The sequence below is a fragment of the Hylobates moloch genome, unplaced genomic scaffold (assembly GCF_009828535.3).
Source record: "Hylobates moloch isolate HMO894 unplaced genomic scaffold, HMol_V3 SCAFFOLD_10, whole genome shotgun sequence".
NCBI lineage: Eukaryota > Metazoa > Chordata > Mammalia > Primates > Hylobatidae > Hylobates > Hylobates moloch.
Window position 1 is genome coordinate 24,978,296 of NW_026652285.1, and position 71,184 is coordinate 25,049,479.

Genomic DNA, 71,184 nt, shown 5'->3' on the forward strand with positions numbered 1-71,184 from the left:
GTACAAAAACAGACATATACAATGGAACAGAATAGAGAATCCAGAAATAAAGCTGCTCACCTACAGCCATCTGATCTTTGACAAAGTTAACAAAAATAAGCATTGGGGAAAGGACTCCCTATTCAATAAATGGTGCTGGGATAACTGGCTAGCCATATGCAGAAGAATTAAACAACCTCTATATTTCACCATATAGAAAAATTAAGTCAAGACAGATTAAAGATTTAAATGTAAGGCCTCAAACTATAAGAATCCTAGAAGAAAAACTAGGAAACATCATTCTGAACACTAGTCTTGGGAAAAAATGTATTACTAAGTTCTCAAAAACAAATGCAACAAAAACAAAAATTGACAAGTGGGATCTATTTAAATGAAAGAGCTTCAGCACAGCAAAAGAAACTATCAAGAGAGTAAACAGATAACCTATAGAATGGAAGAAAATATCCACAAACTATGCATCCAACAAAGATCTAATATCCAGAATCTGTGAAAAACTTAAACAATTCAACAAGGAAAAAACAAATGACCCCGTTAAAAAATGGGCAAAAGACATGAACAGACCCTTCTCAAAAGAAGACATGCAAGTGGCCAACAAACATGTGAAAAAATGCTCCACATCATTAATTATCAGAGAAATGCAAATCAAAATCACAGTAAGATACCATCTCACACCAGTCAGAATGGCAATTACTAAAAAGTCAAGAAACAACAGATGTTGGTGAGGGTGTAGAGAAAAGGGACCACTTATGTAAATTAGTTCAGCCACTGTGGAATGCAGTTTAGAGATTTCTCAAAGAACTTCAAATAGAACTACCATCCAACCCAGCAATCTCATTACTGGGTGTATTAGTCTGTTCTTGCACTGCTATGAAGAAATGCCTGAGACTGGGTAATTTAGAAAGAAAAGAGGATTAATTGGCTCACAGTTTCATAAGCTATACAGGAAGCATGATGCAGACATCTTCTCAGATTCTGGGGAGGCCTCAGAAAACTTACAATCATGGCAGCAGGCAAAGGGTAGCTGGCACTTCACATGGCCAGAGCAGGAGGAAGAAAAATAGTGGGGAGATGCTACACACTTTTAAATGACCAGATCTCACAAGAACTCACTCACTATCACAACCAAGGGGGCTGGTGCTAAACCATTCATCAGAAATCACCCCTGTGATCCAATCACCTCCCACCAGGACCCACCTCCAACATTGGGAATTACAACTGAACATGAGATTTGGGCAGGAACACAAATTCAAATCATATCACTGGGTATACATCCAAAAGAAAATAAATCCTTCTACCAAAAAAACACACATCCACTTATATGTTCATTGCAGCACTAGTCACAATAGCAAAGACATAGAATCAGCCTAAATGCCCATCAGCAGTGGAATATATAAAGAAAATGTGGCACACATACACCATGGAATACTACCTGGCCATAAAAAAAATCATGTCATTTGCAGCAACATGGATGCAGCTGGAGGCCATTATCCTAAGTGAATTAGTACAAGAACAGAAAGCTAAATACCATGTGTTCTCACTTATAAGTGGGAGCTAAACAGTGGATTCACATGGACGTAAATATGGCAACAACAGACACTGGGGACTATGAGAGGGGAAAAGGAAGGACAGGGGCAAGGGTAGAAAAACTAACTATTGGTTGCTATGCTCACTACCTGGATGATCAATTGTACCACAAACCTCAGCCTATATACCCAGGTAACAAACCTACACATATACCCCCTGAATCCAAAAGAAAAGTTGAAATTATTTTTTTAATTACTCTCCACAAAAATTGTCCTCATTTGTATTCACTTCACAGTGCCTTCGCCAATATTAGTTATTATTTTTAAAATCTCTTTGTCAATTGGGTAGGCCAATTATGAAGTCTCATTATACTATTTATTTGTACTTAGTAATTGTCATTGCATATTTTTATAGTCCACTGTTATTTCCTTTTTAGAAATTATCTGCTCATTCTAATTAGCTACCCATCTTTCCCACCTTACTTATATGAACTTATTTTATGCCAAGTATATTAACTTTTCGTTGTGTCACTCACACATGTTGCAAAATTTGTTCCAGGTTGTATCACTTTCTTTTAGTTGTGTCTATATTTTTATGCACAGAAATTTCTTTCTATGTAGGGAAATCCTTTTTTCCTAGTGTTTTATGTTTCAAAAGTTCTCCTCCATCCCCAAATCAGATTGCTTTATTTTCATCTATTTTATGTTTGTATTTTTTATACTTAATGCTGTTATCCATCAGGAATTTACTTTGGTTGTGTGGCAGATACTGCTTTACAAAAAAAAATTCTAGTTTTCCTAATTGGGTAACTTGACTGCCTATTAAATGAAGTTTGCTGACAAGATCCTGCCTTTACAAAAAATTAAAAAATAAAAAATTAGCTGGGTGTAGTGGTGCATGCCTGTAGTCCCAGCTACTCAGAAGGCTTGAGCCTAAGAGCTCAAGGCTGCAGTGGCTGAGCTCAAGGAGCCATGATCAAGCCACTACACTCCAGCCTGGGCGATGGAGCGAGACCCTGTCTCTAATAAATAAAAAAAAAAACAGTTTCTGTACAAGAAAGAACAGAATGTAGAGATCAAAAACGCAATCATGTCGTCTGTTCTGGCGGCCTCTAGTGTTCATCTCATGATATTACACAAGCAGCTTCCAGTGTTTCCTTTAGAAGCACTCACAAGACAGGCTCTGACACTAGATTCACCAGGAGCAACTCAACGAAAATTTGGTTTGATGAGAGAAGCTTATTATATTTACATGGAACTAATTTAAACCATGCATCCAATTAACGATCTCTTAGCAAAGGAGGCACATTACCAGTCCCTCCCACATGTCAGGCCCTGCTGTGAGCACTTTATACGTGTTTTCTTGGTTAATGCTCAAGATAGCTCAACACAAGTATTACTATCCTTATTTTGTACATGAAGAAACTGGAGCTCATGGTGATCATTTACTTTACCCAGATGATGGAGAGCTTGGATTTGAACCCAGATCTGTCTGTTTCTGAAGCCCATCTTCCCTCCTCTATGTCTGGCTTTCTGAGAGAAACACAGAAAATTGCAAAGGCCCTGAGGCAGGAGCATGATTGGCATGCTTGAGGCCCAGAGTGGAAGTCTGCATCTGGTCTGGTCTGGTGTGAGCAGGGGAGAGCGGCAGACAGCTCAGGGGAAGAAGAAGGCCCAGGTTCAATGACCTGAGACCATTGCAAGGCTCTAGCTGTCACTCAGAGGAGATGGAGAGCCAGCAGAGGGTCCTGGGTAGAGGAAGGCTCAGCTGTGGCTCAGGTGTTAACCACCCACTGCCCTCTGTCCTCTGCCTTCAACCCTCAACTTTTTGCCTCTCCACTCCACCATGCTGGGTGGGGAGGGCTGAAGTTAGGGAGCACCCATAGATGCTCTGATGCTGGCCCTGGGACCCGGGGTGAGAGTGATGAGGAACTGGCTGCACACATGAGTAGGGCAGCCAGATCTGGCTAGAGAAGCAACACATGCACCCTTTACCTTGGAATCCTCACCCTGGCTCCCTCTGAGTTGCAGGGATGCTGAGCTGGGCTGCCAGCGGACATGGGGCCTGAGTATGCTGACATCTACAAAGGCACTGATCGCCTAGGGATTCTGCAGTGAATCCTCACCACCTAAAGCACCAGTCTCAGCTCAAGGATGGGTTTTGCCCTTTGAAAGGCCTTTCTGAGGCAAGATGTGTCTACCTGGCTCCGGCCAACCTCCTTTTCAGGGCCAGAACTCCTCCCTGGCGCCCCTGCAGGTCCAGCCCATGGTCGTTGTTAGGCCAGAGGTGTGTGGCCCATCTAGGGAGAGTGGCTCATCTAGGGAGCGGGTGGGAATGGAGACAGGGCTAGGTCAGGCCCCTGGGCTCTCAGCAGTTCTGTCTCCGAGTTAGCACAAGAGGAGGGGGGCAGCCTGAGGGTCTGGCCCTGTCCACTTTCTGAGATCCAAGGGTTGTGGCCACAGAGTGAGGGGATGCCTGGCCCAGCCTGGGGGCAGTTGTCTGGCAGGTCTCTGAGGGCCCACCTGCCCATCTTCTTCCCCGTTCCCCACGGGGAAGGGCATGGGGAGAATGAGGGCTGTGGCCCTGGGGAAATGGGGGAGAAGATGGGCAAGGCCATGTTCTGGGCATCTCACGATGAGACCAGGGAGGCAGCAGAGCTTGTGGCTAAAGGCCCTGGATCTGGTGCTGGGAAGGAATCTGGGGCCAGGTAGGAGCCCAGCCTGGAGCTGATCCCTCGGGGGTCATAAGATGGAGAAACAGAGGATCCCAGGGGAGGTGGGGTGGGAGTGAGCTTATGGGCCGTACCACTTCTGAAACGCACCCCAAAGGAGCCGATGGTCTGGTGAGGATGACAGATGGGGTGGGGCCAAAAACACCAACTCACCTGGGACTCATCAGCAGCGTCCCAGCAGAGGGAGCCAGTCAGTCCCCAAGGTTCTGCATGGCTTTCCAGAGACTCTACTTCCAGTTGGCTTGAACAGCACAGTGGGCAGAAAGTGATGGGGGAGACCGACTTGAGGCAGGCAGGACAGTGGGGGAGGACAGTCAGGCACCCCAATCCCAGCTGCTGCAGTGTCTGGGACCAGGCTGAGGGCTGACAGCCAAGGGCTCCAAGAGCCAGGTGAGGCTGGAGGTGGGGCAGGGACGCCATCCTCGCCATCTGTGGGGTCCTCGGTCACCCACCTCACCCTTGGAATCTCCCCAGCAGCCGTCGGCAGCCCAGTAAGAGAGCAGACAAGGCAGGCATGTGAGCAGATCTGGGGAGTCTCACTCGGGGGTTCTGACAGGACAAGGATCAAAGAAGGGCCAGGGTGGCTGGGGAAACATTCACTGTCTCTGGGCTGGACAGGATGGCAGAAATTGGGGAGCAAGCAGGGTGGGTGGCTGGGGTGCAGGGAGAGGCAGGTGGACGCCGGGAGGTCAGACCCTGTGAGGGCTTGGGAATGTCGGATGGGATGGGCCCTGGGTGCACCCTGGGTACACCAGGCAGGTCTCAGGCCAGGCTCCCTAAACCCCAGTGGGGTGATGTGGTCACTCCCTGAGGGACTCCTGTCAGGGCCCGGCCACCCACCCTGGACGGCACCCGTCCCATCTCGGGCTGACTTTTCTCAGCCACCCTGGCCAGGTGATCTCCACTTTCAGTGAAGGTACCTTCCTGTGTCGCCAACTTGTCTGGAGCCTTTAGAATGTCTCTGCTGAGGGCCCCACAGAAGCCCAGGTCTGAACGGATACCCCCAGGGCTACACAGGTACCCCCAGGCCCCGAGTGAGACGCCTTTTATCCCCATCAACAGAGGGCATCTTTTCCCCCCGTGGCTGCCCTCTGTGTCCTGGAGCCACACCCTCTGGCTCTGATTCTGTGCAGCTGACTGTCCCCTCCCTGAGGGTCCTCCTGCCCTACTGCTGGCCAGGCTCCAGCTGCCCTTGGTGCCCACAGAGGGGTCGATGAAGCCCAGATGGCAGCATCTCCCCTTCCCATGTCCCCTGGCCCAACCCCACTTCCAGGAGACGACCACAAAACCCAGCACCCACCCAGTTCTTCCCGCCCTCTGTCATAGCCTCAAAGTCAGCCTTGCCCTCCCAGCACCCTGGCCCAGGAGGCCTCCAGGAGCACCTCCAGCCAGGCTCCAGGGGATGTTCCCACCCCTCTTCCCTAGGGCCAAGGCCACATGGTGGGGTCACCAGGTGGGAGGGTGGGAGGCCTGGTGTTCATGGGCCTCTGCAGCTGCCCAGCAATTCCAGCTGACAGCTCCACATCTTGGGAACAGGCTCTGATTTCATGATGGGCTGGGGGCTTCTCAGGATTCCACAGCCCAAATGGCACAAGGGTCCAGGGGCTCCAAGACCACCAGGAGCATGTGGTACCCACATCACACCCCAAGACCATGAGGTACTCAGTGAGTTTATGGTCCCCTCGACTCTTCCCTAGAGGCCCTGCATCCCATGGGGCCAGAGGAGTGGGGGGTGCTGGAGCCCCTCGTGGGGCTGGTGAAAGGCTGAGTCCCAGCCAGGGCCTGACCTGGGACGTGGGGTTCTCCATGCGCTGGGAGTTGGGTTTCCTTTCCTGCCCTGGAGGAGACAGAGGCACAGGGACAGGGGCCCAGCTCCTGCAGAGCAGGGCTGAGGGCAGTGTGTCCACTGGGAATGCAGGAAGGGGGAAGGTGTTGTGGGGAGCCCTGGACACCACCCAGTGTTCTGCACTTGGGGAAGGGTCTTCAGAGGGCCCTAGAAGAGGGAGGTTTTTAAGGCAGTCCAGGGGGCCCTGAGCACCTCTGTTCCTCCCGTCGGGACATGGAAGGGCTATGCCGTCGAGGTTCCTCATTAGCTTGGCTTCTCCAGAGGGTGATCGATGGGGTAAGGAGGCACAGGGAGACCGTGGCTCAGGAACCCTCCTTGCCCTACTCCCCCAGCCCAGGGGTCTGGTTCACCCCCAGCCCACAGGAGGCTCAGGCAGGTCCCTGTAGGACACACAAGCAAGGCCCTCTCCCCAAGAGGGGTCATCCCCCAGCAGAGGCCAGGGCTCAGGCCCAGCCTCATGGACAGACACCCAGAACCTAACTTGGGAGGGCTCAGGGAAGCCAGACCCAGCCTCCTGGAGACCCTCATGGGGAGGGTCACTGACTCTGGGGGACTGAAGCCCCAGTGGGCCCAGATCCAGCCGCCAGCCTCCAGCCTGGAAGGGCCAGGGCCTCCCGTGCCTGCTATCCCCACCCTAAGCCTGTGGAGCGTGTATTTGGTAGAGAGGAACAGGTGTTGATGCCGATGGCATGAGCTGCCTTTAAGATTCAGAGGAGTAAGTCTACATGTGCCCAGTGGGGCCTGGGGAGCTCTGGGGTCAGACACCGACTGTCCCAAGGGCAGCTTCCTCACACTGTCCCCATGTTTCTCTGCTCCAGCCCAGAAGAAGGTCTGGCCTGGAGGGCAGGGCAGGGCACAGTGACGCCGAGCCCATCCCTCACATGACCCATATGAAAGTCGGCAGTGTGGCAAGCACTTCCCCACCCAGGCCTTCCCCAAACCGCAGCCTCCTGTGCACATCTGGACCCCCTGGGGTGGCCACAAAAGGATCCGGCACCACCCAGTGGGAGACGACAGAGGTGGCAATGGGGTATGGGCTCTGACCCCTCCCAGGGAACTTTCCTGGCCTGATCCTCGCCCTGTCCCTAGAGCACCTCATGAAGGCTTCCAGGTCTGGCCTGTGGGCGCGTTTTCGGGACCAGTTCCCCCAAACCTGGGCCCTGGACGGTGATGCAGTTCTTAGGCACCTTCAGGCCTCTGTGCTCTGCAAGGAAACTACCAGGAAGCATGGGGACCTGCCACCCCCAGGAAGGCTCCAGTACCCGGTCCCCTCACCAAGTCACCTTCTGGGGCAGTCAATAGTGGGGGAGTGCCTGTGACCCCAAACCTGGGCCTTCCTCTTACATCTTTTCTTCCTCCTCTTCCTCCTGGATGTCCTCAGGGCAGGCGCTCAGTGCGTGTGTACTGGTACTCAGTGCTGTGCACGCAGGAGGGGGATGTGGGCGAGACCCTCCAACAAGCCCCTCCCACTTTCTGTTGTCCCGCCCTCCCCCTCGAATGGCCCTCAGGGGCATTGGAAGAGCCAGACCTATTTGGGGGAGCCCCCGCCCCTCCCTGCAAGCACTGACAGACTCAGAGAGTGCCAGAGGACCCTCACTCCTGCACGCCCTTCCAAGGGTGCCAGGAAAACAAGTCTTGAGCCAGGGAGACAAGGGAATTGGTGTCCCTGACTCCCAGAGCATTCAGAGAGAGGGCACGAGTGGGACCCCTGGCCCAGAGCCAGAGCCAAGAGTTCAGCCAGATGTGGAAACAGTCAGTCCTGGCATGGACTGGGCAGCCCAGGAGGGCAGAAAGGGCCCCGTGTCCGGGTCCTCTCACCCACTGTGGAGATAGGTCCCCATGGGAGGTGGCAAGGGGGCTGGGTGACAGCCAAGGCCCCTCCCACCTGAGTTCTGACTAGGGACTGTATCTCAGGCCCAACAGCCCTGGGATGAGGGTGGTAAGGCAGGAAGTCCCCAGCCAGCCTGAACCTTGCCTGGGAGGCAGTCCCAGGAGCCACCTGCCATGCCCCTACAGCTTCCGCACCCCAGGCAGCACACACTCCCTCCCTCTGGGATCAGCAGCCTACAAGCATGTCCTGTCAGGCCACGGGGGCCACACAGAGACCCCGAGGACTCTAGAGACCCAGGTAGGTGGGGCCTGACCCCGAAAGATCTGCATGGGCTCACTGGAGATGCTGACCACATCTGTTTTCCTTTCAGCCAAACCTAAGCAAGGGTCCTCAGCACCCAGGCCTGAGCCGGCTTCACCATGTGGCAGGAAGACCCTCTGCAAGGGGAGTGGGCAGGCCCCTCCAGGCCCACAAGCCCACTTCCAGCAGCACATCTGGTCAGCTTCCCCGCCATGGGTGCCTCCTCCTTTTATACCCTGTCCTGTCCTGGTGGGGCTATCCCAGGGTGTGCCCAGCCTAGCCCCAGCTCAGGGAGGACCTCAGGTTTCCTGGAGGTACCTGCAGTGGAACTCCCTACCTCGACTCCCAACGGACTCAGATGTGGCGAGCCCTTGGTTTCCCCATTATGATTTCCAACAGGGCTGTTGGGCCTGTGTCCCCTCCAAATGTGTCCTGGACAGCCCTGGGACCATGGGACAGACCTAGCCCAGGAAGCCCACGGGGACCTCAACACCAGGCCCTGCCCAGGCCCATCAGGACTAAGAGGGAGATCAGGAGATACCCCCCATTGCAACATGGGCACCTGTATCTGGAAGGAGCCAGGGCGGCACCCACCAGCTTCCCCGCAGCCCCAGATACCTTGGAAGATCCCATTCAATGGGGAAGCTGGTCCCATCAAGGCCCCAAGAGAGAAATGTGAGCACGGCATCCCCGCAGCCCCGGACAGCCAGCAGTATGGACCTGGGGCACAATTCCCAGGCCAAGAGGGGCCTGGCCTAGACTCCAGCCCTGGGAAGAGAGGGGTACCAGGGCTGTGGTGGGCTCCCAGCTGCAGTCAGCATGACCACGCAGGGGACCCTGGCACTGCAGAGCTCTGCACTGTCGCAATTCACCTCACAGAACCGGGGAGAGATCCTGATGCCTTGCAGCCACTGCTGCAGGTGCAGCAGGCACCACCACCACGTGGTACTGCCTTCCAGCTGCCAGTGCAGGCTCTCCTGACAGCAGGGCACCCTGCAGCCCTCGCCTCAGCAGCTCAGACTCTGAAGGTATCTGTTGTTCATGTTCCCAGTGCTCCCACCAAAGAGAATTACTACAGAGAATACCCTTGGTCCTTAGGTGGGCAAAACAGCATGCCCTGTGGATGCAGCCGGCTTCTTTCCCAGCCACCGTGCTTGCTGGGTGGGCCCGCGGAGCCAGTGGCCATGAGACGGGCATGGGGACGGGAGAGGCTCAGCATCCTGCACATGCCCTTGCCAAGGCTCACCAGGCTGACACCACTGCTGAGCGCCCTGTCTGTGGACAACAGACTCACACCCAACCACTGGGATGGCACCATTTCCCGGGAGGACCAGCTGGCCACCTACTGGCAGGCTGACCACACTGCGGAAGGGGCTGAGACTGGCTTTCACTGCACTGAGCCACAGTGTGGACATGCACTTGCCAGCCCTGCAGTGCACACAGCACTGCTTCCGACCAGGGCACCCCATTCACAGCTAGGGACGAGCAGCAGTACACTCCCACCTCAGGGCCTTGGCTCTGTCATCTCTACTTGGAATGTTCTCCGCTCCCTCCAGGCTTCTAGAAGCATCTGGGCCAGGGCTCATGGCTGGACAAGCACCCGAGGCCCCACAACCCAAACAAGCTTTCCATCCTCGTTTTACTTTTTTGTTAAACTTATGAAAATTTATAAAGAAAGTGCACAGCTCTAAAGACATTAACAGATGGAACACATCAGCCCCCAGATCACAAAGCCAACCCAGTTTCTCCCAGCGCCCCCAGCCCAGCAGCCAGTGTTCTGACTTCTGACGACACCATGAGCCTGCCTTTTGTACTTTACACTCATGGAAGGATAACCACCTCGGCGTTTTAAAATAAATGTTTACTTTTGAAATGATTTTAGATATACAGAAAAACTGAAAAGGCATTATAGTGTACTCCAACACCTTCCGTCCAGCTGCCTCTAATAATGACATTTTGCATTACCATGGCACAGTTGTCCAAATTAAGAAATTTAGGCCAGGTGTGGTGGCTCACACCTGTAATCACAGCAATTTGAGAGGCCAAGGCAGGAGGTTCAGGTTCATTTGAGTCCAGGAGTTTGAGACCAGCCTGGGCAACATAGGTAGACCCTATCTCTGGAGAAAAGTAAAAAAAAAAAAAAAAAAAAAGGAGCCAGGCATGGTAGCATGTGCCTATAGTCCCACCTAGTCAGGAGGCTGAGGCAGGAGGATCACTTGAGCCCAAGAGATCCAGGAAGCAGTGAGCTATAATCGCACCACTGCATTCCAGCCTGGGCGACAGAGTGAGATTTTATCTCTTAAAAAAAAAAATTAAGGAATTTAACATGGGTGCAATCCTGTTAACTGAATAATAATGTTAACTATTATTTAAGGTTATTAATGCCGTCATTATATTAACATGGTGAAATTCATTCAGATTTCACCTATTTTTGCTTAACTTCTAGTACCTGTCCCAGGATCCCACCTCAGACTCACCTTCTGTCTTTAGGTCATTCCTCCTTAGCTTCCTCCAGAGGCTTCAACCAAACACACACCTTGGCTGAATGGTAGAGCTGATCGCTCCTGGGCTCCAAACCTCTGCAGCATGTTACCATACTGAGTACCACAGGCAATGGTAACACAGTGGTGGCTATTTGTGTATCTAAACACAGAAAGGATCATAAAAATACAGTATAAATGATAAAAAAAAAATTGGTACACCTGGCCAGGTGTAGTGGTTCATGCCTATAATCCCAGCACTTTGGGAGACCATGCTGGGAGGATCACTTGAGCCCAGAAGTTCTAGACTAGTCTGGGCAACATTAAAAGACCCCATCTCTTTTTAGATATAAATTTTTAGAGATGGTACACCTGTATAGGGCAGCTCCATTATAACCTTATGGGACCACCATTCTATATGCATTCTGGCACGGACTGAAATGTCGCTATCTGACACATGATTGCATAGGTAAGTAATCTTGAGATGATTTAAAGCATATGGGAAGATGTGCTTAGGTTATATGCAAATACTGTACCATTTTATATCAGGACTGGAGCATCTGTGGATTTTGGTATTTGTGGGAGGTGGTGAAACTGATTCCCGACGTATGCGGAGGGACAACTGTAAACATTTCAGACTCCACAGAAGGCTCAATTGCCTGCCCCCTCACCCTCAGGTAAGCTTTCTAAAGTGTTTGTTTCACTTTACCTGCTCTTCCGTGAGCCAGAGGGCTCCATCAACAGCTTGGGCTGTCTCAGAAAGACCTGGATTCAATCCCATTCAGCCACTTAGTAGCTGTGTCACTTTGGGCAAATCATGTAACTTCTCTGAACCTCAGTGTCCTCATCTGTAAATTAGGCTGATGGTGACCCTTACCTCGCAGGGCCCCCATGAGGACTAAGTGAGATGAAAGCTGACACCACAAGTGACACCACTTCTCCCTTTCTCAGACTCAACAGGAAGACGCCTTCACTGCCCAATGCAAAGGTTATGGGGAGGATGCGAGGCTCCAGGGATCCCCTGTCCCAGGGGCACAAACCCTGGATTTTTGCTTCCAGAAATAACCACCTCTAGGATCAGGATGGCTCTCAACTCCCCAAAGCCTGTCAGCCCACCCTAGGTGGCATCTTCAGCAGTGGGGAAGGGGATGCACTGTGCCACCCTCACCCTGGCCACTGTCTGCCCTCATGACTCAGAGCCCAGCTAGGTCCCCAAGCAGAGCAGTGCAGGAACCTGCCTTGGCCCCGGGCTCCAGCCATCCCGGCCACCCCCATCTGCCACCACCCTGTCTCCTCCATCCCTCAGCCCCTGCTTGCCTCCTTCACAGCACAGTGTCCTGACATCTTAGCTCCTTATACAAATCGTCATCTGTCTCCTCAAGGGGAGTACAGCACAAGGGCAGGAAACTCGGTCAATCTGTGGATGTGTCTCTGGTGTCAGGGAGAGATTAAAAGCTCCATATATACTTGCCCAGTGTCTGCGTGCATTCCAAAGCAGGAGACAGCTTTGGAAATGAGAAGAGACCCTCCTGAGGTGAGAGTCCTTAGTTGGCATTTCCCAAGTATTCTTGGCATGCCAGGCACTGAGCTGGACCCATGGACATGTGAGCTCTGGACCCTGTGGGGTGCTGTCAATCATGTACAGGTGGGTCTGCCTGGCTCTGGTGCAGTCACATAGCTCCCTGATAGCCAAGCTGAAACTGGAACCCATTCAGTTTGGCTCTCGCACTGCTCAATGGCTCCCCAGCTGCTCCAAGTGAGAGCTAAAGCCTTGCAGTGGCCTCAGGTCATTGAACCTGGGCCTTCTCTCCCTGAGCTATCTCCTGCTCTCCCCTAGCTCACACCAGGCCAGATGCAGGCCTCCCCTCTGGGCCTCAGGCATGCCAATCATGCTCCTGCCTCAGGGCCTTTGCACGAGCCATTCCCGCTGCCTGGAATGCTCTCTGCCTAGAAAACTGCTTGGCTGACCCATCACCTCTTACAAACCTTGCTCAAACCTTGCTTCATCAATGAGGACAACCCTGGCCATGCATCTAGAAGGCACCTAGCACAGGGTATGTGCTCAATACACAGATGAAGAAGGAAGGGATGGAGAAGAGGGAGGTGGAGGAAGGGCAAAATGCCCATGGCCATTTTTATTCCAGTGATAACAGGTAGCAATGAATACCTAAGGGCGACACAGATGGGGCAAAACCAAAGGTCACAAAAGGCCAACATGAGCAGGGTGGGAGAGTGCAGCTCTACTCATCTGCCCTGATGCAGATTTGGGGACTCCAGATGTGTCGTCTCTGGGCAACCCCTTCTCGGCCCCCTCCCCACTGAGCTCTTCTTCCACCTCCAAGCCTGGCCCATCCTCCAGGGATCCAGGACAATACAGGAGTCAGCTGTGCATCTCCCAGGACACTGGGAAAAGCTGTGGGTGGGGAAGATGCTCAGTGGCCCTTGAAACTCATCTCAGTTTTGCTCCAAATGTGCAGCCCTGCCACTCCTGTGAACAGGAAGAGTCCTGGAATGAGAACCCAGACACTGGGCCCTATTCCTCTTGACATCTGAACATCTTCCCCATCCAAGCATTTCCCAGGGTCCTGGGAGATGGACAGCTGTCTCACGTATTGTCCTGCTTCATCTGTGTATTGAGCACACACTCTGTGCTGGATGCCTTCTAGATGCATGGCCGGGGTTGTAGTCCTCATTGACGAGGCAAGGTTCGAGCAAGGTTTGCAGGAGGTGGTGGGTCACCCAAGCAGATATCTTGGCAGAGAGCATTCCAGGCAGTGGGAATGGCTCATGCAAAGGCCCTGAGGCAGGAGCATGACCGGCATGCCTGAGGCCCAGAGGGGAAGTATGCGTCTGGCCTGGTGTGAGCAGAGGCAAGCAGCCGACAGCTCAGGGATAGAAGTCCCAGGGTCAATGGCTGAGGCTGTTGCAAGGCTCTAGCTTCACTCAGAGCAGCCAGGGAGCTAGCAGAGGGTCCTAGCCAGAAGTGGGCTCAGCTGTGGCTCGGGTGTTAACAGGCCACACCACACCAGCGGGGAGGAGAGGGGAGCCAGCTGGCTGGTCCAGGTAAGTAATGAAGGGTGCTCAAACTAGGTGGGAGAAGGCAGGTGGTGAGTAGTGTCACCTCAGGATCATTGTAAAGATGTCACCTGCATGATTTGCTCATGGACTTAACGGGGATGGGGTCTGGAGGGAAAAGGACAGTCCAGTCCACAGGCCCTATGAGCCACATAGGAGCCAGAATGAATGGGTTTTAATTTCAACTCAGCTAGCAGTGAGCTGTGACTGCACAGGAGCCGATGCAAACTGGACAGACAGGGACATCCTCCCTGGACTACTGTCCCATTCATCCATCCATTCATCCATTGGCCCACCTCTAGTACTGTCCCAACTACAGCCCTAGCAAGCGGAGACAACAAAAAGACCAGTTTTCCAGCTTTGTGGTCTTGGAAGAAGTTGCTACCAGTATGAGGAGAAACAATCAGTTTCCTCCAGGATCCAGAGAGCATATCAGCCAGCCTCAGGGTCAGGAAAGGAGCTCGGCGTCTCCACCAGCTAGACAGGCCTGCAGTAGGATGGGGCTGGGGCTGGCCATGCAGATCACTTGGGCCTCATGAGGGGAAAGAAAGACCAGTGGGCAGAGGAAGAACATGGGGGCAACTGGTGGCCTCAGGAGAAGGCACCTCAGAGAAGGGGTCTGTCTTAGTTTGTTTTCACACTGCTATGAAGAAATACCTGAGACTGGGTAATTTATCAAGGAAAGAGGTTAAATTGACTCACAGTTCAGAAAACTTACAATCATGGTGGAAGGCAAAGGGGAAGCAGGCACCTTCTTCACAAGGCAGCAGGAGGGAGTGAGTGAGAAAATGAGGAAGTGCCATGCTTTAAAACCATCTGCTCTCCTGAGAACTCACTCACTATCAGGGGAACAGCATGGGGGAACCCAGCCACCTATAATACAATCACCTCCCAAGAGGTTCCTCCCTTGACATATGGGGATTACAGCTCAAGATGAGATTTGGGTGGGGACACAGAGCCAAACCTATCAGGGTCTCACTCTGTCTTGCAGCTCCCATGGGGCTGAAGCTGAGTGCGGATCTGCTGGCCCTGCTCTACAGCTTGCGGAAGCTCTGCCTGTGAGCCCCCATCTGCTGCTTCCTGGGGGTGGGGCCTGCTTCCTCAAAAGGAGGGTGGATCTGTTCTCCTGCCAGCCCCCCACAGGGCCTTGTGGAGCCCTGGCCACGTCCTCCCAAGATGAGGTCATAAAACTGGGCTCCTTGCCCTTCTTGCTGCTTGGGTGACAAGCCTCGGTCATCCCTAGGTCCTGTCACTGCTCCTGCTTCTAAATGGAGAGCGTTTTGCCAAATCTTCCTGGGTGAGGCTGGGGGCTCATCCCCGTTATTTGTTCTATCTTGGTAAAATGAGGTTAAGACATCTAGGAAAGCAGACAATAGAGTGGCACCCAGGAAGGGTGGGTGGCCAGTGCTGGCATTTGGGCTTGCCTGGACCTTGTAGGGAGGGGGAAAGGTTACCAGGAGGCAGCACTGTCAGTCAGGGCTAAAGTCAGGAAGTGGGGGGTGTGGGGACAGAGTGTGGCTGGCTTGTGGGGAGGCATAAGTGAGAGCCAAGATTTGTCAGCATGCAGTGGGTGTGGCTGACACCTGGCCTAGGGGCTGTGGAGCCCAGTGGTTGCTCTTAGTTCCTGGATCCAGGGAGATTTCTGGAGCCTGTGCCTGGGGCTTTCTAGGGGTGGAGATGGTGAGGGGCAGGGAAAGGGTGGCAGAGGAGGCGTTGCATGGCAGGGTGCAGGGCAGGATGCCGGGCAGGGACCAGATTGCAGTGGCTGCTCTCATCCCCACCACTACCCCTACCTCTACCCCAACCCTGTTGCAGGGTGGGGCCTTGGCAGGTGTGCTCTGTTTTGGCCTCGGCAGATCACAGGATGGAAGCCAGCAGTCCAATAGGCGTGCCACTCAAGCTAGCAGTGACCTGCAGCTTCTGCTTCCTGGAGAGTGGGGTGCCCACCCAGGAGAGCACAAGCACACCCCACACCCCTGACCTTGAGGGCACTGGGAGGTGGGGGCACTGTGTTGGGACCAAGGCCCTGCAGCCCTGTGCGTGTGTCCTGGAAGGTAGCCTAGGAGTCCTGCATGCACCTCTCTGCACGGGGGTGGGGTGGGGCAGGAGCCTGAACAGTGGCAGAGAGGGAGAGAAGGAGGGAGAGAGAAATGGAGAAGAAGGAGAGAGAAAGAGACATGGGAAGAAAGGGGGGGGAGAGAGAAAGAGAGACGGGGAGAGAGACAGAGGAGGCTGAGAGGGAGTGTGGGGAGAGAGATAAGGAGAGAGACATAAAAGGTAGAGAGAGAGACAGGGAGGGACGGGCATGAGCAGAGGTCAGGTCACTCTTGATCTTAGTTTCCAGTGCAAACTGTAGGTCGCCATCACCTGCTCACACATGCACTAAAGAGTTCTGTGCGTGCTGCCCACAGCCCCTGAGAACCCCTTCTCTTCAAGAATAAAGCTTTTGATGGCTGCCATTCCTCATTGGATTTTGGTTGTGTCTTTGATGAAACATGATGTCCCACCTTCCTGGGCTCAAGGCTCCACCAAAAGCTGATGCCTCTTTTTGGGAGGCTCTGCAATGCCTTCATCTCACTAGGCTCCCCAAGAAGCTTATGAACTTGGGTTGGACCCTAAGCAGCCGGATACATGCTGGGGCTCTGCTTCTCTCTTTCAGTAAGAGGGAAAGCCAAGAAAGAGATTGAAGCATAGTCTGCAGAGAAGGCACTTGTGCAAACACCAGGAGAACAAGAAGGCTGAGTTGTCTTCATTTCTCTTAAAAACACTCATTCCTTCCCATGCCACGTTAGTGAAGGCATGAAGCACAGCATGTGTGTGTATGTGTGCAGGTATGTGCACATGTATGTATGTATGTATGTGCATGTGTGTGTGTGTTGCAGGGGTGTGCTGTGGACAGGAGGTCCAGGGGGCAGCTCCAACTCAAAGCTGCAAGTCTCTGTGATAGAATGGTCAAGATTCACTGGACCACAGCAAGAGAGTGTTTTCATGTGCATCCAGTTTTATTAGCATTTAAACCCATATTTTTAGTACCATGTAAACCTTGAGTTGCTTATCTATTCTTAGAAGGCTTTACACCAGTGGTCCCCAACCTTTTTGGTACCAGAGACCAGTTTCATGGAAAACAACTTTCCCATGGGCTGAGGAGAAGGAAAGGGATGAATTGGGGCTGATTCAAGCCCATTACATTTATTGTGCACCTTATTTCTACTATTAATACATTGTAATATACAATGAAAAAATTATACAACTAACCATAATGTAGGATCAGTGGGAGCCTTGAGCTTGTTTTCCTGCAACTACATGATCCCATCTGGGGATGATGGGAGACAGTGACAGATCATAAGGCATTAGATTCTCGGGAAACTCTCAAGTTTCCCATCAGCAAGAAGCCAGGAGGAGAGAAGCAAGAGGCCCTCTTCCCTCTCTCCTTACTTGAAGGGGAGAGGAAAGAAGCCCTCTCAGCTAGCCCTGAAGGCAAACGTATGCAATGCTTTAGAGTTACTAACGTCAGAGTGGTGTAAGGACTGGAAAAGATGGTCCATGTTGAATCCACACTCCCTCCCATTCCCAGTCTCCTATTTCCAGGAAAAGCTGTCCAGGCCCTTCCCAGGCCTGCGTTTTGTTTGGGGCACACATGCCACCATAAACTCCATCGCCTGCCATCTTGGAACTCTCTCTCCACAAATCCCTTTTTTCTTTCTACTTTTATTTGCAAAATTTCTGACAAAGAAAATATCATTGGAAGATATTCTCAATAAAAATCAAGGATGTGTATTTGAAAGAGGAAAGTCCATCCTGGGCAACAAAATATCCTAAGACAATGAATCAGCTAGACAGATATCTTAGAGAAATGAACCAACGCAAATGTGGTCCTCATTGGTAACATACGCATATTTTATTGATGCTTCTATGGTTAATAGCATTGCCATGCTCCTCTTGAGACATGGTGCTTCCCAGTCCATCATAGAGGGAGAAATACTCATTGTTTAAACCTTGTATAGTGCTTCCAGGAGAGCTTTAAATTATTGTTACAAAGCAGTTAGATTTTTTATAAAGTGGCTTTTGACTCACTTAATCTTATCCTTATCATAGTAAGTATGAAAATCACAATACAAATACCTTATTGGAGAAGTCTGAACAAATGTCATTGCCATCACTTAGACTTGCATATACATTTACAAAACCATAAAATGCTAGAAGGACATACATTTAATATACATTAATGCATACATTTCATATATATGTCCTTCTAGCATTTTATGGTTTTGTAAATGTATATACAAGTCTAAGGTTTTTTTAAATACAAACATAAACATGAACTGGCATTTTTTAATCAACATCTTTAATTGGATATATGATTTGTGTGAGTTTGACAGAACTTGTTGGTCCAACCAAAGAAGTTCACTATTTTACCAGGTCTTTGCTTGTTATCAGTCACAGCTTAACCTAATGATTATTAAAGGGAAAACAGAAAAAAATTAACTACTTTGTGCCTGGGACCATGGTGTCCTGGGTCAAACACAAGACATTACAGGTTACTCAGCCTATTCTAAGCATCATAAGTTTCCACCAGATAAACAGCAATGCCATGAAGACTTCAAGGTTTAACACCCAGGATTACCACAATTATTAGTGGCTGAAATAAAGAGATTAGCCTTTGCTTTTCCATCCAATTCTTTTGCATTTTGTTTTCTTTTAATAGCAATAAAATATTTAAAACAAACATCTAGTCAAAAAAAAGAACAGAGAAAATGTATTTTAAAACTTGTGCTTTCCTACCCAGAATCTGTGGCTATTAATATTTTTTCGTATTTGCTCTAAGTGGGTTTAAAATTAAGAAATACAGCACTGAGAACTTCCTTGACTTTCACATCCATACTCATTCCAATCTCTTCTTCCCAGAGACAAACACAATTATACATTTGATATGTGTGTCCTTCTAGCATTTTATGGTTTTGTAAATGTATTACAAGTCTAAGTTCTTTAAAAATATAAACATAAACCTGAACTGGTATTTTTCAATCAACTCCTCTAATTGGATATATAATTAGTGTGAATTTGAGAGAACTTGTTGGTCCAAACAAAAAGTTCACTTTTTCACCAGGTCTTTACTTGTGATCAGTCACAGCTTAACCTAATGATCACTAAAGGGAAAAGAAAAAGAAAAAATTTAGAAACATCTTGACTTTCTCAATTAGAATCCAAAACTTTCTAGAATGGATGCCTCACATTGTTACATTTGACCACCTTTGATTCAACAGCCCCTGAGCTTTATGTCTAGCAAGAGATGCCCAGAGCTCTATGGAAAAAACGGACAGCAGACCAGACCAAAACTTTGCAGTCTCAGCATATCATGGAGCCACAGGGACGTGAGCATGTCAGGCAACTTTCTGGGTTTACACTTAAGCACCTCTGAGAACTGGAAAAACCCTTGGCACAAATTCAATCTCTGTGTGGGCAAACCACTTTAGTTCTTAGTTTCTGTTTACCGTTGGGCTTGGTTCAAATGTTGCATCCTGTACCCCTGTTCTTGCCACCAAAGTTCTTTCACCATGAACTTTCACGTCTAATCCTATGAATGTCATGGTTGTTAATCTAAGAATAACATACTGCCTTCAAAGAACAGCGTCAAGTTTGAGAAAAGGAAGAATTATTCCCTTCTCATTAGAAAAAAGACAATCATGTACCCACATGTTTCCTGCTCTCAGTTGCCTAAGTGCGTCTTCTGTTGATAAACAAAAACATTTTTTGCTGCATGGCATTGCTCAAGCAACCCCTCTATGCCTCATTTCCTCATCTGCCCTAAATAGGTTATGCATTTCAGGCAGGCAGATTATTAATTATTTGTTGAGCACCTATTGTGTGCCAACTTTGTGTCTGCCATAAAAGTACCACAAGGATCACTTTAAAAATGAGAAAATTCAGCCGGGCGCAGTGGCTCACGCCTGTAACCCCAGCACTTTGGGAGGCAGAGGCGGGTGGATCACGAGGTCAGGAGATCGAGACCACGGTGAAACCCCGTCTCTACTAAAAATACAAAAAATTAGCCGGGCGCAGTGGCGGGCGCCTGTAGTCCCAGCTACTCCAGAGGCTGAGGCAGGAGAATGGCATGAACCTGGGAGGCGGAGCTTGCAGTGAGCCGAGACTGCGCCACTGCACTCCAGCCTGGGCGACAGAGCGAGACTCTGTCTCAAAAAAAAAAAAAAAAGAGAAAATTCTTCAAAATTATTTAAACTGTCTGACTCAAGCTCTAATCTAGCAGGGACAATGGCCGGATGGAGTCCAGGGATGAAGTTTTGGGCTGGCTGCATGGGTTGTTCCAAGGCAGCAATATGCAGGTATGAGCTGTGCCAGGCACAAGAGCACCCAGCTGCAGGGTGGGGTGAAGACCAGCTTATGTGCTGCTTGCCAAACCAGGCACCTACAGGCTGCGTTCACCCAGAGAGAGAGACTTTCTCTAAACCATTAATGGTGCACAGGGGTTCCTGCAGACCTGGCTGAGAGGCCAAGAGCAGAAAAAGCTAGAGAGAATGGGGGCACATATCAGGAGGCATCAAAGGCCAGAATTAGGAAAAGCTAGAGAGAATAGGGGCAAATAATGCCCTGGAGGCACCCAAGGCCAGAACCAGAAAAGCTGGATCTACCATTAAATCCAAGGGGTGAACATGGGGCTAGAAATGGAGACAATGACAAGGTAGTGACAGAAACAGGGCCTCAAACAATGACCAAGCAAAAAAACTGACAATTTACTAAATGCCTAAGACAACTGCAATAGACTGTTTTTTTCTTCTTCTCCTCCTTTCTTCCTCCCTGCCTTTCTTCCTTCCTTCCTCACTCATTCTCCCTCCTTCCCACTCGTCCTCCTCTTCTTCTCCTTCCCCTTTCTGTTTTAGTAACAATTTCAGGGCACAAGTGTAAAGCCCTCAGTTAAACGGACAGTAGTAAGGCAGACATCGGCTTTTCTAAAATCCTTGACATCCAAATGTGAAACAGAGCTCACTAAAGCTCAGCTGCAAAATTCTAGATGCTCCTCTCTCCATCTCTCACCCATGGAATATTTTCCCTCTCATAGACCCTTGAAGTGTCTATGCACTTCAGTTCATAAAATGTTGCCTTGGGGAACCAATCTAATTAAGCATTTATCAAGAAGGGTTGAAACTCTCTCATCTATGTCCTTTCCCTGCCCCCAGAATGCACCCTTCTTAGAGGCACGTCCCTCTGTGCTGGTCATACCGGTGCATTACCATGAATGGCCTGTGGTCACTTCCCGCAGTGACACTCCCACGTGTCCCCCTGGCTCTTTGACAATGGACCACACAATCTCTGCTCTCAGGGTCTTGGTAACCCTCATATTTCACAGTGGCCAGCAGTCAGCCAGCCTCCACAACCAACCAAGACGAAGTCAGCATGTGCAGGTCTGAAATAATTATTAGCAGGAAATACAAATACGTTAAATTTTACCCAGGCCTTTAATGATATACTTAATTACTGCTTTCCTGTGTAGAAAATAGCCATAAGTGGAAACCAGTTCCCATAAAGTGACTGAAATTCCTATGACTTTGACACTAACAGCTCTGTGCTTTACTTTTATCTTTCCATTTGAAAATTCTGATTGTTATAATCAGCGAAAATACCACCAGTTTCATAATCATAATTAGCCATCTTCCTCCTAACACAGCATGCACACAAACCTGCACTCACACACACAAGCATAGGTGCACAGACCCACACAGATGCATGCAGGAACATCTGAATTCATTTCTCTGTGATTCTCAGCCCTCAAGCTCAGATTCTTCAGTTTCTTGCCCCGTCTGGCCTGTCTTCTACAACCCTCAATTTGAGAGAACCTGAAACTAGATTCTCACCTGGGTACTGAAGGACTCAAATGAGCAAAACCTTTGATTCTCAAGTCTGTGGAGACCCTGTCCTGAGCAATAGGAAAGGAGTCAGAATGCAGGGCTGCTAAGGAAGTGAATAGGAACTCCATTTACTGGACACTTACGATGTAACTGGTTGGGTTGAGCATCTTTGCAACATAATCTGATTCTACCTTTACTTAAAAAAAAAATGAGGTGGTTATTAGTCTCCCATTTTCAGTTTAAGAAACCATGGTTTAAAAAGCCTAGTAATACACTGTAGGCTGAGATACAGACAGAGGTTACAAGACTGAAACCAGATTGAAAACTAAAGCAGTCACTTTCAAATGCATGATTTTTCTGGGGTTTGGTTTCTAGCCTTTCTTTTTTCACCTTTTAACCACTTTTAAAACTTTAAACACATACACTCCCATGTGCCACACCCAAGCTTTAGCTCGTCGGGATCCCCACAGCTTCATTTGTGCCGCTGCAGGAAGTCATCTTGTGTAGATGCCATCACATCCAGGCCGCAGCTGAGCACGTGTTCGAATTTTTTGTAAATACGTCTTTGACTGGGGAGGCTGTAAATCTTCCCTAGGCTTTACTATTACGGGATCTGGCCAGCAGCCTGCAATGCAACAGGGCTATTTCTTTGTTCCCAGCAGGATCAGCAGGTCAAGAAAGAATAGACACACACAAGATAGTGAAAGCTGGGACCAGGGGGTCACCACCTTCTGGTCCTGCAATGCCACCAATGCACTGGATATACCAGCATTTACTATTAAGTTTAGTGAGGGCGGGGGTAGGTTAGTGAGGGATTTAGGGTCATTTGATTATGAGGTGAGTTGGTCACGTGGGGATGAAGTAATTCTTTAACATAACATCTGTATGCAGAAGTACAATATACAGAGATAAGAATTTACAATATAGTAGTGCATCAGTAATTTCTAACAGAGCCTTAAAACAGAAACACAGTCTTTCCATAACCTATAATTAGCAAGATATTAATCAGCAGTAACAGTTGCAGCAAAAGCTGGTTACAAACAATCCATAGAAACAGGACGTGAAGCTAGACAACAGATTAGACCAGAAATTCTCAGAAGGGAGTATGCCTTAACCCTAAAGAGGCCTAGAAGAGCCGTGGCAAGATGAGGGCGTTTATAGCCCTATGTTATCCATATGAACAGGTGCCCCTCATGTGTTCGTTTATAGGCTCTCCACAAGGGTCACATTCCATTCCCAGAGCTATGAACATCTGCTTTTCTGGGATAGAAATCTTGGTGATGTGAAACCTCCCTGCCTGCACTTCCATTCATAGGCTCTCTGCAGGGAGAATCATATCACGCGCTGTTGGCTTATTCTGGCAGTACAACCTGGCATTGTCTTTACACAATCCTGCATGCAACTTTGTATTTACAATAATCAGGAGCATTTCATCTTACATTCCATAGCAATAGTTTCAAGGGGTCTCCCTACACTTTACGTTTCAGTCCTGTGCTTGTCCCTACATGTTTAAAAAAAAAAAAGTGAGAGTGAGAGAACGCTACCTCTGCACACCTGCAGCAGGCTCAGCGAGGAGCTTGGCGGGGCTGGGGCCCACCTGCCTGGCATGTGACTTCATCAAGTTGTCAGTGTGCATTTTGCAATCATAAGGGACAAGCCATGTCATCCTCATATCCTTTTATAGTTGGAGCCATTCTTGGGACTTCTGGTGCCTGCTGCCAGACTCTCCTGTTTTTGATGAGAAATGTGAGCAGTTGTTTGATGTCAGTGATTCTTCTTTGAAACATAAAAAAAGACATACCTGACTTGTAACTGTCATCCACTACCCTGAAACATTAAATGTTAGTGTTCAGTAAACCTACTTTCCATTCAGCTGCCAACGCACTCCTTTTAATAAAAGTGTCAATCAAATTCATCCTTTTAACTCTCCCAAGGCTTTCCTCTTCCCTTGAAATGAAATCGGATCCTCTACAGAACTGGTGAGCCCCCATGTACCCTGGCCACTGCCCACACATACAGGCTGATTGCTCCTCCCTTACTCATCACTCTAGATGCCCTGGCCTTACTCCCTCCTTCAAAGGCATCTGCCTCACTCCCTTCCTTGACTTGCTGTCCCTCTCTCTGGAAAGCTCTTTCCCTCTGCTGTTTCTTCTCTGTTTTCAGGTCTCAATGCAAATGTCACCTCTCAGGCAAGCTCTCCAAACTGAGACAATAGGAGCTCAGTTCACATCTGTCAAAAATAGGAGCAAACAGGCTTTGTAGGAGGCTGAGTAGAATGTTTTACTGGGACTAGACAATATCAAACTTAGATCCCAAGAGCCCAGGAATTCGTATTCAAGGTCAAAGTGTCAATGACAAGAATACTGAGCCTTACATAGGTACCGTGCTGCAACATTTATAAAGTACTTCCATACACAGGGGATCTTCACAAACCCAAGAGGCTGCCAGGCCAGGTCTCTCGAAAAGAGGACTTTGATGGTTAGGAGAGTCAACAATATATCCAAAACCAGGACCCAAAAATGCTGCCTCCAAAACAAGCCATAATTCTTCTTCTCATCACAGCATCCCACACCATCTCCTAGTGGGTAAGACTCATAGCCCAGTGCCATCATGGTTTATTTCACAGGGAGGGGTGGGGCAGGGATTAGGAGACATTTCCCAGATTCTGGTTTCCTTGCTTCCTTGCTATGGGCCTCTCCCCTCAGAGCACTGTTTTCTGAGAAGGCCTGACTCTAGGGGCTGATGACCTCAGCGACTGCAGACCTGGGAACCTGTGGAAAGGAAAAATTAAGTTTGCACCTGGGAAAGCCCAGGGTTAAATAACAGAACCTCGCCTTTAAGAATTCTTGCTTTTTTTTTTTTCCTGCCTCTGCATTGTTGCTGAAATATAGAAGAGAGAAAGAGAGCATTCTGAACCCATTATTTATCTCCTCCTTCCAAGCAAGCAGCAGACATTCGTGATTAATGATGAGGTGACTTTCTACATTGGTTTAATTGAAATCTGTATCCTATCCAGGTTATTTTTAAAGTTGATAAAGACCTTTTCTACTGATTCTTCTCTTCCAAACTCAAATAGAGAAATGTTTTGTATACAGGATCTTCCACTAAAAAGGAGCCCAGACTCTCAGATCCTCAGGAACATCTATTCTCCATTCTATAGGATTCTGCTGCTGAAGACAAATGGAGTAGAGAGTGATCAATCTTTGAGACTCAGCGTTCTCTCCATGTTAGCCCTAAAGCAAAAGAGAGGAGTGGTCCACACCTAAGGAGAGAAGGTGGCCACGAGCAAGTGTTGAGGGCTGGTCTCCTTAGCTGTCCTCTGGTATCCACAGCCCTGAATGGAGGGTTTTGGGTATTTTTCCCTGGACATCTCTACCACACCTAAATATATGGTCTGTGAGTTTTGGAGAGAATTTCCAACCCCTACTCTACCTCCTGCCCCTCCCTAACTGTTCTCATATGTTGATGAAATTCTAATCTCTGTTAAGAGTTCCCATTCTCAATATCTCTTCATTTCAATCATCGATTTAGAAAAGTAGGAGTAGAGAAGTGAAAAACGAGACTCAATCTCATTTGTGGGCTGGGCCTTGGGTTTCCTTACTTGATTGCTGTTTTTCTTTCTTTAAACATTGCCAAATCTGGATGCCACTGAAGGCAGTAATGTGAGCGAACGATGGTCCCAACTGCAGATAAATAAAAACAGGTGGGACCAAAGCTCAAGGCTCACTAGGACAAAAGAGGCTTTTCTGTCAAATAACCCACTCACAGTTCTCCATCATCTGATGCAGACCCCAGGCAACTGAGCAGAGAACTCCAGCATAGAGTTCCAGGCCCAAATCATAGAACTACAGAAAGTCACAAGGAGTCCTTGAGTGCCGAGGCAGGAACAAAGAGAGGAAGGTGAACCAAAGGCACCTCCCCACCATCCTGCCTAGCAGATCCCACACTCCTCCTGTCCACTATATCCCTCTACCCTTTGCTGCTCCTTCCTACTTTCTACCTAAACATTTCAGCACAGCGTGGTTGTGTGTGTGCACACCTGTGCACACCTGTGTGTGTGGTGTACATATGCTTATATGGCATGTGGTTATGTATATATGAGATTATATACCATATATTAAGGTGATAGATTTATATTACCTTAGTACAGGTTTTTTTTTTTTTTACTCCAAATGTTTTCGGATCCCTCCACTTAATGTTTCAAGATCAATAGTTCCTGTATCTCTAAAGACACCTTCATATGAATTTGCCATTCTTTTTCCCACCACCTTCTTCCCAAACACTAAATCCAGGTTAATAGTCTTTCATGGAGGCTTTTCCATTGAAGGAAATCATAGACCATATATGGAGTGAATAACCTCTTCATCTGATGGAAAAACACTGTTTTTTTTTTTAATTTATACAAGACAGCCAATTTTGGAATTAATGAGTGAAACAGACAGTTATAACTTTTGAATAAGAGTTTATTAGGAGGTTAACGAAGGATTTCTATTGCATCTCCAAAGACCAAGAGTGACAAGGAATACTTACTCCAATTATGTTCTGTTTCATAGCATGCCCATCAGCTCTAGCACAATTAATGGAATTTTCTCTAAATTGCATTTAGATAAGTTTTGTTCAAGTATAACATGTTATGCAAATGTGTCTTTAGGATGATAGATATTACTTGATCTTGATTCTGCTGTAGGTCTCTCTATGTGACTCAGAAGACAGATTTTGCAGGCTTATGCTGAAGAATCAAGCCAGAGAATACAGTGGAAGGCTAGAGCTGACCCCTGGAAGCCAGGGCTGATAAAAAGGTTTCTGCCTCTTTCCAAAGTGTGGTCACTGTTGGAGATGTTGGGATGAAGTAGAGTTGAGGTGTGACTGATGCCTTTCTTCTCCTCCTGGTCGTGGGGCCTCTAGTACCCAAATGTGTTGCAAGGCCCGCACCAAGCACGTAGGCCACAGGGATTAGAGATACAGGGTCCAGTGGACTTGTCACATGCATTGGTTGTGGCGCAGGGGTTGGAGGGGAGCCTGTGGGCAGAAAATCATTGGAGCAAGTTAGAGTAAAATGAGCTGAAGAGATTGGAAAATACTAAAAGGGCTTTGTGTAAGAATATTGTTCTTCCTTGGACTTCCTCCAAACAAAAGCTTGAAATTATAAATTCATTTCCATCAAGAAGACTATTCATCTCCACAGCAACCTCACATGCCCCAAGGAAAAGATTACTACCCCCATACTCACTTGCAGTCCTCGCTCTCCAGCAGGCTCCGGTACGTGTTGATCTCACACTCCAGCCGGGCACGCACGTCCAGCAGCACCTGATACTCCTGGTTCTGCCGCTCCAGGTCACTGCGGATCTCCGCCAGCTGGGACTCCACGTTGGTGATCAGTCTCTGCACCTGAGACAGCTGGGAGCTGTAGCGGGCCTCGCTCTCTGTCAGCGTGTTTTCCAGAGAGTCTCGCTGTGGTGGGGAAGATCAGGAATGTCAGAGAGCTGCTCCTTATAGGGTTCCTCCATGGGGTTCCAAAAAACTCACAAGCTCCAAGAGCTAAGGAGAGTGTGTGGCCCCAAGCACATCCCCGGGACTCTGCCTTCCAACTTCCCATCGCTCACCAGCAGGTCTGAACAATACACACCAGGTTGTGCTGGGCCTGTAGCTCTATCTCCAGGGCATTGACCGTGCGTCTCAGCTCGATGATCTCCGCCTGGTAGGACTGCAGCTGCTCTGAGCTGGATACCACCTGCTTGTTCAGCTCCTCGGTCTGAAACACCCAAGTGGGGAAAGGATCAGACTCTGTCTCCAGGGCCCTGGGGCACCTCGGGTCCTGAGTGGCAACGTGCTTAGATGCCCACCTGCGTGGCGAACCATTGCTCCACTTCCCTGCGGTTGGTTTCCACCAGGGCCTCATATTGACTCCTGGTCTCGTTCAGGACCTGGTTCAGATCCACAGCGGGGGCAGCATCCACCTCCACATTGAGGCGGTCTCCAAGCTGGCAGCGCAGGGTATTAACCTCCTGATGGAGAAAGGGCAAAATTTTAAATTTCACAAAGGATCTTGGTGCTCTCCTTAAGAGACCGCAATTCAACTTCTGATCATTCTCAAGCTTTCAAGAAACTTTGTTCCCTCTGATCCTGTCATTAACCAGGATCTAGATTCAATGACTAATTTGTATACTCCACTTTTTACAAAGTACTTTCAAGCCCATGACTTCTGTCTGCTCTTTGTATTAAATGCATCACTCCTCATTTAGAGAGATTCAGTGATTTGGTCTCAGGGCTGATACCTGGCAGGCCATTATGTAAACTCTGGTCCCCAAATGCCCAGTTCAGTGTTTTTGCTAGTATACCATGTAGCCTCATATGTTTGACTCTTAAGCATGGATAATAAAAAGAATAGAGTCTAGCTAAAGAGGAAATACAGACCACTTACTTCAGAATCTGCCATCCTGGCATAGAAGAGACTTAAAGGGTGATTTGTTGATTCCACCAGCATAGATTTTGCTGAAGGCAATAAGTATCGGTTTACTTCCCTGCTAAGCATAGCTTGGTACTTGAGCTTAGGTAGATTTCAGACAAATTTGTATTCAACCTCATCTCTACCACTTAATACATTGCTTGTAGAAGCTTCTTGAAGCCTCGGTTTCTTCATCTTAAAATGAGAACTGCCTGCGGAGTTAAAGCACTTAGCACAATGTTTGGCACATACTAAGCACTTGATTAATATTAACTGTCACCATTTACATTGTTCTTGGATTTCAGGTTGCATAAAATACGTGTCTTCTTTTTTGTCCAACGGACTTAGCCATAACGGTGAGCATTTTGCTCGAGGCTGTTTCCAAGCAACACTAAACAGCAGAAAGAGCTCTGGACAGGAACGAGGAGAGTTGCATTCTGTTCCAACTCAGCTTTCTCTGCCTGGTGGGCCTAGGCCATCCTGGCTTCTCCAGCTACAAATGGAGAATTGGAATAGAAGATTGCTGCTGCGTGCACTCTAACTTGGGTGCAGGAGAGGCTGTGGCTGCTGCCTCGTTACTCAGCTTTCCTCACTACTGGGCTTGCCAACTTCCTCACTCTCATTCCTGCCTCTCGCAGAAAAATTCTAATCTCATATCACAGGTTTTTAGATTACTCACTATCTACATACCCATTTTTGTATGCAGAATTACTTCCTCAGCTAATTGAGCCTCTACTGACAGCCTGTCCTGGACCCTGTGGTGGTTGTGAAACAGGTCCTGGCGAGTCTGAGCCCATCACTCTTCAGGGAAATCACCTGCTCATGGTTCTGCTTGAGGCACAGCAGCTCCTCCTTCAGGGACTCCACCTGGGCCTCCAGGTCAGACCTGCACAGGGTCAGCTCATCCAGGATCCTGCGCAGGCCATTGATGTCCGACTCCACCAGCTGCCGCAGGGACAGCTCGGTCTCGTATCTGTGATCATAGGAGGGTCAGGAACAGGCTGGGCAGGAATAGGCCTGGCCTTGACTCTGCTTTGGTTTGGTTAGTCAGGCAAATAGGAATTAGGGTTTGTAGCTTTTATAGCCATCTCTTTTGTTTAGGTTTTCAGCATCGAGCTGGAAGAAAATGCACTGGTAATTTTATGTTTAAAGATCCAGTGGATAGACTTCTATATTCCTAGCTACTCAGGAGGCTAAGGGGGAGAGGATTGCTTGAGCCCAGGAATCTGAGGATCTGAGGTTACACTGAGCTATGATTGCACCACTGCCCTCCAGCCTGGGTGACAGAGCAAGGCCCTGTCTCTAAAAAAAAAGAGAAAAGAAAGCCAGTGGATTTAGGATAAAAGCCAATAAAGTGTAAGATTTCCAAAATAATATACTTCCACATTCTCCATTCTCATGAACGGGTTCTGTGCATAGGAGAACATCAGGGGCCAACACGTCTACACTGACTCACAGTACGACTAGGGGTGTCACTTCATAGAAGAGAAGAAGGAGGAAAGGAAGTCTAAGGCCTGGGGAAAGGATCTCTGAGCTATGGTGTGTGGTGGCTCTGTGATTCTTGGGGAAAGCAGCTAGAACATAGCTCAGTCAGTGTTTGTTTAACTTGTGTTGACAACAGGCTAAAGGGAAGGATGGCAGCCAGAGAAGAGAAATAAACAGCAACACCCCACTTGCCCACTCACTTGGTTCTGAAGTCATCTGAGGCCAGCTTGGCATTGTCGATCTGCACCACAAGCCTGGCATTCTCAGACTTGCTGCACAGGATCTAGAAGGCCCAAAACATTCAAAAATGAGCAAGGACTTGGTAATTTTTCACCAATGGCAGTCCTTCCTAATTCACTTCCTTGGAAGGATCAGGATGTCTATCTTATTAAATGCTTTCTATATACAGCAGGTACTCAATGAATATTTCCAAAATTATATTCAAAAAAAGAACACCAAAATATGTAAAAAGTATAAGTAGATAATCTTTTTTCTATCCTAATGAGCAATACTGAGAAGCTGATCATAATAGTTGACATTTATGAAAAACACCTACTATGTTTCCGGCATGATACTAGGAGCTGAGGATACAAAAATTGGTAAGTGCTTGATCCTGCACTCAAGAAACTTTCAAAGCAGAAAAGACAAATAGGTAAACTAGCAATTGCGGGGGACTGGATCAGGGAAGAAGCCACATGTTCCCAGATGTCCAAGACAACTGGGACTACTTTGTCCTAGGTAATTTCCAATCTTCCCAATTTTGGCCAAACATTTTAGGCTCTCACTGGACACTGTGCACCAGGAGAAGCCCAGAGGCATGAAGGTGAGGACAATGAAATCAGGATAAGTAGGAACCCAGAAGAGAGAGGCAGCCAGCAGTCCAAGGGGCAAAAAGCTCAGATGAGGGAGAAAGAAAATAGCCCAATCTTTACAAAAGATTCCGTTTCCCGAGCTTCCTTTGGACTCAGTCCTTTTCTCTCACCTCAGGGTAATAATTCTGGAGCTTGGCAAGTGCATGGAAGCATTCAGAGGTAGTTTTTAATTACAGCTCATTTATGCAAAGTGCTGCTACCTCCACATAGACTAACACTATGCAAATATTTAGACCTAACAGTCCCAAGTCTAATATTAGATGGGCCCTCAAGAAAACAAAATGGGAAGGCCAGTTTTCAGCTTTTCATTCACATCAAGAGCTCACGTTGTTTCTCAATCACAGCTCGGATTCTCTCCCGATAACTTCCTCCTGGGGGCACTGTGTCGCCCACTCCTCACCTTCTGCTGGAGCTCCTCAATGGTCTTGAAGTAGGACTGGTAGCTGGCACACACCAAGGGCTCCTGCTGCTGTGACCTCTCCCGAATGAGGTTCTCCAGCTCCGCGTTGTCCCGCTCCAGCTGACGCACCTTCTCCAGGTAGCTGGCCAGGCGGTCGTTCAGGAACTGCATAGTCTCCTTCTCGCTGCCATTGAAGGAGCCCTCACAGAACCAGTTGCAGTTGCTCACATTGGCAGGGATGTTGCAGGCCCCGGGCAGGGTGCAGCCGTGGCAGCTGGGGGGCACGCAGGGCCGGGAGGAGCAGCTGGTGCGGCAGCTCAGGCTGGGCAGGCCACAACTGTAAGACATGGTGCAGGGAGGGAGTGTCCAGCTGAAGACACAGTCCAAAATCTCCAAGTTGTAGAGCGGTGGGTCTCCTTCCTCCAGGGAGCATTTATACCTCGTCCGTGGAGGGTGTGGACATGTAAGACAATCGCCCCCTTTTTTTTTTTTTTTTTTTTTTGCTCATTTGGTGATTGTCAAAAGCCCTTCCCTCCATTTGTTGTGCTTCTTCAGAAGAGTCTCTCCCCTCATAAAAGACTTTACTTGGGCTTCTCGCTAAGTCAGGACTCCTCTGCCATGCTGTGTGTCATGATGTAAGAGCTTCATGGTGTGACTTCAAAGACCTGGACTCGTGAAAGCCCTGGCCTTCTTCAGTGGGGTGCAGCAGGTCAAGAGACAGTATTGTTGTTCTGCTTCGTGGCTTGAGGCCTCCAACTCTTTGGCAAGCCTCTGGCTCTCCTTGGTGAAATGGAAAAGCATAGCTCTTGCCCATGTGTCTTTTGCTAGGTCACATTTCCAAGTGCCAAGTTCCAAATTCATGGTTCTCAGAAAGAGGAATAGATCCTTTCTGGGACAGTTCCTGATGGCCATGTTTCCTGATATGATGGGCTTTTTTCATATCCATGATGACATCAATCAACCAAATAATAGATATCCACTACGACAATTTCATCCAGGGCGATGTAATAGACACTGGGAGGGGTGGAAGATAAGACTCAATGCTATGGTCAGAAGAAGTTCTTACTTGTTAAGAACCTGCACAGGCCCAAGGTAGTGTGGCCACTTTTCACAAACTAGATCCTTTTTACAAACATGATCCTCAAACATGCAGAACTTCGATGTCCATTATTCCTCACCAGAACTCTTCAAGGTAAACTGTATAATTCCCATTTTATAGATGAGAACAGGCATAGAGGGTGAGGGATAATAAGTTATGGAGCTAGGATTCCAAAGCAGATCACTTTTCTTTTCATCACAACACGTGGCTTAAATATAAATGGCTTACTTCCTTCCCTTCTTCAGACAGGTCGTCCCTTTCTCCTTTCCAAGCTCTCTTTTTACCTTGAGCATGACACTGTCGTGACTTATGTGCTTGTCTCTCTGTCTCTATTTGAGTTCCCTGAAGGCAAGGGCAGGGTCTAGTTTGTCTTTGAATCCCCAGCTCTAGGCACCTGGTAGGCACTGTTGAATGGGTGTGGGTAGAGGGATGAAGGGATGAACAGGAAATAATAATCTGAGGCAGAAGTTGACAAGTGATAACTGAGTGGTTTACACACTGGGGAGGGCGAGCAGCTCCAGGATTGGAGGCTCTCAGGAATAGATTTGTGCTGGGATGGGGAGGCTTCTAAGAAGCAGCGGGGAGAAAAGTAGGAAGTGCATGTGAGGAGAATAATGTGCACACAGGAATGGGGTGGGAAAGCCCAAGGCATGTTTGAAGGATCAGGGTAAGTCTAGGCAGCAGGAAGGGGAGAGTTGCGAAGGGAAGTGCTAGAAATTAAAGCTTTATGGGTGATATTATGGGGACCCTATGGTAGGAGTCTCAATGGTGAAGTGGAGCATCTTGGACTTCCCCAGAAGCTGTAGAGCCAGTATAAGCTTTTGAACCTAAGTGTGGTATGACAAAAGGTGTTTTAGGAAACGTTTTAGGAAATATTTATCTGTTTTTGAAAAATGAAGGAAAGATTGGAGGCAAAGAGTTCAACAAAGAGGCTACTGCAACAGTCCATGCAAGACTAGAATTTATGGCAGGGATGATGATACAGATAAGATTTAGTACAAGTGAGAGAGTTAGAGAACTGGGCCAAGGGAGAGCACGAAGAGAAGAGCAACAAGGAGCTGAGGACCAAACTTTGGAGAATTTCCCAATCAGAGATCAGGAGAAGGAAAAAGAATCTGTGATAAATGGAGAAATGATGAGAAAAAATTATAAGAACAAGTTCATGGCATCCCAGAAGGGCAGGAAGGAGGGTGCTTCCAAGAGGAGGTGACGTTAGAAGTGCCAAGTGCAGCAAAGAGGCTGCACATGATCAGGACCATGGAGAGGGTATTGGCTACCTTGACCAGAAAGTTACCAGGACCTTTCCAGAGTCACACAGGTATGTCTGCTGTACGCAGCGCCTGTGCACATTCTTAAAGTAATGCCCACAGTGAACTTCGGTAAACCAAGACTTCAAACACACAGAATTGAGATGTTCATTACTTAGAGAAGTTCTGCTGCAATACATTTATATATCTGATTATAAAGCTTGGAGCTTTGATCTTACCAATACAGACTTTTATACAATAATTGGAGTGGGCTTTAAGCAGATGCCAGACTTGTTTGAACTTGATGATTCATAATAGTTTATTATTTGGGAACAATTACCAAGAAGCATGAGTAATCTGAACTGCCCATGCATATGACACCACTTCTGTTGTGTCACAAGACATAAGATGAGCCTTATTTGATATCCTAAAGAGGCAATGAGGAAAAAATTCAAGTATGTGCCTGAGGAGGCATACATTGGCCAGAAAGAGGAGGGGCTTCCTATGTCCTTACTAGCAGAGGATGAAGCAGACCACAGATTCCAAGCCTCCCAGCTACAGCTACAGACCAAAAACCAGATGGCTTTGCATTTGGCTCTTCTCTTCCTCCCTCTCACCTCCTAACATAGATCCTAAATATGAAAATGGTTAAAAGAGAGAAGGAAAATCTTGGAACAAGATATTGGGGATCCTAATGGTCAACTCATCCAACCCCTTCGTTTTACAAAGGGGAAACTCAGGCTCAGAATGGAGAAATGGCTTGCCCAGTATCATCTAGCTAGGACCGAGATCTGATTCCCACTGCATTATGAGCCCCATCACCATTCTACTGAAGTGTTGAAGAATTTCACAACCAATCTGATCTGCTATTACCTAAGGACAGAAATCAAGGGCAGTGAGAAAAACATCTTGTTATCCATAGATATGCTGTGTTGAAGGAGAATTATGAGTCAGTGTGTAAATAAAGATAGAATTCAGCAATAGTACAGTTTCTTGTTACCTCTCTGATTTCAGTTGTTATTTCTAAGTTGATGATACAATTATATACCAACAATTTGGAGTAATTTAAACATAATTATATCCCATCAGATATAGATTATATCCCATCTGTTTGGAGCAACTTAGAACAATTGGTCAAACAATGGTGACCCTACTCGACAGCAATATGCTTATCCAGACTAAGGTACACAAAAGATAGTCACAACAAAATTAAATTATTATTAAAATGAGGACATTTGAGAGATTAAAGAAAACACACCACAACGACACTGGATGCTGTTAAACGACAGGATTATGAATGCTTTTTTTCTTCTCTCCAAATTCTTTGAAAATATATGTGTTACTTCTGCACAATAAACAAAATACAATTTACATTTAAAATTTCAGAAGGAAATTCTTGCAAATCCTCTAGAGGAACAATGAGTTATTAAAAAAAAAAAAAAGCCTAGGAGGCTCCTGTTCCAATATAATTACTAAATTACACTTGAGCCTGTTCTCCTAGAAATAAAGCCTTTGTTGTGATCGGCATTCATGCCCTTGTGACAACTGCTGACTTTGCCCATTCCAAAGGTGAGCTACTAAGAAGGGATGAAGGGAAATCAAGTTACCTATAGCTCATGAATTGACTGGCATGAGGTCTGAGCGTCTGGTGAAGGAGAAGACAAGGAGGAGTAACCCTTGAAGAAACATTCTGCCATTGACTGCTAGCCCATGGTCCAAGATCGGCTGCTGGAACCACCTCATATTGACCCGCATCCATAGACTATACTTCCCACATACACATAAAGGATAATTCAATTTCTTTTCTGGAAATACTATCTAAGTCAAATAAAGCCTACAGGCTTAGCATGCTGGAGTTACCAAGGACCTAACTGGTCATTTCACTCAACTCTTTCATTTTAAAAATGGGATAACTTTGACCCAAAAGGGGAAGTGACTTGCCCGAACTTGCAGAGAGCTTGTGAAAGAGTCTAAATTGAAAGAGGATAAATTAGACTAAAGAAATAGGATAAGGCTTTTAGTCTTTATGAGAGAGTTCAGGCGGAGACCACTGAACGATGCAAGTCTCTCTAAACACTAAACCCTTAGTAAAAAGGTGAACTAGAAAAATAAAGGATGCTTATTGTTAAAGGAAAACTTTAAAAAGCTGAACTATCTCTTAGTGGGCTCTAATTTTAAAATTATAATAGTAAATAATAGTAAATAGTAAAATAGTAAAAAAAAAAAGTAAATAGTAAAAATCTCCTTTGAGACTGTTAAACTAGTGACCTATTTATCATTAAGGTTTGGGGGTTGAATCAATGCTACCTATATGATTCAAGAACCTTCATGCTGACAAATTAACGAAACACCCAAGGAAATAACCCACAATTAGCAAGGAGGAGAAGACACAAGAAACAGAAGGTTAAAGCCAAGAATATTAAATAACTATGTTTAAAGAGCTTATATTACAAGATAAGGAATCAAATCCCTAAAACAAATGGTAGCCACTACGCAGAAAGTATAGGCATGTTTAAAAAAAAAATGTCAAACAACTTCTAAAAGTGAAGAGTATAATTTAGAGTGCAAATTTTAAGTGTAAAATTTCATCACTAGGTCTTTTGTGGCTTCAAAAAGTCAAAATTTTCTTTTGATATCAATAATATTATTCAGGGTGCTAAATTTTCACTCATCTCCTACTGAACTAATGAAATTTTAATTAAAAACAAAGTTTTAGCTCTCATAATTCTATTAGACATTTTTAGATATTTTATACTTCTCCTATTAAGTCACAGCAATTGTTTAATTGTTGCATTTGTTTCGTCAGCTTAATTTTGTTAATAATTTTTCCACAGAGCTTCACAGAAATATTTTAACAGAGTTCTAGGAGTCAATAAATTTAATTGTTTTTCTTTTACTTTTTTCATTAAATGACAAATTCATTTTTATAAAATTAAGTTGATTCCTAATAGTTTTTTGTCTGGGGATTGATGTAATTTTGTTAGTTGTTACATGGAATGTTGCATTTATTCATTTCTGTTAAGATATAACATATGCATTTCTGCCTTATTATTCCCTTTACTCAATCACTTTTTATGTATCAAATTGTTGTTAGCTTTAATAACTGAAATATCCCTTTCTTACAAAGCCAAATGAAGTATTGTCATCTCTGTTAGAATTGCATTTATTAAAGCCAATTCTAAAAAAATTAATAATAAAAGAGCCTTTCTTTTCTACAAAAGTAAAATACAATAAATTTTCAAACTCGATTGATAGGTTAAACATTAAATTAGACAAAGATGAAAAGAGAATAAGTCAACTGGAAAAGATCTCTAAGGAAATTTACCAGAATATAACACAGAAATATTTAGAGATTGAAAACATGAAAGAGATGACAGACAAGCTAGAATGTGAAGATACAAAATCTGTTTGAAGAAGCACAGAAATGGCGGTATGAAGAGCTTGGGGAAGTCTCCCCCCCTGGAAAGACATCTATTAAGCTACTCAAAATTAGCAAAGACATCAGTCAAAGGCTCTAGGCATTGATTAAAGGGCTTACAACAAATTGAGAAGCATTTACTCAACAACCACAAAAAAAAAAAATGGAAACTCGATAAAAACACTGGGGGCTATGGTGTTTAAATGAGGGACTCCATTATTTCTCATGGCTCTGCCTTCCAGAAGCACCATGGGCTGGGCAGCTGAGTGGCAGTTCCCAATCCTCCCAGCAGCCAATACACATCAGCAGATCCCATTTTTCATAGCTCACCCATTTCTAACCCCAGTTCACTCTACATGGGGAGGATCCAGGCAGGGTGGCTTGAAGAGTGCAGTCCTTCTTTCCTACACACCTCTGTGTTACAAGAGAGAGGTTCCACTGGGCTCCACAGTGAAGATGGCAGCATCACCCAAGTTAACCTAAACTTTCAACAACACCTACCAAAATCCCAGCGAGCTGTTTTATAGAACTTGACATGTTGTCTCTTTTATTCATGTGGAAATGCAAAAGACCAGAATAGCCAAAACAATCTTGAAAAAGAAGAACAAAGTAGGGGGATTAACATTTCATGATTTCAAAACTTACTACAAAGCTACAGTAACCCAGACAGTATTCTATTGGCATAAAGATAGACATATAGACCAATAGAATAAAATTGAGAGTCTAGAAATAAACCCTCTCATTTATGGTCCATTAATATTCAACATAGGTCCCAATATAATTAATGGGGGAAAATAGTCTTTTCAGTAAATAATACTGGGATAATTAGACATCCACATGCAAAAGAATAAAATGTTTGATCCCTTTCTTATACCACAGACAAAAAAAACGACTCAAAATGGAGCACAGCCTAAATGTAACAGCTAAAACTAGAAAACTTAGGAAAAAAAATGTAGAAGTAAATCTTCATGATCCTAGGTTAGGATCATGCACTTATTCCTCCATAATACATGTTATATGTTACAACATGGATGAACCTTGAAACATACTATGTAAATAAAGCCAGTCAGAAAAACACATATTGTATGACTTCACTCATATAAAATGTCCAGAACAGGCAAATCTAAAGAGACAGCAGTGATTTCCTGGGCCTGGAGGGTTGCAGGGAAAAGAGAGTGACTACTAATGGGTACAAGGTTTCTATTAGAGGTAATAAAATGTTCTAACATGGTTGTAGTAGTTATAACTTTCATTATACTAAAAACCATTTGATTTTATACTTCAGATCCGTAAATTTTATAGTATATGAATTATATATGATACATTAATTATACTTCAGTGAAGCTATTTTTTTTAAAAAAAGGAATTCAGAAGGAGAAAATGGAGTATAAGATATAAGTAATATTCAAAAAAATGTAATGGCTGAGAATTTTCCACAGGTATTGAAATACATGAATCAATCAAGAAGCACATAAGTCCTAAGTAGGAAAACTAAACCAAAGCCATCCCTAGAAATAACATAGTGAAACTGCACAACACTAAAGACAAACAGATGATCTTAGAAACAGTCAAAGAGAGAAAAAAATAGAAGAATTACCAACAATGGAAATACAGATTAGCAATAGGCTTTTCAGCATCAACAACAGAATCCAGAAGCTAATGGTATAATATTTCCAACACACTGAAGGAAAATAGCTGCCAACCTAGAATTTTATACAAACTAAACCATCATTTAAGAGTGACCACTAAGAAAAGACATTTTCAGAAAATAACAGAAAAGTTATCGCTTACAGATTCTTAGTCTGCTGTGTGTTGCTACAGCAGAATTCCACACACTGGGTAATTTATAAAGAAAATAAATGTATTTCTCACAGTTCCAGAGACTGGGAAGACCAATATCAAGATGCTGGTATCTGATGGGGGCTTTCATGCTGCATTGTCCCATGGCAGAAGGTGTAAATGCAAGAGAGCATGACAGCCAGAGAGCAAAAGGAGGCCAAACTCATTTTATAACAAGGCCACTCTCATGATAACTACTCCCCTCCCATGATAAAATGACATTAATCCATTGATGAAGGCAGGGTTCTCATGGCCTAATCACTACTTGACCATTAAGTAGTAGTGAATGGTTTACATAGTATTGAATGGTTGGAGGTGTCATTCAAACCATAGCAAATGCTATAAAAACTACCAAAGAATGTATTTCAGAAAATAGAAAGTTAAAACCAGAAAGGAGGAATAAAGTCCAAGAAACACTGCAAACAAATAAACTGGTAACCATGTAGATAATTCTAAATAATAATAATAATGACCAAATTTTGGAGCATAAAGATAATGTAAGTTGAACGTGGTGACTCACATCTATAATCCTAGCACTTTCAGAGGCCAACGTGAGAGAATCGCTTGAGGCCAGGAGTTCAAGACCAGCCTGGGCATCATAGAAAGACCCTCGTCTCTACAAAAAAAAAAAAAATTAGCTACACACGGTGGCATATGCCTATAGTCCCATTACTTGGGAGGCTGTGACAGGCAGATAGGTTGAGACCAGGAAGGTGAAGCTGCAGTGAGCTATGATCATGCCACTGCACTCCAGCCTGGGCAACAGATCAAGATCCTGTCAACAAATAAATAAATAATAAAATAAACCAAGGGAAAAAAGTAAAGTAAAGAACATAAACAAAAATTTCTGACAGGGCACAGTGGCTCACACCTGTAATCCCTACACTTTGGGAGGCCAACACAGAGAATCCCTTGAGCCCAGGATTTCAAGACCAGCCTAAGCAACATAGAGAGACCTTGTCTCTACAAAAATAAAAAGTAAAAAATTAGCCAGACATGGTGGCATGCACGTGTGGTCCCAGCTACTTTGGAGGCTGAGGCAGGAGGATCACTTGAGCCTGGGAGGTTAAGGCTGCAGTGGGCCATTGTATTAGTCCATTCTCACACTGCTATAAAGAAATACCTGAGACTAGGTAATTTACAAAGAAAAGAAGTTTAATTACCTCACAGTTCTGCAGGCTGTATAGGAAGCATAGAGCCTTCTGCTTCTAGGGAAGCCTCAGGAAGCTTCCAATCATGGTGGAAGGCAAAGGTGCAGCGAGGCATCTCACATGGTGGTGGAAGAAGCAGGGGAATGGGGGAGGTACTACACACCTTTAAACAACCAGATCTTGTGAGAACTCTCTCACCGTTGTGATGACAGTACCAAGGGGGATGGTATTAAACCATTCATGAGAAACTGCCCCCATGATTCAATCACCTCCCACCAGGCCCCACCTCCAACATTTGGAATTACAATTCAACATGAGACTTGGGCGAGGACAACATCCAAACTGTATCAGCTATGATTACACCACTGCACTCCAGCCTGGGTAACAGAGTTAGATCCTATCTCTTAAAAACAAAAAACAAAAACATCTTCTATGGACCTTGTTTTTATGCAAGAAGAAAGAGATTAAATTAGATAGTGCTAAATCAAGTGTGCACATTTAAAAATTAAGAACACATATTGAAAGGGGGAACAAAGAAAACAAGATCAATCCACAGGTGTCAGGAAGTGAGGAAACAATAAACAACAACAACAAAAAATCATGCTTAATGGAAAGGACAAAGTAAGATTTTTAAAATAAGTCCAAAAAGTCAGTAATAAAATTACATGTAAATAGATTAAACCCTATTTCTCCTCATCAGACACAGAGTGCCCTGACCACCTTATCCAAAAGTTTCTACCTCCTATTCCCTTTCCTTGCTTTATTTTTCCTCTCAGCACTTATTGCTTGACACGGTCATGCTTGTTTGCCTTTTTATTGTCTGTCTTCTTCCACTTGAAAGTAAGCTTCTTAGAGCAGGTCTTTGCTTTGTTCACTGCTCTGCCCAACAGGCACCATTGTAAGCATTCAATGATTATATGTTGAATTGAATTGAATTTATAGAGAAGACACATGAATGACCAATAAAAAGATTTTTTAAATGTTTAATTTCACTAGAAACTTTAAAATTACAAAGTGAGACAAGTTAGATTGTACCCACATTTCATTGGCAACATTGCCTTGTCACGCTAGATGGCCAATTGCAGGTCATCATCATGTCATGGTGAATTTTACAGCCAGTGTATCTTGCCAAGTCAGTAAGCTGAGTAGTGCCAATGGAAAAATCACAAGATTAATAAAGTTGGAAAGGAGAGCTTTATTTCTCATAAAAGGCTGCAGCCTCCAGGCTGGCCATCCTGCAAGCTGGGAAGTGTAGCCTCTAGCAGAAGCCAAGAGTAAGCATTTTAAGGGAGGGAAATGTGAGAAAGGAATGTATGCTGAGTGAGGCGGCCAAATGTACTATTTAATAAGCTACAGGAGGAGTCATGAATATTTGTGAAAAGACAAATGTAAGCATGTGCAATTGAGCTTCATGCCTCTTCATGGGTCACATGTTCACAAATGGTGGCATTAGCATGATCCAAGGATGGAGTTTTTGGCCCTCTGATGTTGAAAGGTGAGGCAGAGGGTGTGAAAACCCTCACTGCACATCCTCTGTAGACTGGCCAGACCACTCCATGGTTGGTAGTCTCTTATCAGGAAGGAATGCTGGTCGGTTGCTGTGTTGAAACTGCAAAATGGAGGAGGAAGGAATCCAGTCACAGCTTCAGATGGTGGGCTAAAGGTGATAAAGGAATGATTCATCTGTTTCTTATTTTCCAGAGCTGGTTTCTGCTTGCTCCTTAGGAAAGAATTCTGGTTAAAGGTTAATAAGGAAGGGGCATACTAAGGCATATCTGACCTCCCATCCTGTCATGGTCAGGGACTATTTTTTTTCTTTCTTTCCTTCTTTTTTCTTTTTTTTTTTTTTTTCCTTTTTCTTATTATACTTTAAGTTCTGGAATATATGTGCAGAACGTGCAGGTTTGTTACATAGGTATACATATACCATGGTGGTTTGCTCCACCCATCAGCTCATCATCTACATTAGGTATTTCTCCTAATGCTATCCCTCCCCTAGCCCCCCACCCCCCAACAGGCCACAGTGTGTGATGTTCCCCTCCCTGTGTCTATGTGTTCTCATTGTTCAACTCCCACTTATGACTGAGAACATGCAGTGTTTGGTTTTCTGCTCCTGTGTTAGTTTGCTGAGAATGATGGCTTCCAGCTTTATCCTTGTCCCAGCAAAGGACACAGACGCATCCTTTTTCATGGCTGCATAGTATTCCATGGTATATATATGCCACATTTTCTTTACCCAGTCTATCATTATTGGACATTTGGGTTGATTCCAAGTCTTTGCTATTGTGAACAGTGCTGCAATAAACACACATGTGACTCTGTTTTTAAGGTTTCTCTTCGGTCCCCTTGGCCAAGATGGGGTCCATTCAGTCAGCTGGGGGACTTAGGATTTTAGTTTTATTTCTCAGTGGTAACACTGACCCTTCCCAGTTACTTCAGAAGAGCAATTTGGCTTTGTCCTGAGAAAAAGTGATCTCCCTGACACTCCTTTCTCTTATCCTCCAAGGAAAGCACCATGGCAGAGATAACAACTAAGGACTGTTTTCCCTAGACCCACGTTTCCCACTGACACAACATCAACCATAGACACAAGTTTTGCTTAATATTTTATACATTGAACACTAAGAACAAAGTGTATTTACAGTGTTGAGAACTTTGACCTCTCACTCACAACGCATGCAACAGGGTATTTGGGAGGCACTGTTCCTGGTGAAGGCAGCTGAGAGGTAACTATCAGTGGACAGTAATCCCAGCATGTGTGGAGAACTGCCAGGATAAATTGAACAACAGCGGTTTGCATGAGGCATGAAGGTAGCTCCAGGGAATGAACTCTCTCTGAGGAAAGAGAGGAGAGAGTCCACAAACTGGGTCTAAGACATTCTGAGCAGAGCATGGAGTATCACTCAGATGGTCTTCCAAGGTCTCCTGTCTAAGCTGCAGCAACATCAACAACAAAGGAGTAGATATTAAATGAACTAGAATATGACAGCACAAGAATTTAAGACTGGCCAGGTGCACTGGCTCACACTTGTAATCCCAGCAATTTGGGAGACTGAGGTAGGCAGATCACTTCAGCCCAGGAGTTCAAGACCAGCGTGGATAACCCAGCGAAACCCCGTCTCTACAAATAATACAAAAATTGGCCATGCATGGTGGTACATGCCTGTAGTCCCATGTACTCAAGAGGCTAAGGTGGGAGGATAGCCTGAGCCTGGGGAGTTCAAGGCTGCAGTGAGCTGTGATCATGCCGCTGCACTCCAGCTGGGGTGACAGAGTGAGACTCTGTCTCCAAAAAAAAAAAAAAAAATTTAAGAATTTAAGACTGACATGTGATGATGGAACCAGCATCATCACAGCAGGAGAGATAGTATCAGCTTCATCTCAAGGAGAGAAGACATAACTAGCAGATTGGTTAATCTGGGAACAATCTGCAGACTGAGGGAGTGGCCTTGGCGCAAACCACAGCACGCACAGTGATGGGAGCCATTAACCTTGGTTAGACATCAGTGGGCACCAGTAGGAGCCAGGCACCAGTACCGTGGTCACGGTTAGCATTTGCAGACACCTGACTTGTAATATCCTAATTTGATTCTAAATAACTTTGAGGGGGAGGGCCCCAAAATTCATGTGTAGTTCCCATGGTTAAACGATTCAAGTGACAAAAGAAACACTTTCAAAATAGGTTGGGTATTGCTCAAATATGGAAGAAGGCAAGGTGGTGCTTTTTAGTATTGAGTTATTCAGTATTTCACAAAGGAGAGTTTCAGAGATGCTTTGAGCACTAATAGCATTGTGTCTCCCCAGGAGGATGTATAAGCTCTGGGTGCTTGCTTGAAATCGGTTTTGTCCTCTCATAATCACACCTCATGTGTAACTGACAAGCACAGAGAGTGAACTCTGGGTTCAGTCCTGCCATTGATCCTTCCTCAACGTGAGGAAGAGAAAAAATTAGTAGCACAATTCCTGGCATTTGGTAGGTGTTCAATAAATATTAACTTCTGTCATCCCTGGTAGGGACTTAAAAGAAAGAGTGGAACTGTCTAGAGATGCTCACTGTTGCATTTTACTGAGTAAGGTCCCACGAGAAATACATTTATCATATTCAGATGAGGCCTCTTGTCCTAGTGATTCCACTTGTTTTATGCTGGCCTAAGTGGATGATGGGACTCACTGTGCTTAATGAATCTTAATGAAGGTGATGAAGACCTTTTAGGGCATGATTAACCTATAAAGTTCTCCTTCTGCTTTCAAGTGGCTTTATAAGAAGCACACAGAGAGTCAACACTTTGAAAAGAATGAATACAAATGAGAATCATGTCTGCTTTGCAAGAGGAAAGTTTATTAGGCGATTTGGGGAACTGCAATAAAGGTAGAAGCAGCAGAGAGAACAAAACACCTCATATGCCACTGTCACAGCTCCAACCTCTGACCATCAGAACTCAAACTGACTACAGGAGAGGGACCTGGGGTGAGGAGGATCAAGTCAGCCTAGGCTCAGAGTCAGACCCAAACACTGGGCATTTGTTCTCCTTCCAGACCATGATTTGTGGTGATGCCTCAGGGTGGGGTCCGGTGGCTGATGGTTGTCAGAGAGGCGGAACTGGCCTGCTGATGGTAATTCTGTCTTCATGCTATTCTTCTGCTGGCCCCAGGGTATCTAGTACCCAAAGGTGTTGCAGGGCCCACAGCGGGAACGAGGAACACAAAGATTGGTGACACAGGATCCAATGGGCTTTTCACATGCATTGGTGGTGGCACAGGGGTTGGAGGGCAGCCTGGGATGCAGAAGCATTAGACTGTCAGCATGAGAATGGTGATTCAAACAAGGGAGACTCAACCCAAAGAGACACAGAAACAAGCAGAAGCTGTTCTCTGATGTCCTAGGAAGCCATGCCTTGTTTGGATCACTCCTTCTACAGAGTTCTGATACAGTGGCAGAAATGAGCAAAGAACATGTAAGGTGGAATCCTAGCCTTCCTTCTATGACCCTAGACACACAAGAAAGTCACTTCCTCGTTCTAAGCCTCAGCTTTCCCACCTGTAAGGCAGGACTGGTAGTACCAACCACACAGGATTATGAAAATTCCACAAGATTGTGTTCATAAAAGTAGTATGTTCGCTCGCAACTGCCGTACTGTTAGTTATTGATCATCATCCCTATTGACACTCAAATGCTCATCTCTAAGAAGGTGATAATGATTCCCACTCTGCCTGCCTCAGATGATTCTATCAAGAATTAATGAAACGGTGGATTTGAAAGTTCTGTTTAAATCAGAAAAAGCGATCATTGTTACAGTTTCATTTTCCTTTTTGTGGTGACAAGACAGTCCTGAAGACAGAAAGATTTATTTACCCATTAGCATCCAAAAAATCTCTACTAGAGGAAGGAATCAAGTCCCATGACTATCTTTTGTAAAAGAAAATATCTTTAGCCCGGATAATGTTAGCAACAAATAGCCTATACTTCCCACGGCTGTAATATAAAACTCTGGCCTCTACAGACAGATTGGCATCTGAAACTTGATTTTCAAAGTCCCTGTTTTGTCCTACAGTAGAACAGTGCCTGTCCCTTGCAGGGGTGCTGCCTGCCGGGTACTCACTTGCAGTCCTCGCTCTCCAGCAGGCTCCGGTACGTGTTGATCTCACACTCCAGCCGGGCCCGCACGTCCAGCAGCACCTGATACTCCTGGTTCTGCCGCTCCAGGTCACTGCGGATCTCCGCCAGCTGGGACTCCACGTTGGTGATCAGTCTCTGCACCTGAGACAGCTGGGAGCTGTAGCGGGCCTCGCTCTCTGTCAGCGTGTTTTCCAGAGAGTCTCGCTGTGGTGGGGAAGATCAGGAATGTCAGAGAGCTGCTCCTTATAGGGTTCCTCCATGGGGTTCCAAAAAACTCACAAGCTCCAAGAGCTAAGGAGAGTGTGTGGCCCCAAGCACATCCCCGGGACTCTGCCTTCCAACTTCCCATCGCTCACCAGCAGGTCTGAACAATACACACCAGGTTGTGCTGGGCCTGTAGCTCTATCTCCAGGGCATTGACCGTGCGTCTCAGCTCGATGATCTCTGCCTGATAGGACTGCAGCTGCTCCGAGCTGGACACCACCTGCTTGTTCAGCTCCTCGGTCTGAAACACCCAAGGGGAGAAAGGATCAGACCCTGCCTCCAGGGCCCTGGGGGGCCTCGGGTCCTGAGCGGCCACGTGCTTAGATGCCCACCTGCGTGGCGAACCATTGCTCCACTTCCCTGCGGTTGGTTTCCACCAGGGCCTCATATTGACTCCTGGTCTCATTCAGGACCTGGTTCAGGTCCACAGCAGGGGCAGCATCCACCTCCACGTTGAGGCGGTCTCCAAGCTGGCAGCGCAAGGTGTTGACTTCCTAATGGAGAAAAGGGAAGAAATAAACCCACAGAAAGAAGTCTATCAATAACCTCTTTGAGGCAGTTCAATATAATGGGAAGAGGATTGCATTGCAGCTTAGGAAACATGAGTTGAAGCCCAGCTGTCACCTCTGGAGATTCTGGCCTCTTCTCTGAATCCCTTCCCTCATCTATATGATAAAGCTGCTGCATTAAATGATTGCTAATATTTCTACCCAATCCAAGATTCTATCATTTCTTTCTTATTTCCCCTTTGCTCAGTGATAAGCCTGGCGTGATAATTGGCTTACAATTGTTGCTACTTAAATATAGAGAAACCAGGTTTCATTCCTCCTATTTATTTCATGGGATACTACTAGAGTATGACACATGTTTTCATCATGAAAACATCTAATGTTTGAGACATGCATCTGATTTCATAGTATTGCATTCAGCCATGAGATCTAAATCAACCATTATTTGAGTTATTTCATTTCTCCCGTTTTTCCCATCCACCAGTTCATCCATCCATCCATCCATTCATCCATCCATCCATTTATCCAGCTTGAGTTCTAGTTATCTAGGTGAAACAGAGTGTAAGAATGTTTTCTATCTCCTTCCAGTCTCAGTCATTAACCTACCTGGCACCTCTTCAGAAGCTAATAGATAGCATCAAACAGTAGACAGTAATTTAAAGATATTTGTGTGACCTTTCAGCCATACATGTCTGGTCCCAAGGGGAAATAGGTCAGCCTACCACACTCCTTTGTGTAAAAAAGGTAAGCTGTCACTCATTCCCCAACAAGCCCCGAAGTACGTTTTGAGCAACCAGCAAAATGTTGTTAGGTCTAGGGTGCTTAGCAAATCAAGTCCTACCTTATCCTATTCAGGGGCATCACAGAGCTCTCAGTATTGGGATATTGGGGGCTGGGACTCTTACCTGCTCATGGTTCTGCTTGAGGGACAGCAGCTCCTCCTTCAGGGACTCCACCTGGGCCTCCAGGTCAGACCTGCACAGGGTCAGCTCATCCAGAATCCTGCGCAGGCTGTTGATGTCGGACTCCACCAGCTGCCGCAGGGACTGCTCCGTCTGGTACCTGCACACACAGCCAGAGGTCAAAAGAGGCCCCCAAAAAAAAGTCTTTGTTTCTCGGCCTTTACTTGGCTGACTTAGTCAATTTTATTATATTTTGAAATATTTTGGGAGAAAATACTCCTATACTGAGTGAGAAGGCCTATTTTGTCACTGAGACACACAGAAAAGGTATTGGTGGAATGCCTGTGGATAGTTTAGTCTAACACGAACTCAGTTTGTTCTAAGACGCTCGTTTACAAGTTGCTATCAACTAAGCCCTGCTGTTTTTGCCATCTCAAGTGAATCAGTGCCCTTCGCAAGCCTGCTCCAGGTTGTCCTGCCATCCTTTCCAGCCTTGCCAAGAAGCAATCTAGTGTTGTGGAAAAAACGCTGAATTCAGAGTCAGAGCCAGTCTTGTCATTAAATGACTGTAGATAGATACCTTGATCTCTCTGAGGCTTGATTTCCTCAACTGTAAAATGAAGACAAAACTAACACCTCATAGGGTTGGACTGAAGATGATATATGTAAAATTATATTGTAAAATGTAAGATCCCAGGAAAATGCAAAGGATTCTCATGACTGTAATAATAGTCATACCTAAAAGTATTGATTGATTCTCTGAAAGGCAATGGATTTTGCCTCCTGTTTTTGTGGTTTAATAACTTCTTTTTGGGGGGTTGACAGTGACTAATGTATACAAAGAGACCAACGTGAAAATCACTTTTAAACTTATTCCAGACATTGGGTTGAAAAGGAGTAAGAATGGATGGTGTCTTACAATCAAACTTAAAGCACAGGGCTGCACGCGGTGGCTCACGCCTGTAATCCCAGCACTTTGGGAGGCTGAGGCGGGTGGATCACTTGAGGTCAGGAGTTCAAGACCAGCCTGGCCAACATGGTAAAACCCTGTCTCCACTAAAAATACAAAAATTAGCTGGGCCTGGTGGCACATGCCTGTAATCCCAGCTACAAGGAAGGCTGAGGCAGGAAAATCACTTGAACCCGGGAGATGGAAGTTGCAGTGAGCCAAGATCGCATCACTGCACTCCAGCCTGGATGAGAGAGGGGGACTCCATCTCAAAACAAACAAACAAACAAAAAAAACTTAAAACACAGAATCTGAGCACCTATTGAAGAGGCTTTGACATTTAACCTAATCCTAACCCAATGCAAGAATCCTCCCAATATCATCCAGAAACTTCTGCTTCCACATTCCAGAATAGGGAGCTCATCACTTTGCAATTCAGCCTGCCCATTACTAGACTGCTCTGATGGTCAGGAAAATCTTACTTGGTTCTGAAGTCATCTGCAGCCAGCTTGGCATTGTCGATCTGCACCACCAGCCTGGCATTCTCAGACTTGCTGCACAGGATCTGGGGATAGGATTAATCATGAAATGGGTTATACTAAGAAATGCCTTGTGCCTTAAAGTGAAATGCTATTTTCTTTCAGCCACATTCCTCCCAAATAGCTTTAAGTCCTTTCAGATTTTCAGCTCTGAGATAAAAGGAGGATTTGATCATAAAACTGACCATTTCAAAACCAGGAAAACCAATGTGAATTCATCATGAATTCTATTCTTATCTGCTTCTGGCTTCCTGCAATAATTGAGATTACTGAGTATCCAACCCCTGGGTTGGGTGACCAACCATCCCAGTTTACTTAGGACTGAGGGGTTCCTGGGATGCTAAAATGGGAAAAATCCCAGGCAAGCCAGAACAAGTTGGTTATCCAACACTCAAACCACCTTTGTTCCACCTGATGACTTCTTTCCACTCTCCCCTCATATTGCCCTTGTTCATGCCTTTGCAAAAAGCTTCTTGCTCTACCCAGAATGCCCTCACCCACTAGCAAGACCCCTTGTGTAACCTACATACTTAATCAATAACACTTCTTATGACCTTTGTGTGATCATTTTGTTTCCACATCTATCTCCCCTGTTAGACTGTGAGCTCCTGAAGGAAGGAGACCGTCTTACTCAGTACATTATCCCCCACCCCAGCACTGTGCCTAACACTCTCCAACTCTGGGTAAATAAACGAATGATATTCAAATAGCACAACCCCTTTCTGGCATCTACTTTTCCAGATCTACAGAACAGTGGACAGTCGATTCTGTCCCAGAATCAAGGGCTTGTACAATTGGATATAAACTCCCACTCATACTTCAAACCCCACTCAGATATTGCCTCTTCCAGGATCCCTCCCAAACTTACACCCGGTATTCAGTCCCAATTCTCTGTGGACTCTTTACTTATATCTACTTCTCTTCCAGAATGGATGGCCCCATATTGTCATCTATACATGGCTGCTCTAGAGGATGGTCCATGTGTCTGTAGATACTGCTGGAGTCAACAGCTCTCTTGTGTTGCCATAAATGCTATCTTTTGCTATAGCTTTGAAAGGCTTTAAATATTTGAAGATTTGCTTAGGAAATTCTTAGCATAGAAAATAATTCAGGTGCTTTCCAGTTTCATCCATGTCCCCACAAAGGACATGAACTCATTATTTTTTATGGCTGCATAGTATTCCATGGTGTATATGTGCCACATTTTCTTAATCCAGTCTATCATTGTTGGACATTTAGGTTGGTTCCAAGTCTTTGCTATTGTGAATAGTGCCGCTATAAACATACGTGTGCATGTGTCTTTACAGCAGCATGATTTATAATCCTTTGGGTATATACCCAGTAATGGGATGGCTGGGTCAAATGGTATTTCTAGTTCTAGATCCAGCAAACTATCACAAGGACAAAAAACCAAACACTACATGTTCTCACTCATAGGTGGGAATTGAACAATGAGAACACATGGACAGAGGAAGGGGAACATCACACACTGGGGACTGTTGTGAGGTGGGGGGAGGGGCGAGGGATAGCATTAGGAGATATACCTGATGCTAAATGACAAGTTAATGGGTGCAGCACACCAACATGGCACATGTATACATATGTAACAAACCTGCACGTTGTGCACATGTACCCTAAAACTTAAAGTATAATAATAATAAAATTTTTTTAAAAAAAGAAAAGAATTCAGGTGCATACTTTTTGAAAATGCTATAATGCTCTCAAAACAAAACCAGGATATCATAATCAAACCAAAAAAATCAGATATTCTGGTTTGGAGTAAGAAGCCATATAAGATTGCTATTGCTGATTTTGGTCTAATGCTTCACTCTAACACCAGCCTGCATCCTTCCCTTGTGGGTCCACAACAGATTTTCTAAGACTACTTGATGTCATACCTAAGCCAGTGATCTATGTCTTTATCATTCTCAGCATTACTGTGAACAGACTTAGATCCATTCACAGTTTAGTATGTTAAATATAGGTAAGTAGTTCATTAAGCTGGCAGTGTGGTGCCCACCTCCTCACCTTCTGCTGGAGCTCCTCAATGGTCTTGAAGTAGGACTGGTAGCTGGGGCACAGCAAGGGCTCCTGCTGCTGGGACCTCTCCCGGATGAGGTTCTCCAGCTCCGCGTTGTCCCGCTCCAGCTGACGCACCTTCTCCAGGTAGCTGGCCAGGCGGTCGTTCAGGAACTGCATAGTCTCCTTCTCGCTGCCATTGAAGGAGCCCTCACAGAACCAGTTGCAGTTGCTCACATTGGCAGGGATGTTGCAGGCCCCGGGCAGGGTGCAGCCGTGGCAGCTGGGGGGCACGCAGGGCCGGGAGGAGCAGCTGGTGCGGCAGCTCAGGCTGGGCAGGCAGAAGTTGTAGGGCATGGTGCAGGGAGGCAGTGGAGCTCTGGAAGTCAGTTTCAAAACCTGATTCCTTTTCCCTGGGATAAGCCTTGATCCTCTCCAAGGCTTTATATTCTGTCAGCAGTGGGTGTGGCAACCATGTCAAACATTCCCCCTTTTTACCTCCTTCGCTGATTTTTCCGTTTGTTATTTAGCCACTTCACCTGAGTCCTATACCTCATTAAATGTTTTACTCTGGCTTCTTGCTAAGTCAGGACTCCTCACAAAACATGCTGATTGGTTAAGTAAAAGCTTCATGGTTTGGCTTCAAAGTGACCAACCTTGCCTGCAGCAGTGCTTATCCATGGGACATTGAGCTAGAGTGACAGCTGGGCCCTGTCCCCAGAGTAGGGGGCACGTCTGTGACTCTTTCTCCTAAATGAGGAAAGGCTTGTGTCTCATCCAGTTCATATTCAATTAAGACTCTGTGAGAAAAGCCACGTAAGGAAACCCATCTAGAAACTAGACTATGTGATAGGGAATCCTGGAAGCTGAAATGAGAAAGGACTTACAAGGCCATTGGTTCAGGGCCCGTTTGCAGTTCCATCCAGGCAGATGGAGGCAACTCTACCCTCTTCCTATGGGGCTGCAGGAAGCCACCCACCTCCGTTTCTACTAGTATTCAGTGTTCACAAGAATATTAAGAAAACTAAACTTTTGGGAGCACCTACTCTGCATGAAGCACTATGCTCCATGCCTGTGCACAGCATGACTCTGTCATTGGTGATGGGTCCTGCTTGCTGAGCCTCCACTGTGCACCAGGCACTGTGCCAGGCACCTCATATGCAGCAGCTCCTTCAGTCCTCTCAAAATGCTGCAAGGGTTTGTAGATAAGGACCCAAAGCCTCTGAGAGGTCTCCCAAGATCACAAAGCTCCTACATGATGGAGCCAGGATTCCAATACAGATCTCCCTAATTCCAGTGTCCACACTCTCTCTGTCATATTACATGTCTCTCTCTTCCAATCTTTTCAGTACTGAGATGCAATAATGCAGAAATACAGATTGAGCTCCGTTGAGCTCAATCAGTGCTGACAATATCCTAAATTAGAATGGGCCAAAAAAATAACAAGCCTGTTTTTTACTTATTAAAGAACCAAAAGTCACTTCTATGCTGATGGAAGGACGTTTACTAAGTGAAAATGCATTATACCCACTAGAAGCTTGGAAAAAAAAAAAAAAAAAAAGGAAACCCTTGGTTGATCTGATGGAGACATACCCAAGCCTAGTTCTCCAAAGGATATGACCCTGCAAAGCCACCACTATGTCATGTGCCTGAAGTGGCATTTTACGACCATTGGCACATTTTGGCAAGCAGAAGCTCTGCTCTCATGCATTCCAGATGGAGCTATGAAATATGAGGATTTTATGTTTAATCTATCAGTGCTCAAATTCTGAGGGATACTCCTCCAAGTTGTTCCTTTTGGAAGCTACATATTAAGTCTTGCCATACAAGAATTCTTTTATTACAGGTGACCTGCCATTCCTCAGATCACCCTTCCTTCAAACTTGCCCTCATAGCTTGGGACACATTCTTTTGGTTATCATTATTGAAGGCCAATCTTCATCTTCTATTGGTGTGTTTATTTTTGGAACCAGCCAGATGTCATTTGAAACCACACCTAGTGCATAGGGTGAATAACCAAGCTGCATAGCGTCTTTAATGGGTCAGAAACACGTTGTGACTGCAAAATAATAATGTGCGTTTTCTTGGGTGACTCTGGAAGTCATTTCCAAGGAGAAGCTTCAAATATGCTTTTATAAAGGACAGTGGTTTTGGGGCAAACGTGTGGTCTTCCAGGGTGAATGCATTGAAGGTACTGATATCCTCCCCTACAACCACGATCCACAACTTTCCGTCCCTCCTGCCTGAATCTCTACTATTTTTTTTTTTTTTTTTTTTGAGACGGAGTCTCACTCTATTGCTCTGTTGCCCACGCTAGAGTGCAGTGGTGCAATCTCGGCTCACTGCAACCTCCACCTCCCAGGTTCAAGCGATTCTCCTGTCTCACCCTCCCTAGTAGCTGGGATTACAGGCACGCACCACCTGTGATGTGCCTAGCTAATTTTTGTATTTTTAGTAGAGTCGGGGTACCACTATGTTGGCCAGGCTGGTCTCGATCTCCTGACCTCAGGTGATCCACCCTCCTCAGCCTCCCAAATTGCCGGGATTACAGGAGTGAGCCACCGCACCTGGTCTGAATCTCTACCTTTAAAATGATTCCATCGGTGAGATGTGGCATGGGCATATTGGTTTAAAATCAGTCCTATTGGATGAGATCAAATAACATAAAGTTCTATTGGATGAGATCAAATAACATAAAGCAAATAGCTGAATTCATTAGCTTTTCTCTAATTACCTTGTGTTCTTCTCTCCTTCTTCTATGCCTCAAGCTTCAAAGAGAAAAATCTGACAACAGCACTTTTTAAAGAAAAGGAAGGGAATAGTGTTTCACAGACTAGTAAATATGTTCACAGGGATCCCTATAACCATTGCTGTAGCTTCTACCTCAGTCACAGTGGAATAATCCAGAATAAGTATCCTTGTGTCTTTAAAAGTGGAGGTCAGAGTTTAGAAAACACAACTATTCCCACATCTTGAGTAGAAGTAACTATGATTTCTGTACAGCTACTTGGCCATTATATACTAATAGTTGGAAGAACTTGGGTCTATTGAGAAAAGAGCCAAGTTTCAATTAGCTTCTCACAAAGTCTGGAAGGCAATTGTTTTTTATTTACTCCACTTGCTGTGTACTGCAAATTCTTATCTTTACATGGGTGATGCTATTGTCTCTGTTCAATGGCCCTTCATTAAACATGATGAGCAAATCAAATCCTAACAAACCGAAAAGTTTTATACATGCCCATGTAATTGCGGCAGATGCTGTGGTTGAGGCTTCTGGTCTTAAGATGTGAGCAAATTGCAGTTAAGATTTAAGGATGCTATTTATTAGGGAAGCCCAGGCTATTTCCATAGAAGAGATCACATGCCAACCCACCAGTGATGCTTAACCATGGAGTGGACATAGGATGGGTCTTCTGCTGAGGCCACCTTCCTCGTTGTGGGACTTCAAAGGCATTAGGAAGCCTCCCTCCTTCTTCCCAAAGCCATCTTCTCCAATGTCCAGGCTCTGGCGCTTGAAATTCTCACCGTGAGAAATGTAAAATTTATTCTTTTAGAAATACGAAGTAACATTGGGCTACTTGAAAATTAATTATATTTTAATGTGTACAAATGAGAAGGAGAAGCCAGGAGTGGTATCACTGCATGCACACAGAGCAAGAAGATGGACTTTTTGTCAAAGAGGGATCCCAGAGGGGAATTAGAAAAGCAGAAAGACTGTCCAATACCAACCCCAACCCGTGGTTTGGGGCCAGCCTGTCAGAGCTTCCTAGAAGAGCAGAAGATAGGGCTTCCACAAACTGTTCCATAAAGGCAACTGTTGTCAATTTATCAATCCTCCAGCCTCAGGACATTGAGAGGAGAAATTAAAGGGGTAATTCAGGAAATAGGCCAACAGGTTTGGCCCTGTTCAACGGGGCTTCTGATAAGGGACAAGCAGGAGAGGGGCTGAAGAATGAGCCAGGTCAGCAGTAAGCTAGGCTGAGCAAAAACAGATACAAACACCTCAAAATGGAACTCAGGAGCTAGTTCTACAAACCCTCTCCAGAGCCACCATTGTTTCTCTTACACTCAGTCCTGGACTCCCAGTGGGAATAGAGTTGAGCTGGGACATCCATCTTCTCCTGCCCTCTAACATCAATGCTCCCAGTTCTTGAGCCTTCAGTCTCAAACCAGGACTTACACCATCAGCCTTCCTGATTCTCAGTCCTTTGGGTTTGGATTGGAACTACACCACTGGCTTTCCTGGGCCTCCACCTTGAAGACAGCAGATTATGAGACTTCTCGGCCTCCATAATCATATAAGCTAATTCCTCATAATAAATCTCTTTCTATGTATCTATATATAGCCTACTGTTTCTGTTTCTCTGGATAACCCTAATACAGTGTGTAATCAGTACTAGTTTCCTTCCTTTTCTTTCCATTGTTCCTCTACCTCTACTCAGCTGCCATATTTAAGCCATGCCTCTAAAATCTACCCCTCTTCAGCCTCACTCTCCTCCACTTATCTCAGTCCTTATTGTCTCTCACCTCCTAACTGATCTTCCTTCTATTTCACCCAGCTTCTAGGACTCCTCACAACCCAACCTGTACACAGCTGCTGGATATATCATATGGCAAACTCCCTTACAAGAAAATCTCATGTATAATCATTCAGAGCACTTCCAAATATGGCCACACCTAACTACCTTGCAGTTTCATCTCCTATTACCACACTTACCCTCTGTTCTAGGCTAGGAATTGGGCTGTCAATTTCTAAACACACCTCATAACTCCTCCAGGCAAAGTTCATGCTCAGGAAAACTTTCCCTCTTCTTTTTTTTTTTTTGAGACGGAGTCTCACTCTATCACCCAGGCTGGAGTGCAGTGGCACGATCTTGGCTCACTGCAACCTCCGCCTCCAGGGTTCAAGCTATTCCCCTGCCTCAGCCTCCTGAGTAGCTGGGACTACAGGTGTGTGCCACCATGCCTGGCTAATTTTTTTTTTGTATTTTCAGTAGAGACGGGGTTTCACCATGTTAGCCAGGATGGTCTCAATCTCCTGACCTCGTGATCCACCTGCCTCAGCCTCCCAAAGTGCTGGGATTATAGGCGTGAGCCACCGCACCTGGCCAAAACTTTCCCTCTTCTATGGCCTACACACACTCACCTAACCAGACATTTCCCAGCAAACTTTATTTCAGAATTATGCTAATATCATACAGTAATCGTTGATTGAAGTTGAAACTATGGGAAGTATATAAAGTTTTAATAACCTTCTCATGAATTTTCATTAGTGTTACTCTTACTTATTTATTCCACTTACAGTATTCCATGGTTTACATCGGCTTTAATTAGGTGATGATATTGCCTCTGCTGGAGGTCCTGTAGTCAACAAGATAGGCAGACAAAATTTATATCAACAGAACATTTGGGTTTCCAAGGCTTTGATTGAGTGCTCCCTCCTTCTTGGGGCCTCTTCTTTTCATTCTCTCACACTTCTGAAATTCGTAATTCTTTATCTACAACTTTCTTGAGCCACACTGATATTTGTCTATGATGACTGTAGCTTTGTCTCATCCACTCTAAACTGTAAAACATGCTGTGGGCCGAGACTGGGATTCACTTATTTGTGTTTCTCAGTACCGCCCACAGTACCCAGCACACACAATAGATGATTGATCGCAGTTGTGTCAATCAGATAGGATTAAATTAAATGGATAATTGAGACTGTGGCCTATAAAATTGAAAGCTTTAAAAATTCAGAGATGAGGCAAGTGGGCTGTGGAGTAAGATTTAATGTTTTGGGGGAGATGCTTAATGAACATTGGCCTTTCTTGAAATTATAGAAAATGAAATGATAAAGAGGCTATGGAAGAACATTACGGATAAGAGCAAAGATCTAGGGGAAAGAATAAACGTGAAGAGGGGAAAGGTAAGGACTGCATTTAAAGAGTCTATTTGGAGGACAACATGTCAGGTATAACAAGTGGGCAGCGAGATGAACCAGTTTGGGAAAAATACGTTTTAGTCCAATTAAACATGATGTAATGACCTGATACCAAGTGAAACTGTCATATGCGCAACAGAAAACCTAGAAACTGAGCTGAGATGAGAGGGAGATGTGGGAGTCATCAGCATAGAGGAGCTAGTTCTACATGAACAGGGACGTAGAAGGAGAAAGACAGAGGGCTGAGAATATAGGTGTGGGACAAAAAGGGGAAGACAGCTAACAAGACAACAGAGAACAGGTAATTAGAGCTATTACAAGAAGACCCAGAGTGTGCAGGGTTATGGAAATCAATGAAGGTGTATTTTAAGGGAGGAGTAGGTATATATAATAGCAAGGCAGGAGCAGCAGAGAGGTTGAGAGGAGAGAATCACTGCTTTTGAACAGTTTCTGTAGAAGCAGTTTCTTCAGGTAGTTTAGGAAAAAGGGAAGCAGAACATTCTATTCTGATGAGGGTGAGAGCTGGAGATAGCAGTGAAGTCTGGGGAGGCTTTGCAAAATTGCCAAGGGCCCTGCAGTCAAGGCAAGGCAAGCATGGGTATTCAAGGCCAGGTTTCCTGCATGGCCTACCCTGGGTGGGAGTCTCCCAGAAGGACGTCCTTCCCTGTCTACATCAGTGTTTCTGGTGAAGCATAAAGGCTTGGCTCAGTCATTTACTTCATTTTATTCTCCTAATGAAGGGGTATTTTTACGAAACAGCCATGATGAGTAATTTACAATGCATGAATATGAATGAGAAACATTTATTATGCCAGAGAAATGAAGTTTATTGGGAAGTAAATGAAGTCTCCTCCCTGCATTCCAGAGAATGCCGAAGAAGAAAGGAAAACAGGAAATGCAGTAGTACGTTCAGGAAACACCCTAAAGTAGTAACTGGAGCTCAGATTACAGGGAGCTGAACATCTTTAGAAACAAAGAAGCTCGACCCTCAACAGGAAGGAGTTGTCCAGACATTGGAAGTTGATGATGTGTGTCTTTGCTTGGGTCAGGTAAGCTTTTCAGCATTCTAGAAATAACATAGAGGCAAGATGAGGTTTCTTGATGTCAGCTGAGCTCCAGAGAAGTCAGGACTTGAGGATCCTTCCTGTGGTTGATCTAAATGGCTTTGTACATGTCTTCAAAGAGGATACAAGCTTTTCAATTACAGCAACCCTTTTGAGAGGTGCCACAGGGTCCACAGAAGTTGCCACTAGCATTGGTGGTGGCGCATGGGTTGCAGGGGAGCCTAGGAGGACAAGGAAGTTTAGAATGGCTTTAGGAGGAGGTTTTAACGCACATAATACCTTGGGCTTAATGACACAACCTATGAATTCTCAGTGGCTGGAGTTTGTTGGAATCAAGTTCTTTTTGCTTTGTTTTGTTTTTGAGACAGGGTCTTGCTCTGTTGCCTAGGCTGGAGTGCAGTGGTGCGATCTTGGCTTACTGCAAGTGGGAGCCAAGGCTCACTATGCCTCCCAGGTTCAAGCAATTCTCCTGCCTCAGCCTCCCAAGTAGTTAGGATCACAGGCATGCGTCACCATGCCTGGCTAATTTTTTGTATTTTTGGTAGGGATGGGGTTTCATCATGTTGGCCAGGCTGGTCTTGAACTCCTGACCTCAAGCAATCGGCCCACCTCAACCTCCCAAAGTGGATTATAGGCATGAGCCATTGCACCCAGCCAGAATCAAGTTCTGATTACTACCAAATGCTTCTCTCTCTCCCAGAATGCCATGTGCAGAGGTGGAAAAATTGTGCTTTTCAAAAATATTATCTCATACTCTTGAGGTCTCCTGGAACTTAATGTGCCTTACGCAAATGTTATTCCTACGACTCTCCTACCACCACTCCTCCATTGTTAGCCCCCTGAGGCAGGGGCTGTTCCCTTACCTTTGGCCTCCCTTTGCTTAGCTATCACAGATCACTGGACACACGCTACACAGTTAATGTGTGTTGCCTGACTAGTTGAAAACATGGCCACCATTTGTGTGCCTACAATATCCCACTGTACACATTCTTCCCAGACATTCTTTGCCCCATACTCACTTGCAGTCCTCGCTCTCCAGGAGGCTCCGGTACGTGTTGATCTCACACTCCAGCCGGGCACGCACATCCAGCAGCACCTGGTACTCCTGGTTCTGCCGTTCCAGGTCACAGCGGATCTCTGCCAGCTGGGACTCCACGTTGGTGATCAGTCTCTGTACCTGGGACAGCTGGGAGCTGTAGCGGGCCTCGCTCTCCGTCAGCGTGTTTTCCAGAGAGTCTCGCTGTGGTGGGGAAGATCCAGAATGTCAGAGAGCTGCTCCGTCAAAGGGTTTCTTCATAGGATTCCAAGGAAGTCACAAGCTCCAAGAGCTAAGGACAGTGTGTGGCCCCAAGCACATCCCTGGGACTCTGCCTCCCAACTTCCCATTGCTCACCAGCAGGTCTGAACAATACACACCAGGTTGTGCTGGGCCTGTAGCTCTATCTCCAGGGCGTTGACCGTGCGTCTCAGCTCGATGATCTCCGCCTGGCAGGACTGCAGCTGCTCCGAGCTGGACACCACCTGCTTATTCAGCTCCTCGGTCTGAAACACGCAATTGGGAAAGGATCAGACCCTGTCTCCAGGGCCCTGGGGCACCTCAGGTCCTGAGTGGCCACGTGCTTAGATGCCCACCTGTATGGCGAACCATTGCTCCACTTCCCTGCGGTTGGTTTCCACCAGAGCCTCATACTGACTCCTGGTCTCGTTCAGGACCTGGTTCAGGTCCACAGCGGGGGCAGCGTCCACCTCCACGTTGAGGCGGTCTCCAAGCTGGGAGCGCAGGGTATTAACCTCCTGATGGAGAAAAGGGCAACAATGAACCTACAGCAATGGATCTGCCATTTTCCTGCTCCAGGAAAATGAGCACAATATTGCCCAAAAAGTACTAAAAGGAATATTCTGATCATTCCCAAAGAGTGACACACACATTTTATAGCAGTAAACTCCTACAGGGATCACATCAATTGTTGTCCCATAGAAGATCTGCCATCTTCCTGCTCTGGGAAAATGAGCTTGATGCTGCCCAAAAAGCACTAAAAGGGGCCGGGTGCGGTGGCTCAAGCCTGTAATCCCAGCACTCTGGGAGGCAGAGGCAAGTGGATCACGAGGTCAGGAGATCGAAACCATCCTAGCCAACATGGTGAAACCCGTCTCTACTAAAAATACAAAAATTAGCTGGGCGTGGTGGCACATGCCTGTAATCCCAGCTACTCGGGAGGCTGAGGCAGGTGAATCACTTGAACTAGGGAGTCAGATGTTACAGTGAGCCTAGATCACGCCACTGCACTCCAGCCTGGTGACAGAGCACGACTCCGTCCAAAAAAAAAAAAAGCACTAAAAGGAAGACTCTGATAATTCCCAAAGAGTGACACACACATTTTATAGCAATAAACTCCAACAGGGATCACATCAATTGTTGTCCCACAGAAACTGAAACAACCTCACACCTTCTACAAGACTAAGTCTAAACTCCTTGGCATATGCAAGTCCTTCCTCGCTTACCATCACATCTTCACTTTCATCACACCCTTGGAGGTACTGCATGCCCAGCCATACCCAGATACACCCTGCCCTGCCACTTCTGTGTCTTTGTTCAACCTCTTCCCTCAGACTGAAACACCCAAGTACTGAAATCCTCCTCTTTGCATCTGAGAAGAGTTCCCTATCTCCTCTTGGGCAGCCTGGATTATTTCTAGAGCATACTGCTTTTACATCTCATATGGTACTTGTTTCACTCTGTCTTGTTTGTATCACTGTGTTTATATGACTGTCTTTCTATACTAGACTGTGAGCTCTTTTAAGAAAATGGCCATGTCTTATTTCTTTTTTCTCCCTCCATCTCCACCACCAAATTCAAGACCTAGCAGTGATCAGCAGAGAGCAGGGCTCAATGAATAATGTCCCTCCTCAGTAATTCCAACAGTTGCCTAACCCTCACCCAGCCACTGGAGAATGAGCAGCTCACTCCACTCCTTGATATGGATGTAGCACCATCACTCTCTGAGAATACCTTGAGTTCCTTAGAGAAGGGTCCCAGACCAGGGATCCAGACAGTAATCATCTCCTGATTCCCAGTGTAGGAGCTTAGCTCTGAGGCCTGCTCTTGTGAATTTGTTTCATACCTCCTCATGGTTCTTCTTCAAGCAGATCAGCTCCTCCCTCAGGGACTCCACCTGGGACTCCAGGTCGGACTTGCAGAGGGTCAGCTCATCCAGGATCCTGCGTATGCTGTTGATGTCCGACTCCACCAGCCGCCTCAGGGACTGCTCCGTCTGGTACCTGCACGCGTCCGAGTGGGAGGATAAGTCAGGAAAGAAAACCACCTTCCCCTCTCATGTGTTGTTTGGGTAGAATTGGCCTGAATCTTCTTGAACTTATACAATTTTCTGCCTCTTCTCTTCCATATGCTTCAGTCAAGCTGTCCATGGATAGGCTGAAGAGGTTCCCTGACTCACCCTAACACCACGAGGAGCCCACAGGCATGCATGAGATGAAGTGTCTCACTGTGCTCTCAGTTTTGTTAGCTAATATACCACCAAATCAATTCCCAAAGAACAATTCATTTCAATCTCTGAATTTTGTGGTTTAAGAAACACTTCCAAAAAGACCAGTATAGACCAAAGAGCAGGCAGCACGTGAGTCTAGTTCTCTATTTGAAACTGATTTTACATAACCAGCCCTAGGAGGAGAAATAGGAAGAAATGGCTTTCTCCTCTCTTCCAGGCAATAGTAGGTCCCTAGGGCCATGAAAGAACCATAGGGACCTTGAAGTTCAACATACTTGCTTCTGAAGTCGTCAGAGGCCAGCTTGGCATTGTCAATGTTCACCACCAGCCTGGCATTCTCAGCCTTGGCACACAGAATCTGAAAAGAAATTTCTCTAATGAGGTACACTTGAACTTGAGAATGTCTTACTGTTCAAAGAGAGCCAGCTGCTGCTGGCCTCCAACATGGCCGACCCCCTCACCTTCTGCTGGAGCTCCTCAATGGTCTTGAAGTAGGACTGGTAGCTGGGGCACAGCAAGGGCTCCTGCTGCTGGGACCTCTCCTGGATGAGTTTCTCCAGCTCCGCGTTGTCCCGCTCCAGCTGATGCACCTTCTCCAGGTAGCTGGCCAGGCGGTCGTTCAGGAACTGCATGGTCTCCTTCTCGCTGCCATTGAAGGAGCCCTCACAGAACCAGTTGCAGTTGCTCACATTGGCAGGGATGTTGCAGGCCCCGGGCAGGGTGCAGCCGTGGCAGCTGGGGGGCACACAGGGCCGGGAGGAGCAGCTGGTGCGGCAGCCCAGGCTGGGCAGGCAACAACTGTAAGACATGGTGCTGGAACAGGTAATGGAAAAGCAGGTAAGCTGCTGGAGGTGGATGTGGGCAGGTTTGAGTCTCTCCTTCCTCTGTGGTCCTTTTATACCATTAATGGTGGGTGGGGGCTTGGCATACAGCATAGTTTCCTTTCCTAATGCTTCAGCTAATTTTTCTCCAAAATATGCTAGTTAGATGCTTCTAAAGAGTCCCCCTCAACCCATAAAATTATTCCATTCAGCTTAGGTCACACCAGGCTCTTCCTGGGTGCTAGTGGTTGGTGAAATCAGAGTTTCATCAGATGGCTTCATAGGAGATAGAATCAACACAGCCCCAAAAGGCTGTCTGCATTACTCAGACGGGAGGACAGCCAGGGACATGGGGTGGAGTTGTTTGGGAATCAGGGATTCTTCACCCAGGAGGTTCTGCCCCTGTTCTTTCTCCCCAGAGAGAGAGCTCTGAGAGAGAGCTTTGAGAGTTACTCTTCCTGGTAACTCTTTCCTCCCACATTCATCCATGTTTCAGCATTCAGTTTGTTTTTATAGCAGAAACTCAACCTGTATTCGCTGAAAGGATCCTGAGCCTTACTATTGGTTGAGGTTTAGGGAACTTGCCAACACATGGAGAGACTGAAAACAATGGCATGTTCATGGTTGAGAAATGAGAAAAGTAAAATGGAAACCAATGGAATGGATGGGAATATACCTAAAAGGCGGCATCTGCAAACGGCAGTCCACACGTCAAGTTTACCCTGCTGAATTTTTGTAAATAAAGTTTTTGTTTGTTTATTTTTGTTTGTTTGTTTTCTGTTTTTTTGAGACAGAGTCTTGCTCTGTCGCCCAGGCTGGAGTGCAGTGGCACCATCTCCACCTCCTGGGTTCAAGCAATTATCTGCCTCAGCCTCCCAAGTAGCTGGGATTACAGGCGCCCGCCACCACGTCTGGCTAATTTTTGTATTTTTAGTAGAAATGGGGTTTCACCATGTTGGCCAGGCTGGTCTTGAAATCCTGACCTCGTGATCCACCCGCCTCGGCCTCCCAGAGTGCTGGGATTACAGGCGTGAGCCACCTCACCCAGCAGTAAATAAAGTTTTAATGGAACACAGCCATGCCCATTTGTCTAGCTATTGTATATGGCTGCTTTTGTGCTACAGTGGCAGAGTTGTGTAGTTGTGACAGAGACTATAGGGTCCACAAAGCCCTAAAATTAAAAAATTTGCCAACTTGTACTAAAGCAACAGCCTCTCTAAAGATGAGCAAGAGTAGAAATATCTAGAAGAAAAGATATGCTGGAAACAGTCTGGAGCAGTGAGGGTTCAGATGGCAGCACTGAAGCATGAATATGAAGCATAATACCGCAGACTCACCAAGAAATGAAAATTGGAACAAGGTGCTCAGAGTTATCTTTGTATCCATGGTGGCTTTTTCTCAAATTCTCTGGAAATTTCTATCATCTTATTTCTAGACTTGCTCCTCTTCCTAGAGTATTAACTCTCCTAGAGGTATGACTATGCCAGCCTGAGATGCTTCCAGGACAAGCCACAGTGCCCATGAGAATGCAGATTTTCTCTGTTGTCCCTACAAGTAGACACTGTCTCTGATAAGTGTGCTTCTATCACCTCTGGGATCCAGTTACCCTTTGACTCTTGCATAACCTAGGGAGCCTCTCTATTGCCCAATAATCACTTTTCACAGAATAGCCTTCCCTACCTCACTTCTTTTCCCTGTCACTCTACCTTTCCTTTGTTCTGCACAGAAACAAAGTCATGTTTCAGAAAGAAGTCCCAAAAGATTATTTGTAGAACACAATACAAATCATTTAAAGAAGGATGCATCTGAATTTCAAAGGCAGCATGGGAGGAGCAGAAAAGCACATCTTTGATTTTATTTATTTGAGTGTTTCCTCTTTTTTTCTTAGTCTATCTAGAGGTTTGTAAATTTTCTGTATCTTTCAAAAAAACTGTTTCATTTATTTTTTGCTATTGTTTTTCTAGTCTCTATTTTTATTTATTTCTGTTCTAAGTTTTATCATAAGTATCATAATAAAACTTAGAGCAAAAAGTGTTATTATATCCTTCCTGCTGCGAACTTTGGGCTTAGTTTGTTCTTTATCTTTTTTAATTTTTTAATTTTTGTAGGTACATAGTAGGCGTGTGTGTATGTTTAGATATGTTTAGATATATACATATATAAAACTTTCCTCTTAGTACTGTTTTTGCTGCATCCCATACACTTTGATATGTTGTGTTCTCATTTTCATTTGTCTCAAGATATTTTCTAATTTCCTTTTTGATTTCTTCTTTGACCCACTGATTATTTAAATGTGTTTTTTAATTTCTACATATTTGTGTATTTTTCAGTTTTTTTCGTATTTGCATTCTAGTTTTCTAGTTTCATTCCATTGTGGTAGGAAAAGATACTTAGTATGATTTCAATCCTCTTAAATTCATTAAGACTTGTTTTGTGACCCAACATGTGATCTATCCTGGAGAATGTTCTGTGTGCACTGGAGAAGATGTATTCTGCTACCATTGGATAGAACATTTTATTTGTTAGGCCCATTTGTTCTATAGTATTGCTCAAGTCTGTTGTTTCCCTGTTGATTTTCCATCTGAATGTTCTATTCATTATCAAAAGTGAGTTACTGAATTCTTCTATTATTGCATTGTCTATTTCTCCCTTTGGTTCTGTCAATGTTTGTTTTATATATATTAGATGCTCTGATGTTGGGTTCATATATGTGTGTAATTGTTATACCTTCCCAGTGAATTTTTTCATTATTATATAATGTTCTTCTTTGCCTTTTGTGACAGTTTTTGACTTAAAGACTATTTTGTCTGATATATAAGTACAGCCATCTTGCTGTCTTTTGGTTACCATTTGTACGGAATATTTTTTTCCCATTCCTTCACTTTCAGCCTACACATTGTCTTTAAATCTAAAGTCAGTCTCTTCTAGATAGTATGTAGATAGAACTTGTTAGTTTTATAAAAATCCATTCAGCTACTCCATGTCTTTTGATTGGAGAGTTTAATTCATTTACATTTCAATAAATTATTGATAGGGAAAGACCTAATATTGCCATTTTGTTAATTCTTTTGTCTTTCTCAGAGTTCTTTTGTTTCTCTTTTCCTATCTTGCTGTCTTCCTTTGTGTTTCATGGATTTTTGTATTGATATGTTTTTATTCTTTTTTATTTTGTGTATCTTCTATAGGTATTTTTTTGTGATCATCATAGGGCTTCTATGAAACAACTTATAACTGTCTATTCTTAGCTGATAACTTTCACTGCATACAAAAACTACTCTTTTGCTTCTCCCACACACATCTTTTATGTATTGATGTCATTATTTACATCTTGTTATATTGTGTATGCATTAACCTATTTTTATAGTTATAGTTATTTTTAATACTTTTATCTTTTAAATTTTATAGTAGAGGGCCAAGTGTGGTGGCTCACGCCTATAATCCCAGCACTTTCGGAGGCTGAGGAGGGCAGATCACCTGAGGTCAGGAGTTCGAGACCAGCCTGGCCAACATGGAGAAACCCTGTCTGTACTAAAAATATAAATATTAGCTGGGCGTGGTGGCAAACACCTATAATCCCAGCTACTCAGGAGGCTGAGACAGGAGAATTGCTTGAACCCAGGAGATGGAGGTCGCAGTGAGCCGAGATCACACCACTGCATACCAGCCTGGGTGACAAAAGTGAAACTCTGTCTCAAAAAAATAAAAAAATAAATAAATAAATTTTATAGTAGAATTAAAAGAGTGATTCACCTACCACCATTATAGTATTACAGTATTCTATATTTATCAATATATTTATGTTTACCAGCAAGTTTTATACTTTCACATGCATTTATATTACTGTTTAACGTCCTTTTGTTCCAACTTAAAGAACTTCCTTTAAGATTTTTTGTAAGGCAAGTCCAGTGATGATGAACTACCTCAGCTTTTGCTTATCTATAAAAGTCTATCTCTCCTTCACTTTTGAAGGATAATTGTGCTGGGAATGATATTCTTGGTTGGCAGTTTGTTTGTTGGTTTGTTTGTTTGTTTTCAGCACTTTAAATATATTATCCTATGTCCTTCTGGCCTGCAAAGTTTCTGCTAAGAAATGTATTAATTGCCTTATGGAGGTTCTCTTGTACATGATGTCACTTTTCTCTTCTGCTTTCAAAATTCCTTCTTTGTCTTTGACTTCTGACAATTCAATTATAGTGTGTATCACTTTGATTTCTTTGAGCATCTAATTTGGGATACACTGGGCTTCCTGGATCTGGATGTCAATGTTCTTTCTCAGGTTTCAGGAGTTTTGAGCCATTATTTATTTTAATAAGTTTTCTAAACTTTCTCTCTCTCTTCTTCTTCTGGATCTTCCTAATGTGAATGTTGGTCTGCTTGATGATGTCCCATACATCTCTTAAGCTTTCTTTACTCTTTTTTATTCTTTTTTCTTTTTGTTCCTCTGGATAATTTCCAATGGCCTGACTTTGAGTTCACTGATCCTATCTCCTGCTTGATTTAGTGTGCTATTGAATCCCTCTATTGAATTTTTCAATTCAGTTATTGTATTTTTCAGCAGCATGATTTCTGTTTGGTACTTTTTGTATTTTCTGCCTTTTTGTTGAAAATTCTCGCTTTGTGCATTGTTCTTCTGGCCTTGCAGAGCATCTTTAATTATGGTTATTTTTTGTTTGGTTTGGTTTTGTTGAGACAGAGTCTCGCTGTGTTGCCCAGGATGGAGTGCAGTGGCATGATTTCGGCTCACTGCAACCTCCACCTCCTGGGTTCAAGCATTTCTCATGCCTCAGCCTCCTGAGTAGCTGGGATTACAGTTGCGCACCACCACACCCAGCCAATTTTTGTATTTTTAGTAGAGATGGGGTTTTGCCCTGTTGGCCAGGCTGGTCTCAAACTCCTGACCTCAAGTGATCTACCCACCTCGGCCTCCCAAAGTGCTGGGATTACAAGCATGAGCCATTATGCCCAGCCTATGATTATATGGTTATTTTGAATTCTCTATTTTGAATATATGGTTATTTCAAATTCTCTTTCAGGTAAATTGTATATCTCTTTCATTGGGGTCAAACTTCAGGAGATTTATCTTCTACCTTTGTTTAGGACATATTTCCCTGTTTCTTCATTATCCTTGGATCTTTGTGCTGGTGTCTGTGCATTAGACAAAACAGCCACCTCTCCCAATCTTCATGGACTGGCCTTGTACTGGAGAAGACCTTCACCAACAGTCCAGCCAGAGATACTGGGGACCTCTCAAATTTTTGTGCTAGTCCAAACCACCATCTTTGCAGCCTCCAGGCATCTTGAGTATGGCTAGTTTCCATCAGCACTCTGGCACAGGTGAGACAGAAGCTCATCCCTGATACTGTCCACAGAAAAGTCAGAATATTGGACACAGGTCTAACTCTTTCTCTCTCCAGGGAGAGCCTGGGACCCAGGGTTTTTCACTGGCTTGCTCTGAACTTGGCCAGGGAGAGGGCTGTGGTGAATATTCATGTGCTAGTTCAAATTGCCCTCTTTGTTCTCGATGGTTTCTGGATGTCTGGAGTATGCTGGATTCCATCTGCATTCTAAGACAAGCAAGACAGAAGCTAGTGCATTGGCAGCCCTCAGAAAAATCTGAATGTTGGATGTATGGTCCAGTTCTTTCCTTCTCTCCCTGCAAAGAAGCTGGGAGCTTGGGATTTCCTCCTAACCGTATGACACTATGCTGAGAAAGCAGGGATTATTGTAATAAAGTATCTTAAAATCTTTCTACCAACTTTGATTTGGCTGGTTTTACACTCATCTAGGGTGCAAGAGCCTCTCAAATTACTACTAAATTTCTCACAAACAAAATTTATCTGAGTATTATTATTGAATCAGTGTGTCCATGAGGGTGAGGAGGGTCCAGGGCTGCTTATTCCCTCATCTTGCTGACGTCACTCTCCAAAAAACACAAATTTGAAATTAAATGACCTGGATTTACATCCTTACCTATGATATGAGCTCAGAGAAGTTCATTCCCTTTTTTGAGTCTTGTTTATCTCATCTCTTGAATTGAAATAATAATGCTGCCTACCTCATAGTTTTTTTTTTGGTTTTTTTTTTTTGTTTTTTGCAAAAGGTAAGGTATTGTGTGTGAACATGTTTGAGGGAGGGAGTGATATGTTTATTTCCATAAACTTCATTGTTCCTATTGTTGACCCAGGTGGCTCAGATGAATAATTTTGTGAAAATTCTACTTTGTTAAGCAGACAAATTGCCCATTGCCCATCCCAACCCAGTCGTGCTCAAACTTCACGCACTTACCTTGTAAGTACTAGGGGCACAGAACTCTACTCATAAATTAACCATCAAAATGCAAATGTTAGGCTGGGCGCGGTGGCTCACACTTGTAATCCCAGCACTTTGGGAGGCCGAGGCGGGTGGATCACGAGGTCAGGAGATCGAGACCATGGTGAAACCCCGTCTCTACTAAAAAAAAAAAAACACAAAAAATTAGACGGGCATGGTGGCGGGCGCCTGTAGTCCCAGCTACTCGGAGAGGCCGAGGCAGGAGAATGGCGTGAACCCGGGAGGTGGAGCATGCAGTGAGCCGAGATTGCACCACTGCACTCCAGCCTGGACAACAGAGCAAGACTCCATCTCAAAAAAAAAATAAAAACAAAATGCAAGTGTTAACATTAACTTAGTGGCTGAAATAGGAAGTTGGCAGATAACCATCACCTCTATCTTCTCTGCTAAGTTCTGATCTTGTGGGTTTGGTTATCTTATTTGGGGTAGTTCTTGAGGAGGACAAGTTCTCCACATGAAATTGTAATATCACCAAAGCCTCTTTTCTGGTACTGGGATTGAAATGTGCTCTAGTTATCCTCTTGGAATCTTCCAGCCTTATAGCTCTGTGCAAGCATTTGTAATAATGATAATAATGGCAGTGTTGTTGTTGATGATGATTCTGCCATTTCATCAAGGCCTATTAGATGCCAAACAAGGCACTAAGCACTTTGGCACAGTTCTCATTTGATTCTCCCAACAACTGTATAAGGTTGGCCTATTATTCCCATGTTACAGATAAAGAAACAAACTAGGAAAGGCTCCAAATTTGCTCTAGATACAGGCAATAAATGGTGGAGCAGGGATTTGAACAATTCATGTCTATGACTCCTGATCATGAACACCTAAACACAGTACGAAACCTTTATATTTGGCACAGAAGTTTCTCTGGTTTGTGAGGGAAATATTCATTGCTTCTCATTGACCCTTACTGCGTAGTTTTTCCTTCTGGTCCCCTCTAGGGCCCAGTTCCCCACCCCTTCATACTCCATCATTCCTCCAGAGGCCTCTCTGCCCAAGCCTTCGGGCACCCAGCTAATCTCTATGGTACCTTCCCAAACTAAGGCAAAGTCTTACTCATTTACTTTTCTCCGCAGGGAAATAATCGTCCTTTTGCATAATTGATCCAAACTGCAAACTAGATTGTCTTTTCTGAACATCTAAGCAAATGAAGATGCATAATCACACGACCTAAGTGATTTAGAACTTGGAAGAAAGACTACCCTTCTAACCATGAGTTTTAACCCTCTAAAAGTTCATCTCAGAAGTAAATTCAGTTTCCTAGAATCAAAGAATTCTAAAGCTAGAAGGACCTGAATTTATGGAGGAGAAAATTAGTGCCCAGACAGTAAGGTAGTAAGGAAATGAATATCAATCAATCACTTTCTAGTCAGATAGTCTACTAGGTACCTTTGAATATAGTATTTCATCCTCACCCCAGAACCTGAGTGTTCAGGTTCCGTTTTCATCACCATGTAGCAGAGATGAAGAACCTGAAATGTTGGGAGGAAATTTAACTCATTCAAAATGACACAAGTAAGCAGGCTCCAGTTGGCCCGACCCATCATATTTATTGTGAGTTAGAGAGATGAGACACTGACCTAGGCCAGACTGTGACAAAACATAACAGCTGGGAGAAAATGCAGAAGAGAGATCATGGATTCCAATACTAGCTATGAGCACACAGACAAGACACACCTAGGCTTCAGCACATCACTTTACTCCTCAGCAAACTGGGAGTTTAAAAGGTAACAAATCTCATCTGGGCGCAGTGGCTCATGCCTGTAATCCCAGCACTTTGGAAGGCCAAGGCAGGCAGATCAGGAGGTCAATAGATGGACGCCATCCTGGCCAACATGGTGAAACACTGTCTCTACTAAAATACAAAAAATTAGCTGGGCATGGTGGTGGGCACCTGTAGTCCCAGCTACCTGGGAAGCTGAGGAAAGAGAATTGCTTGAACCTGGGAGGCAGAGGTTGCAGTGAGTTGAGATTGAGCCACTGCACTCCAGCCTGGTGACAGAGCGAGACTCCATCTCGAAAAAAAAAAAAAAAAAGTAACAAATCCCACAAGCTTATCATGGCATGGCCTGGCTCCTGGAAGTAACAGGATGTGCTTATATAGAGGAAAATGCTGAGCGCTCCTGGACAGCCTGCTGTTCTTCCTGCAGATGCTGGCAGCAGCCTCAGGCCTCAAAAAACTCAAATGATGGCTTTAACTCCAGATGTAAGGATGGAAAAAAAAAGTGCCTTAGCTCTATCCCATAGTAAACATAAAATTTGCAAGGAAACAGAAAAGAAAAGAAACAGCAAAAATATCCAGGAGATAAGCATAGGGAAAAGTCAAAGGTCAGAGAGTGGTATATCCTGCCGGCTAAGAGTTTAGACCAAGACAGCTCAGGAGGCAATAAAACAGGTCACCAAAGAGCATCAGACATGCCAAATAGCCCAGACAGACAACTGAAAAAGCAGCTGCCCTCCCACCCATCACAAGAGGAGCCTAGGGCCAAAAAGTATCAAATATGCTGAGCAGACCATACACTTCTGGTGCACAGCTGGGTTTAAAGAAGAAAGAATTTATGGTGTGAAAGACAATAGGACAATGTGCAAATCCTGCTGTTGAACTTAAATCCAAAAGAAAAAGAAAATGATGATACTTTTTTACCCTTAAGAAGCTTAGCTATACCAGCAATAATAAAAATTATCAATAATCCTAATAAAAATATGTGGTCTACAAAGTGTTTCCATAAACAGTTTTCCATGCTTCCTTTGGCAAGTTTATAAAGTAAGTAGAGAAGACATGGTTATCTCCACTCTACCTTTGGGGCAACTAAAGCTAGGAGAAGCCACATGTCTTATCCAAAGACACAGAGCTATTAAGGTTGTAAATGTCAGAACTAGAATCCAGGTTCTGGTAAATGAGTCTCAACCTAGCTCATTGGAGGCTCATCACCTGCAGAGCTTCTAAAACTCCCAGTGACCAGGCTGAATCCCAGATCAATTAAATCAGACTCCCTGAGGGCAGACTCAAGCCTCAAAAAATTGTTTAAGTTCCCTGGGTGATTTCAAACACAGCCAAGGTTGAGAACCACTGTCCTGCCGTGTGTCTGATGATGATGACAGAGCACCTGGAAATAATTTGAAAGCCACATGG

The 71,184-nt window shown here is 45.3% G+C and overlaps 3 protein-coding genes and 1 pseudogene across 4 annotated transcripts in view; 1 reads left to right on the top strand and 3 right to left on the bottom strand.

The window, feature by feature from the left end:
- Positions 1-6,627: 6,627 nt before the first annotated feature.
- Positions 6,628-9,711, top strand: LOC116475362 (TBC1 domain family member 3B-like; annotated as a pseudogene).
- Positions 9,712-26,126: 16,415 nt separating this feature from the next.
- LOC116474815 (keratin, type I cuticular Ha3-I) lies at positions 26,127-31,731 on the bottom strand. Its single transcript, XM_032163585.2, has 7 exons — positions 30,852-31,731; positions 29,780-29,862; positions 28,911-29,067; positions 27,493-27,654; positions 27,276-27,401; positions 26,880-27,100; positions 26,127-26,668 (listed from the first exon to the last, which is right to left on the bottom strand). The coding sequence occupies exons 1-7, from the start codon at positions 31,197-31,199 to the stop codon at positions 26,551-26,553; spliced, it is 1,215 nt and encodes a 404-aa protein (XP_032019476.1). The 5' UTR covers positions 31,200-31,731; the 3' UTR covers positions 26,127-26,550.
- A 12,193-nt stretch (positions 31,732-43,924) lies between these two features.
- Positions 43,925-50,824, bottom strand: LOC116474816 (keratin, type I cuticular Ha3-II). Of its 2 annotated transcripts, none has more exons than XM_032163587.2 (7): positions 50,414-50,824; positions 48,329-48,411; positions 46,901-47,057; positions 45,819-45,980; positions 45,602-45,727; positions 45,206-45,426; positions 43,925-44,380 (listed from the first exon to the last, which is right to left on the bottom strand). In XM_032163587.2, the coding sequence occupies exons 1-7, from the start codon at positions 50,759-50,761 to the stop codon at positions 44,263-44,265; spliced, it is 1,215 nt and encodes a 404-aa protein (XP_032019478.1). In that variant the 5' UTR covers positions 50,762-50,824; the 3' UTR covers positions 43,925-44,262. The 2 variants fall into 2 exon arrangements, with proteins under 2 accessions (XP_032019478.1, XP_032019480.1); XM_032163589.1 differs by having other exon boundaries at positions 44,263-44,380; positions 45,206-45,422; positions 45,598-45,727; positions 50,414-50,761.
- Positions 50,825-57,136: 6,312 nt separating this feature from the next.
- LOC116474822 (keratin, type I cuticular Ha1) overlaps positions 57,137-71,184 on the bottom strand; it is a 20,211-nt gene continuing 6,163 nt past the window's right edge. The window contains exon 7 of the mRNA XM_058445761.1: positions 57,137-57,615. Coding sequence (XP_058301744.1) covers positions 57,528-57,615 — 88 coding nt within the window. The 3' untranslated portion in view covers positions 57,137-57,527. The remainder of the gene's footprint in view (positions 57,616-71,184) is intronic.

Coding starts and splice junctions, on each gene's coding strand:
- LOC116474815 (XM_032163585.2), bottom strand. CDS start 31,199: ATGTCTTACAGTTGTGGCCTGCCCAGCCTGAGCTGCCGCACCAGCTGC. Junction 27,655..28,910: donor TCAAGCAGAACCATGAGCAG/GTGATTTCCCTG, acceptor TTTCTCCATCAG/GAGGTTAATACCCTGCGCTG. Junction 27,101..27,275: donor TACAGGCCCAGCACAACCTG/GTGTGTATTGTT, acceptor TCCCCACCACAG/CGAGACTCTCTGGAAAACAC.
- LOC116474816 (XM_032163587.2), bottom strand. CDS start 50,761: ATGCCCTACAACTTCTGCCTGCCCAGCCTGAGCTGCCGCACCAGCTGC. Junction 48,412..50,413: donor TTGAGGAGCTCCAGCAGAAG/GTGAGGAGGTGG, acceptor TCCTATCCCCAG/ATCCTGTGCAGCAAGTCTGA. Junction 45,728..45,818: donor AGCAATGGTTCGCCACGCAG/GTGGGCATCTAA, acceptor TGGGTGTTTCAG/ACCGAGGAGCTGAACAAGCA.